Source organism: Galleria mellonella, unplaced genomic scaffold (assembly GCF_026898425.1).
Source record: "Galleria mellonella isolate WM207_F2 unplaced genomic scaffold, CSIRO_AGI_GalMel_v1 utg21, whole genome shotgun sequence".
Classification (NCBI taxonomy): Eukaryota; Metazoa; Arthropoda; class Insecta; order Lepidoptera; family Pyralidae; genus Galleria; species Galleria mellonella.
Window position 1 is genome coordinate 2,105,982 of NW_026442037.1, and position 60,948 is coordinate 2,166,929.

Here is a 60,948-nt window from a genome sequence, read left to right on the forward strand (position 1 = left end):
TACGATGGGCTAATTAACCTACTTCATTCTCACCTACCATCTCTCATTGTTGCCCTGCCAAAGAATACCAAGCACGCACTTTCTTCCACGCACAGCCACTCTTGAATCAACTTTCAGCAGCAGTATTTCCGAACCGATACGACATCATAACCTTCAAGAAAAGAGCATATTCCTTTTTAAAAGTCCGTCAGCACGCCTGCAATACCGTTGGTGTTGTGGGTGATCATGGGCGGCGGTAGTCACATGCCATCCATGCCAACCATCCATGCCAGGTAAGCCACATGCTCGTGTACTCCCAGTGTTGTAAAAAAAGCGTGGTTACCATTCCATTATCATCCATAAAGAACAAAGACAGGGCAGGTATATCGGTATCCTCCAAGAATCCATTATTCTTACAAGAACTCATACAAAAGTGTACATTAATTAAAATTAAGTCCTCATTATTTTAAATATTATACTTTCCTATAGTGTGAATTCAGCTTTAGCATATAAAATTTTTTCTCCATTTTATTCCTTTTTTATCTACACCGCTTACTGTCACGAGTTTCGTTTTTAAATACACACTATTGTTTTAATTTTATTACCGTAAACAATTAAATGTGTATTGTTAAGCAATCTTAAGAAATTATTTAATAGGACTTCGTTTACTTTCTATTTTGTATAAATCTAAACTTAATATTATAAAGAGAAAAGAATTTATTTGTTTTTTGAAGTACCGATATCGATTATTCTTACACCTACCTGTAAGTTCCTTTAAAATCTTATTATTGTATAATAATAAAATTGTAGCTAAATAATGTTTGCACGTCGGAGATATATAATATATATATATATATATATATATATATATATATATATATATATATATATATATTATATATATATATATATATATATATATATATCGCCACAAACTAAAATTTCATCCCAATCATCTGGACGTGTGGCGGTCTTCCACTGCTCTACAATTATTATATTCAATTGTCAGCTTGCAACAGTATTTCCGAACTGATACGACATTATAACCTTCTATTGTCACTTACCATCAGGTGAGCCGCATGCCCGTTTGCCCCTGTGTGTTGTAATATATATATATATATATATATATATATATATATATATATATATATATATATATATATATATATATATATATATATATATATATAATATTTCTACATATATATATATATATATCGTACTACAATTATTATATTCAATTGTCAGCTTGCAACCCTATTGCGGCATATAAAAATCACGATTAAAGAACAGGGGTTAATCGTAAAAGTGTGACAATTTGAATTTCAATGCTAAATCATATTAAAAATAAAAAAAAAAATCAAAAAATTAAAAAAATATATTTAGGGGTGGATCACCCTTATTATTGAGCGGTACTAAAAATAGATGTTGACCTATTCTCAGACCTACCCGATATGCACATAAAATTTTCATAAAAATCGGTAAAGCCGTTTTGAGTTTGGTAACAAACACCGCGACACGAGAATTTTATATATTAATTTTATATATATATATATATATATATATATATATATATATATATATATATATATATATATATATATATATAATATATAATCTAATGTTCATTGGGCGCCAGGCAATCCTACTTTCCTTCAATACTTCACTGCTGATAAATGTTAAAAATTAGTAGGAATGCAGTGAGAGGGCTATAACAATTTACAAAACGCATATCAAATAGATCAAACGATCGGATATTGCGTACAGTACAGCCGTTTAAAAGTGTATTGCATATTATGTCGAAACTTATTAATAAGCAATGTAAATGATCTAATATTTTTATGATATGTTTATATAGTATTTGAGGCTGTAACAATTAATATATTACCTGTATACTTACAACTGTAATCAGCAGGAAAATAAGGGATATTTAGTAATGTGGACTATCAGTCCCATTATTAGAAATCGCTTCTAACTGAACTGCTTTTTCTGGGGGTAATTAGGGCAGGCGGGTTTACCATTCCACTACTATTGAATTTACTGGGTACAGAGGAATAACACCTGAGTCTTCAGGAATGGCAACGCATCGGGGGTGTCATGGGCGAAACAGTATACTCTGTTATGTCCATGTTACTGCTCATGTCTATAGGTGACGGTTACCACTTTCCATCAGGTGGGCCGTCAGCTTGTTTGCCATTCTAAGTTGTATAAAAAAAAAAACATACATGAAAACATTAATATTACTTACATATACAAATATGTACCGTGAAAGCATACATACGTACACTGTAATACATTGAAATTAACTTTAATAATAACTTATATTGAATCTCAATATAGTATAATGCTAATCAGAGTTTTTTTTTTTTTATTGTTATTCCTCTGTACCCTGTAAATTCACGCCATATCCCACCCTTCAAACCGAAACACAGCCATGCAAACACAACTGTTTTACTACTACTTCAACTAATTTGGAAAATCTTTTTTTTTTTTTATCTGAAAGAATATATTTACAGATCGGTCCCGAAGAACTTTTATCGAAATCGGTTCAATAGTTTTATTTTTAATTCAAAATAACTGCTTCTTCGACAATTGTAACCGGTTTTGTTTTCTGTAGCACAATCTAAAATTGTTTGAAAATTGAGTTCACTTTTTTATATATAATATAAACGCATCTACTTTTTAAACAGTACATTATTGCGTAAGTACATTTACACCGGGTCTGCATTTTAAAACGCAATCAACGAAAAGAATGCATGCTACTTTTGTCTATATATTATACCATATTTGTTATAATTTGATTAATGATCCATGATCTTGAATTCCGAGCAACTTGGTAAACCTTGAGCCATCTTACATAACGGTCGTCGAATTTTATGATGTGTGGTTTGTATTACCTAATACGAGCATAGAGCCAACTGAATACTTAGTGTCATTGGACATATGAAATGTTGTTTAACTGACATAGTTGAATATTACATATATAATACATAATATCACGTCATAATTCCGGGAATGAGCAATCAAACGAACATAGCGTCAGGAGAGGGCGAAAGAAACATTTTTTTTTTTTTTGCATAAAACAATGATTTTCTGTATTTAATTCCGACTTTTTGGGTTGGCATTAGAAATAAGCCATACCCGGCTCAAAATAGGCTACCTCTTCCTTTCTCGTGGATATCGTGAGAGGTGGAGGGAACTTAATAGTCGAGGAGAGACAGCAGCGTCCCTCTAAAACAACGTCAAAGTTGGATGGAGTTACTAAATCGCCTCTCAAGCGTGGTAACCACTGGTAAAACCTTTCGTATAGGAGAGACTTTTGTAGACAGTAGACAGTTAATGGTTGATATCATCTACAAAAACATCTTTAAACTTCCTATCACTGAGTGGATGTCCTCCACGAGTGGCGGTCCTCCCCCGTGCGTTTTTCAAGGCACTTTCTGACACGCACAACCACTCTTTGGTATCAACATCCAGCAGCAGTATTTCCGAACCGATACGACATCATAACCTTTAAGAAAAGAGCATATTCCCTTTTAAAAGGCCGGCAGCACACCTGCAATGCCGTTGATGTTGTGGGTAACCATGGGCGGCGGTAGTCACTTACCATCAGGTGAGCCGCATGCTCGTTTGCCCCCTGTATTGTAAAAAAAAAAGGATAAAAAAGGGGCCAGCACAAAAGATAATGAAAAGGTAATGTGACAGGTTTACAGCCTAAAAAAGCATCTCTTTCAATAATAAAATAATAACGATTGATATAATAGTAATAATAATTAGCCATAAACAATTGATTATTATAAAGATTAATAGTGTAATTAATAAGTATGTTATTTATTCTAAAATTTGAAGTCTAGATTGAAATGGATTTAATCTGTTACTATGTAAAAATATTAAATTATTTTTATCTGTTCTTCGCATTTATTTAGGCAAGATTATCTATATTAATAATAATATAATTATATATAATAATAAATACCTCATAACCCCTAAGAATTATTGCATGACTTGTAGAGATAGATATATGTACATGACCTAGTCTGAACTAATTTAAAAAAAAAAACATACCTATACCAAAATGTTCTTTTTGTTTCTTTTTTTTTTATTTTGGTACAGAACAGCCGCGGGGCGGTTGTGCTAAACAATTTAGTACAAGGCGAACAACAGCTAATTTAATTGTTTCTTTCGATTGCATCGTTGTAATACAGAGTAACATACAAAACGATCCAAGCGTGAGTCCGAATGGTGGATCGTGGTTCACAGTCATAAGATTAAATATCTGCAAAGCGCGCGTGACAATCCTGGCGTTACAGGCGTTCATAGGCTACGGTAACTCCGTTTACCATCAGACGGGCCGTATGCTTCTTTGCTACCATAGTAGTATAAAAAAATATCCCGGTCTATTTGCTTGTTTGATTAGGGATAGAACATATCTACGATTTATTCTTACGGTTTTTTTAATGGGTGACAATGGAATGGTAACCCCATCTGCGCTATTGGCATACGCTGGCGGAGCACCAATGATACATGATAGGCGAAGACGAAAACAGGTCAGTTGTCCCATCCTGACGAATTCCACTACAATTAACCACGATGGTTTCCAGAGGGATGGATATGTTGCTAGCAATCAGGCTGTTAGACTCCATTACTAACAATCCCTCTCCCCCTATTTGTAAGGTTGATACAATTCTCATAATATTAAAAAAATGTTTCACAGGGAAGTGAACTGATTACGTGAAATATTTTTTAGACAGTCGGGTAAAAAATACGCACTTATTTTTTAAAACAATTAAAAATGCAATTCTTCCTGATAGACGATTAAAATTTATAGTATGGACTACGACTAACATAACCAATTTCAAATTGATAGCAATATAATGCTTTTTTTATGAAAAAACAGCGGATTATTAAAAACGATTAAAAGAAGTATTGACCGAACATTCTGCGTCTTCAAATTAAAAATCAAATTACGTATCTGTGGCTGAATAGGACGGAGGTCTTTACTCAGCAGTGGGATGTTACCATTATTAAAAAATAATTTACGATTTGCCTCCATAATGCAAGTCATTACAACGTGATCTCAAGTCATCAACGAATTGTAATAATCCTAACTAATATATTATAAACGTGAAAGTTTGTTTGTTTGATACCTTATTGCACCTTAACGGCTGGGCCGATTACTATGAAATTTGGTATAAACATATTTTATGAGATGGAGAAGACTATAAGGTACTTCTAATACTATTAAATAAACGTAAGCATCTCAGTTTCTCGGACGAAGTCACGGGTAAAAGCTAGTTACCTATATCACAGATAATATAATACTATATTAGTCTATATTTAGAAAACAATACAGGTAATACTAAAAGGAAACAACGACTCAAACCATAACTGAGTTTTGTTTAAATCGCACTCGAGGTCATATTATAGTGGAAGTCGTGTTAAGAGGGTTACCTACGTTTTAGTATCGAACCCTAAAAACAATTGCTTTCTTTAAAAAGTCTCAGCGTGTTTGCATTGTTCAGATGATTGCGTTAACGTTGGCGTGTAGCTGAAATGATCTCGTATCTCATATTCTTAGTAATACCATGTGATCCCGGCATAGAACGGGCCACCCCTTACTTTCCCATGGGTATCGTAAGAGACGACTAAGGGAAGTTAATGATCGAACGAAGGGTAGCAAACATTACCAAAACTCAAACTGCAGTTGCCAATCCGGCTTCCAAGTGTAGCAATTACCGGTAAAAAAATAAAGAAAAATATTTTTTTTTTTTATTATATCACCCGGTACCTGTCCACTGCAGAACTACAACGTCCCCATAAAGGCAGTTTTGCTAATAGTTGTAACGCTTGGCAGATGGATTGGCAACTGCAGTTAGCCTTTGGTAATGCCTACCAGAGGGAGACTTTGTACAAAAGTCGTTTGCTTAGGTACCTTTGTCCCATTCATTTTTTTTTATACAACTTAGAATGGCAAACAAGCTGACGGCCCACCTGATGGAAAGCGGTAACCGTCGCTTATAGACATGAGCAGTACCCTGGACATAACAGAGTATACATATTTTTATCATGAAGCAATTGTATTTGCATGGCTGTGTTTCGGTTTAAATGGTGGGATATGGCAGTGAATTTACAAGGTATTTACAGAGGAATAACACTTTAGTCTCTGAAACGGCTACGCATGGGAGGTGTCATAGCGAAACAGTATACTCTGTTACGTCTATTACTACTCATGTCTATAGGCGACGGTTACCACTTTCCATCATGTCAGCCGTCAGCTTGTTTGTCATTCTAAGTTGCATAAAAAATGTTTCAAAGTGGACTTTACCCTAGGGCTTTTTTTTTTAATTATATTATGACAAAATTAATAATACCTACATCATGCCACTGTCCATTTAATTCGTGTAACTTACGGTAGTAAATTCTAATCGGATTGCTTAATTATTAAGCAATGAACGATTATTCCACGTAACATAACGTATAGGCTGTAATTTGCAAGGCGATTAGATAGAGTAACAGCAATAAGTGGCCGCTGTGTTGTGAGCAATCAGCAATTTACTAGTAGATAGTATCTGCATTTATGCACACAAACATATTTACTCGGATTTATTTTACAGAAAATGTGTCGCCTAATACAATTTCAATTCAATTTATTTTTATTCGTTACAATACTGCATTGTGTTGAATATTTTTACAAGTGACAAGAAGATATTATAAAATATAACAAAACAAAAAAAAATATGAAGCAACAAAATAACCAATAATAATTGTCAAAAATTACTAATGTAATTTACAAATCAATTTACAAATGTCATTAGTAAGGCGTTAAATATTAAAAGAGTATTTCAGTCAGTGGTAAGGGGGGGGGGGGGGGGGATTGTTAGTAATAAGAGACTAAGAGTCCTGTTGCTAGCAATATACCTAACCAGGTCGACTTCCTTGTGGTTCCCCCTGGAAACTATAGTGCTGAATTCCAAGTATATTCATCACGTTGGGCTAACTAACCTGTCTTTTCGGGGGGAGGGATTGTTAGTAAAGGGGAAGTTAGTCCCTATTGCTATCACTATACACTATCAGGTCGACCTCCACGCGGTTCCACGTGGAAACCATCGTGACTAATTTATCGTTGAATTCGTCACGATGGGCTAACTGACCTGCCTTTTCATCCTCACCTATTGTCTCTCACTGGTGCCTCAGTATATACCGATAGCGCAGGCGAGGTTACCATTCCATTATCATCCATTAAAAAAAAGATCTGTCTTTGTCATTCTCATCTATCATACTTCACTGGTGCCCCGCCAGTGTATACTGATAGCGCGGGCGGGGCTACCATTTCATTATTATCCTTTAAAAAATATACAGTTAGTAAAAAGAGGGGTGAATGTTAGTACTCATTACTACTACCAGTCTCATTGCTAGTAATATACCCTGTCAAGTCGAGGTCAGGTAGTCATCACGATGGGCTAACTGACCTGCTTTTATACTCAACTATTATCTCCCACTGGTGCCTCGCCAGCGCATACCGATAGCGCAGGCGGGGAATTTTTTTTTAATGGGTGAAAATGGCATTACAACCCCGCCTGCGCTATTATAATGCCTGCGATAATACTGGTGGGGTACCGATAAGAGGTGATAGGTGAGGATGAAAATGAAGGTCAGTTAGCCTATCATGATGGATTCAACGATAAATTAATCACGATAGTTTCCAGGGGGAACCGCGTGGAGGTCGACCCGATAGGGTACATTGATAGCAACGGGGTCTAACCTCTACTATTACTAACAATCCCTTCCCCTTTGCGCAAAGGTGGGGTACCATTACATTTTTTCCTATGAAAAAATGTATAGGTATTTAATTAGTATTAAAATTGTGTATGTATGTATAAGCTGTAGACAACCCTATGTACACGATTAAAATATTTTACCGACTTCATATCTACTGGGATTTCCTCTTATTATCGTTCGGTTATATCAAGATATAATTTGTAGGTATCCGTCCTGTATTTGTAATCTGTATCCGTCAAACATTACTGTCACCAGAAGGATGCTATCACGCAATACTTTATTATTTTCTTGTGCATAATACCATGACTTTATTAAAGTATAAGTAATTAATTATATAAATATACAAGTAATCGTAATCGTAATTAGTAATAGGGTCTAATTGACTCATTGCAAGCAATACCCCCTGTCAGGTTGATCTCCACTAGATTCCTCCTTGATTAATTCTATTTTATATTTATTTATTTATATTAATTCTCTCGTGGTTAATTCTAGTGGAATTTGTCACGATGTGCTAACTGAACTACTTGTAGCGGAAAATATTCTGAAATAATATTGTAATAATATATTATTCCGCTCCGCCTTTGAATATTGCGGCAACACGCTAAATGAAGTTGCGTGAAGATAGCGACCGACTGCGGCCGCAGCGCTTTGGCAGCGCGGCTAACTTCGTGGTGACATCTCACGCGCTTATCACGTACGCACCGTACATACTCATTTTAAAAATCTTATTCATTATATTTTGCTTTATATCATCTCATATTAAATAATATTGTTTGTACCTGTAACATCTTGAATAAATTCATCTTTCATTACGAAACATCATCCATTCCAAGAATATCGCATTTACTAATTTTTCTACCCTCAGAGAATATAAGTTTGTTTCTTGGATAAATACAGTAATTGGTGAGGGTCTAGGAGTCATCTAAGGGCCCTACACCACATACTTTCATCGTCACTTATCATCTCTCACTGGTGCCCCGTCAGCGTATACCAATAGCCTATCATAGTAGTAGCGTACACCATTGCACTATTACACATTGAAAATTAAAATAAAAAAAAAAATGTTACTTTTTTTATTATTAAACCAACAAACGTACGTAAGTAAGGGTCATTCGTCGTTTGACATCGGTGTATTGTATTATCTAAATGCGATTACGAGGAAATGGTAGCGCTGCCTTTTCCAAGTCATGATATAACCAAAATATTATGAAATATATCCGTATTCGAATAAGGTGCATTTTACTTGTTTAGCAAATAAAAAGCAATTATACTATATTCTGTGATCGTACTACGTAAGATCTTTTTTTTTACTATTAGCAACGTATATTTTGAAAATGTATTGAAGAGTTTTATTAATTAATATTTTTGCAATTATGAATCGCATAATGACACTCAATTAATATTGATATAGATTTCTAGTTAAACAGAGTAAAATACGTAGGTACTTAAGCAAATAATTAACGGAAGCTCCAAATTGAAATACACGTTACCTTTTCGAAGTAGCAACACCATGAAAATTATAAAAAACTAGAAAAATAAATGAATATCTATAGTGTTGTACTGCTTTTTTTATAGATGATAATAATAATAGATGATAACAACCCCACCCGCGCTATCGGTATACACCGGCGGGGTATTAGTAAAGGATGATAGATGAGGATGAAACAGCTCAGTTGGCCCATCGTGACGAATTCAACGAAAATTGTTCACGATGGTTTCTAGGGGGAACCATGTGGAGATTGGCCTGATAAGGCATATTGCTAGCAATGGAGCTGTCATACTCCGTTGCTAACAATCCCTTTCCCCCAGTGTTGTACTGCTATCTATATATACCTCCATCCTATCGATATCTCCATCTCTCGATCTTCAACTCGATCGATAGATATCGAGAGTTGATATAAAAAAATAGCTAGTTCATAATATAAAATTTTCAAATTTTACGGAAAACATGATTAATAAAACAAGTACCTATATTTAGTTACTTTATTTTACTATAATAATAATAAAAAAAAATTATACAGAAATAAAGCTTCAAAAAAAAATATTAGATCGTGTATAACGGTCATAACCGTACAGGCAATCATCATTATTGTTTAATAAAAATATTATTATATTCACCAAACGTTAATTAGAAAAAATTATAATCTAAGATTGTATTAAAATTATTCTGTTAATTTTATTACTTTATCAATTTTATAAATGAATTATAATTTCAAACGCAGAAAAATTATTGCGTGTGTAGGAACGTTGTAAAAAAAGGTAACCAACCACAATGCAGAGTTGTGAGCATTTTGTTTTGTAACGTATTGAATTTGAAAACTTCAAACATTTTGGAATTGTTCGTTGAAAATATCCTTTCCATGTCGGTAATAGTTAAAAATAATAACGCTTTTTATTTATAGGTGAAGTGTATAGTTGCTTGTATTTTAATAAGAAGAGAAAGGAGAAAAATGATTGTCATAACAGAAGATGTGAATAGTTTATTGTAAGTTTCATTTTCAATAGTTTGACTAATAACGGCGTAACCGTAATTTATTGTTATAATTTAGTTAATATATAGAAATTCTCAAATTAAATAATTTATAATTAGATGAAGCAAAAGAAGTGCTTTTTGTATGAATAGGTAGATAATTTGTAAAAATAATGGTAATTTCCATTCTGTGATCTGTCCCTATTCTGAATAGGGCGTGATGACAACAATCACGTTACTAAGAAATTTTGCAATACTCGGTCAATTATTAATAATTTAATACATAGTTGTAAGATATATTAGATTTAAGTTGTTTACATTCGAATTTTGTTGGAAGAGTTTAGGTAATGCCCAAACTTTCAAGTTTCAGGAGTGTCCAAAAAACTGACCGCTTAGAATCTAAGTACATCGATATAAGTAGAGTTAAAATAAGATACGTAGGCAGTTGCTTTAATGTTGAATAGTTTGACTATCTTTATTGCAAAATATTCTTAAAAAAAAAATAACAAGTTTGTTTCTTAAATTTAATGGAGAATTATTGAACATATGAGAGAAATCTTTTTGAAGTCCATTTAGGAACTTTCTGTTACAGTATTGCTCACATTAAAACATTGTTTACATTGGTATAACAATGAGTATTTTAAAAATGTTTATTATTTTGTAATCATCTTTCTCATTCATTATTTTTTTATTTTTGTTTTTTATTTAATATCCTCCAATGGCCTTAATTTTTTTTTAAGATATTTTTAAGTGTTCTAAATATGAAAATTAAGAAAATATTTAGTGAAGTTTAAATGTTCGCTTCTGTCTAATATATTAGTATTACTACCTGACCTGGCAAATGTTGTTCCGCTGCATAATTATTTTTTTCTGGATAGTGACATCCTAGTCACTTAGCCATATGAAATATATTTTACAACCTATTTTCGTACGTACCAAATGTATATAAAAATGTTATAAAAGTTGGTTAAGCCATTTCTGAAGAGTGTGCTTACAAACACGTTATGAGATTTTTATATATATAAATTATTATTTCTTTTTTTTTTAACATAAAATGATATGAAATGGGTATCACAGTGTGTTTTGTAATTTCCACATAATTTTATACATTTTATATGTTGTTCATGTCCATCTTGTTAACTAATTGGCAGATAAAAAAAATTTATTTGTTATATTTTAGTTAATATATGTTTACAGCAATGAAGTGTTAAAAGAAATATGCAGCAATGTTCGGTCTATGATGGAGGAGTTATGGCTGAACTGGTCGCACCTCGGTGTGGATGATAGCACCAAAGCCAACAATATTTCAAAACTGGTTCAGATTGAGAAAGAGCTTCACCGAGATGTTATCTCAGAGACTAGGCAGAAGTTGAAGAATATGCAAGCTGAAGTTGATAGTAAGTGTTATAGTTTAATTTTACTGTTCAAAGTTTAGAAACATGATGTTCTATGGAAAATCAATGATAAGCTTATGTTCTTATCTCTATAATGTAATTATTACTCATAGCTTTTGTACTATGTTTTGGGTTTTTTAATAATTTTTATTTGTCAGACTGATATTAAAGAGATATTACATTTTCTGATATTTATTTTATTGAGATAGTCAATATGCTTAAATATAATATGATTGTATTTTTTTATATAATTTTCAAAATGCATATACTCCATTTGATCATGTATTTGTTAGCATCATGGACATCATAATACATTATGACTCCTATTGCACTTATGCAATGTCATTTTGGAACACTGATATGCATTTCCAGTTACTTTATTGCTATATTCAACTCCTAAGACCAAAGTACAGTTACACAGTTAACTTTTGTACAGGTAATATAGCATAAAAAAGATATATGTCTTTAGATCTATTACTAACCTATGATCTCCCACTGTTGCATGTTGGGCATGGGGTTCTCCTATCTTAGGATATATGCACTTTATTGCACTAAAATACAGTAATAATAATAATAAGTAAACAGAGTAATAGCAAATAATTTTTCTTTGCTATTTAGAATTAAAGGAGGAGACAGAAGAGCTTAGCAGATGCCTCTCAGTGGACATCACAATATTGGAGTTCAAGGAGGATCTCATGCTGGTTGATTACAAAAGAGAATTGGAAGAGCAAATTGCAGGGTAAGCTGAGCTTTCAGTTATTACTGTTTATTTAAGATTCATCTTATTACTCCTTATTTCTATCCATCTTTATTTTTTGTTTTATGAGTATTTTACTATACACTAATTCTAATGTTAGTTTACAAAAAGCTAGAATATTATTATTTTAAATAATAATACTCTGTAAATGTGTAATAATTGTTAGTTACTACTACTATTTATTGCTATTTTATTATGACTTTTTTAAGATAAAAATTTAATTTAATATTTAAATTAATTTTAAATAATATAAATAGTTTAGTTAATTGTACATGAGATGGCTATAAAGGCTAAGGAAGGCCTAAAAAGATGTGGATGGACTGTGTGAAAGTTGATATGACCTGAATGGGAATGACCGTGAATAAAGGAGAATAGAACAGGAAAACCTATCATGCTGACACCAAGTAAATAATTGGATAAAGCATAGAAAGATGATGATGTGCTTAGTACAGTCACAGATGTTATAATACTACATTAGGTACAGTCAAAATAACGTAGATCTATTACGAGAAGGCCAGAAGGTGCATTGCATACACTCCATTGACATTCTTAGCTGTATCTATGACTTTTTATTTTAGTTATAGAGAACAAGTGGAACAGCGCCGCATGAAGATGGAGCGGCTCCTCGAGTGGCAGCGCGATCTTGCCGACAAACTTGGCGTCACTATCCAAGAGTTGAAGGAGGTGCCGTTGCCCTCTGAAGAGGAGCTGGACAAACTCGGGGTCCATCTTGAGGTGTTGCAAGCAGAGAGAGACAAGAGAGTCGAGATCTTTTTGAATACGCAAGTGGAGATTAAAGATATTATGGGTAATTCTTTTTTTTTGTCTTATTTTTACTATCTCAGTGGTGTAGCCCTTCAATATATTATCTTACCTTAAGATAGTTTTTTTAATGGGTGATAATGAAATGGTAATCTCGTCTGTGCTATCGGTATACGCTGGTGGGGCACCAGTGAGGGATGATAGCAGGTCAGTTATCCTGAACACAATAGCACAAGCCAACTTTGGCTTAATTTGAGGTACATGGTTAAACATAAGTCAATGTTTTCTATAAATATATTTTGTTTTTCAGATAAACTACAAATCAAACCACAGAACAAGTTCGAGCATGTGGTAGTGAGCTCTCTGTCTGTAGACTTCAAGGTGACAGATCTCAACATGGACCGCCTTGCAAAACTCCATCAGGATCTACAGGAGAAATATGAACAGACCAACAATAGGGTATGCTATTCCGATTTTACTATACTGTTTATCGATCAACTTAAAAAAAAGGGAATGTTACTTGTACAATCAGGTTTTTAGCACATATTAAAAGAAAGAAAAAATTTTTATTGTTATTTCTAGTTTATTAAATTATTTTTAGTTTATTAGTTGTATGAAAAAAAAAAACAAATATATTAAATAGATGATATGGTAATCCTGTCTTCATTATTGTTGGTACTCAGTGAGGGTTGATTGATGAAGATGATATCATATTGGATTACCGATTGTGGCAAATCAACAGGTTTCCAAGGGCATCATGTGGAGGTCAAAATGACAGAAAGATAGATGAGCTGACAGGGTATATTATTAGTCATGGGGGACTCTCGTCACCAATAGTGTCAGTAGATTTTTTTGTATATGTCTATCCACGTCTGTTGTTATTTGTGTGCTGTAAGTAATGCAAATAAATTATATATCTATCTATCTAGTAGAATTAGTTAAACTGTTAAAATTTGCATAATTTTTTTTTATAGATTCTATAGTGAATGTCCTCTAATTTAAGGTATTGGAACTCCGCGAACGTCTTTCCAAGCTTTGGGATTGCCTGGAAGAGGACCAGGTGTACCGAGAGAATTTCTTGCATGCCCATCCTGGCTGCCACCCGCACACGGAGGCCGCTATCAAACAGGAGATCAAGAGGTGTGATCAAATTAAACGACAGAAGATACAGGTAGGATTTGATAGTTTTTTTTTTTTATAATAAATGAATACGAATTGATTTCATTTTCAGATTAAATTATACTTAATTTCGAAAATTTATGAAGTCTAATGATAGAAATAATACTCTTACTAGAAATTATTTATTATTACTATACGATTGCCCTAGAATATTGATGATCAATATCACTGATATTGCTGATTTTTTATGCTGTTTTTTTTATTTTTTTTTATTTTATACACAATTATGAAATTTAATTAATACTAGAACTTTTTAGTTTTTGTAAACTCTTGATAGTTAATGCTCCCTGTCTCCCAGATGACGAAAAAAGGTAACTTGGGATCCGTTGTTTATTTTAAAAATTACATAACAGTGTTGATTTTTATGAGATTCTTTATAGATTATTAAAAAATATATTATTAAAAAGTTGAGAATCAATATAACGTAATCATCTATTTAAATAATAAAGATTACACGAATCATAATATATCTTTTTTTTTATATGCTCATGCAGACCCGCATACCTCCGAGGAGATATGCGGGTACTGCCGGACTCTTACCGGCTAAACCCCCCCCCCCCCCCCCCCCCCCCGGTGCTGGGGGAATCATAATATACCTAACATTTGTGGCGCTTTCTTAGGCTTTTTTAATGGATGAAAATGGAATTGTAACCTCGCCTGTGATATCTATCGGTATAGAGATGATAGGTGAGGATTTTTTTATACAACTTAGAATGGCAAACAAGCTGACAACGGCCCACTTGTTGGAAAGTGGTAACCGTCGCCTATAGACATGAGTAGTACCATGGACTTAACAGCAATAAAGTTAGCCTATCAAAACAAATTCCATAAGAATTAACCACAATAATTTCCCAGGGGAACCGCGTGGTTGTAATGCTAGTAATGGTGCCAGTAAAGGAGTTAGAACCACATTATTAACAATCCCTTTCCCCCCACGCTTCCTTACGTTGGCACTCCAAACAATCTTTGAACTTATCAAATATAATACCTACCATTTTGACTTTATTCTGTTTAGGTATTCGTGGCGAATGTCCGCACCAAGATAAAGTTGATGTGGGACAACGTGATGTATTCGACGCGCGAGCGCGAGGAATTCCTCCACTACTTCCAGGACATATTCACCGAGGACACGCTCACACTGCACGAACTCTATCTTGAGCGGATCACTAAATACTACAATGATAACAAGTGAGTACCTTTATTGATATTTATCATTATCATATTAATCGTTAACTGTCCACTGTTGTATATCTCCCTGTATTGAAAGCCAGTAGTTGCTACGCTTGGCAGTTGAGTTAGCAACCGTTATTAGTCTGTAGTGATGATTCAATAGTTACACTCCTGCCCATCCCTCGACAGTTAACTTCTCTTCGTCTCCTCTTACGACACCCACGGGAAAGGAAGTGGCGACCCATTCTATGCCGGGATTACAAGCCTATATATATATATATATATATACATAACATATATATATATATATATATATGTATGTATATACTAATATTACTTATTTTTTTATCAATTTGAAATGACAAACAAGTTGAGACCATGTTGAAAGTGGCAAATGTCACTTGTAAAAACACAAAAGTACTAGAGATATAATGGAGTGTGTTGTGTTGCCCAACTCCTTGATATTATGAATATAGTAGTGCACTTTATATATGGTACCATGGGTTTGGGGTTGGACATGAACAAAAAACCTTATTTCTTATTGCCATAAGAATTATGCCCAGTAATTTTACTGCCATATCCCACAATGTAATAGTTTTTTTTTTTTTTTTTACCAGAATTTGTGTTTAAAACTAAAATCAATCTAGGATTTTTGCAGTTTTCCATTTAAAATACTTTTATATTGCACTTTGTTATTTGAGTTTTCATTGATTATTAATTATTCTTGTACCATTATCAAACACACTGACATAAAGCTTTGTATATATTTTTTTAATTATTATAATACCCCAAAATGTATTATTCATAGAAACATCTTTGAGTTGGTAATGACCCGTAAGAACCTGTGGCTGAAGATGACAGAGTTAGAAGCTCGGGCATCGGAGCCGGGCCGCTACCACAACCGCGGCGGGCAGCTGCTGAAAGAAGAGAAGGAGAGGAAAGCCATTGCTAACAATGTCAGTAAAGATCTTTAAATTAGTAAAAAAAAAATTTGTAAATTTTGATGCACCCCTGACTCATAAAATTTACCTATTATTTATATGAATTATATATAAAGCAACACAAAATAATAAATTTCCATAAATATTATAATCATTATATCTCAATTTGTGAAAAATTTAAATCAAGTAACTGTCTAGTTGCTTGGATCGTGCCTAGCTAGATCTGGTTATCAATAAACTTAAAAAAAATTAATTTGTCAATTGATTAATTAATTAGGACCTTATCAGAGGGAGACTTTGTACAAAGGTCGTTTGCTTGGCCACCTTTGCCCCATTTGTGTTTCTACCGTGAAGCAGTTAAGTTTGCATGGCTGTGTTTTGGTTTGAAGGGTGGGACATGGCAGTGAATTTACAGGATACAAAGGAATAACACATGAGTCCTCAGGAATGGCATTAGGGGGGTATCATGGGCGAAACAGTATATTCTGTTAGGTGGGCCGTCAACTTGTTTGTCTAAGTTGCATAAAAAAAATTAGGATAGAATGTATGTAACGAAGAAATCCCTGTTTTATGAAAGTTTAATCAATAAGTACAATTATTTATAAATTTTAATTTATTTAGTTTTGTTATTTAATAAAAGTAAACTTTAGAGTCTAATATCATATTTTTTTTTTATATTTTATATAGCTGCCGAAAATAGAAGCACAACTCCGCGAATTGGTGGCTGAGTATGAAACCAAGACAGGCAATGTATTCACAGTCGAAGGAAAACCTTTGATACAGCTCATTGAAGAAGAATGGGAAGCAAGGAAAGCGGTTAGTAAATGATCATATGCTTTGAAATTATTGCTGATTTTATAGTATTCTTATGGATACCAGCTTGGTCCACCTGACTCAGTTCAAAGATAAGTTATGAAAATAGTCAAAAATCCCAAGCCAACAGGCAGTATTGAGCCCTTAAGTCTAAAGGGAGACTTTTTCTTCCTGTTCTTGTTTTCTATCGCTTGTATAGCAGATTTTGATCTGAGGAATTGCTTGAAATCATTCCCACAGCTACCTTTTAATATGTATAAAATTATCCAGGAGCGACATAATAAGCTGTCAGCACGCAAGGCAGTTGCGGCGCTAACCCCAACCACACCGCTGCTGCGTTCGCTCGCCACCTCGCCGCGCGGCAAGCGGGACCGCACTGCTGCTGGCTTCGGCACCGCCGACCGCCACAGGTACCTACTTTACGTATACAACTCACTGTCATGAGGTATTCTACGTGCACTGCTCGCCACTGCCACAGTTGCCTTATATATATACTGACAGTTCCCTAAGGTTGACTGGGAGAGAATGCTTTTAGCATTAATTTCTCTACATATGTAGTATCTACATATATAGTTTTTTTTTTATACCACTGAGATGGTAAACTAGCATACGTCCTACCTGATGTAAGTAGTTACATTGACATACTTAGCCTACCTCCTTCATTTGATGTTAGACACAAATTGCCTAGATTATGCAAGTTCTAATAGCAATAAGAGAAGTTGACAGAGAATTTAGATACAAGTTGTTTGTGTCAATATGGTATACCTTATTGAAACAATTGCAGTTTTAATTTCATTTGATCATTTATATAATGTTAAAATTTCTATTGGGCACACCCATATGTATTTCAAATCCACTCTGTTATATTATATTTATTTTTATTAAGTATTGAATAATTTTCTTTCTTATCTCGTAGTAATAGAGCAGTAAATCGCATTGTAAATAATTAGTATGTCCGAATCGTAGGCTGCCACCAAAGCGCCAGCTGATCACCGGCAGCGCTACCAAGGCGGTCACAACACTCGGCAACAATCTGTCAGCGCTCAAGAGGTCGGCCATATCTACTGTCAAAAGGTAAATTAAATTTAGAACGAATACTATATTTTTTTTGTAATTTGAATTAAGAACACCTGCTGTTAATGTGTTATAAGTCAGAATTTTTATTATTATTAACGCAATAATTTAGTTTGTATTTCTTTTACTTTTTTATGTCAATGATTTGTTATATATGGTAATTCATGTAGGTAAATTATAAGTGACATACACACTCTCATACACAGTATTATATATATATCTGCAAGGGTTTAATCTCGTGTGACATTGCTATATCGTTATAAATATAATATTAAATCTTCTGAACATGAGGACTTTTTTTTAATACAATATATATACAGTAGAAACAGTATTCATTCCTTTAAATGGTTTCAGTGCTCGTTTGTGATATGAAGCGAGAAACATTGCATCAAATATGAGGCAAGTTCGCTTATGTAATAAATCAGTAGCAAATCATTGAGTCTTCTTTGAAAATATTTTCATAATGTTGTGATGAATTTGTGAATTGTGCACTGATAAACTCTAGGACTTGAACCCATATTGTTATGTTGTCTTAGGTGATTTGTAATAAAGTTGCCAAAGGAGATTTTTTTGATAATGGATGATAATGGAATGGTAACTCCACCTTCAGTAACGGTATGCTCTGGCTGGGCACCAGTAAATGATGATAAGTGAGGATGAAAACAAAGGTAAGTTACCTCATCGTGATGAATGCACCTGGAGTTTAGCACTGTGATATTTGGTAGGTAGACCTGACAGGGTATATTGCTAGCAATAGGACTGGACCCCCCTACTAGATAGTTAATTTTAAACTTTCCCGTTGTTTATACATTTTTCATGATCGTGAATTTAAAATAGGATTATTAACTGGCAAAGAAGTTTCGTCTTGTACCCAGTCATTGTATAGTATTATAGAAAATTCATAAAAACGTTTTATAGAAAAATATAAACACAACAAGGAGTGTTTTGGTACTAAAACGTTTTTAATAACTTTAAAAGACTTTTTTAAATTATATTGAATCAAAATTGCCAGGAAAAATACTGTTTCCTTACGACAGTGTAATTATTTGTTAAGGAAATAGGAATGATTTTTTTGTTTACGAATATGGGTTCAAGTTCTGTTGGAGAGTTGTTTTTAAATTTTAATATTTTTTTGTTAGATTAAGGAATGAGTAATGTTTAGTTATGTAGTTATATAGTTTATTATCTGTAGTCATTATATTCATAGATATAGAATTTTGTGACTTTCGAAATTGTCGTTTTTCTTTCTATCATTTTTGAAATATATTTAATGTATTATATATGTACTTATTTATCAATTAATGTATTCATTTACGTAGTGTAGTAGAACGACTCCCCACTAGATGGAGTGACGACATGAAATGCATTGCAGGGAGCCAGTGGACGCAGGTGGTTCAGAACCGTTTTTTATGGTAGTCTATGGGGGAGGCTTATGTCCAGCAGGGGACAAATAATGGCTGAAATGATGATGATGATTTATTTATGTAATGTAATGTGGATACAAAACATATTGTCATTCATTGACGTGTGTTTACAATTGAAATAACTTTTTTACAGAGCCATATGTACTAAGTATGTATGTAAAACATATCGTGCGCAGGAGTCGTTCGTGTCTAAAGCAATTAAATTTTATTATGAACTAGCCTATTGCTCGCTGGTTCGAATGCGTAGTTGCAATACTACGAAAACCAGTGGTGTAGACTTTTTCTAGATGGCGTATTTAGAATGAAATGATTTTATTTGCATTTAAACACCGAGAAGTAGTTAAAACACCAGATAGTTAGATCTTCAGGAACTTAACTGCGAAAACCGCATCCAATTTAATGCAGTATTTTTACTATATACATATACACGGAGCAAGCATTCAGACAAAATTTTTAAAAATTATTATTTTCTATATGTTAGTCTTATTATGATTAAGAAAAATGAATGTGAGGGAACTAATTTTTTTTTCTAAATTTTCCCCATGTATAGACATCGATAAAATTACAATTTTGTTATATTAGCAAGAAATTGAACCGAATTTTTTAGAAGTTACATTCTGTTTTATTAGACGTGTCAGTGGACGGTTGGCAGCTCGCATAGTGACCGAGGGTAAGGTGGACCACTCCAAGAGGAAGCTCGACTTTGGAGATCTAAAGAAAACGCCCAAAGTAAACGGCAGCATACTGAAACACAAGCGCACTGTGAGTTTTTAATGATGATTATAAATTGAGCTTGAACATGTAATAAATAGTTCATTTTTGTCATATGGTTCTGGCATAGAATAGGCCATTTTCTATACTGTGGGTGTTGTAAGAGGCGACTAAGGAAATTTAATGATGGAGGAGCAGTCTCCTAACTGCGGTTGCCAACTCGCCTGCCAAGCATGATAACTATTGACAGTACCACTCTAATGGATTAGCCTATGTCCAGCAGTAAAAAAAAAATTGTTAATTTGCTTTTATCCTGAGCGAAACTGAAATTATTATAATAAGGAATTTTCCAAAATGATTTTACTATAGCAACTTGACAGTTGGACACGTTTAGTAAGAAATATTAGAGTTATATATTTTACTGAATTAAATATGAGAGGTTCAAAATGGTTTGTCTGTTTTCGATTCCTGTTTATTAGGAGACATACATACACACATAGACATCTGTCATGCCGGTCTCCCATTAGGAAAGGCAGTTTTTTTATACAACTTAGAATGGCAAACAAGCTGACGGCCCACCTGATGGAAAGTGGTAACCGTCGCCTATAGACATGAGCAGTACCGTGGACATAATAGAGTATACTGTTTCACCCATGATACCTCCCATGCGTTGCCATTCCTGAGGACTTTGTACCCAGTAAATTCACGCCATATCCCACCCTTGAAACCGAAACACAGCCATGCAAACACAACTACTTTACAGTTGAAACATGAATGGGACAGAGGTACCCAATCAATGGACTTTTGTACAAAGTCTCCCTCTGGAAAACCAAATACTTTGATTCAAACAAGCCGTTTCTTCCACATTCATCATCTCTGAGGAATAACAATGTTCAGATATTTCAAGACGAGGGGGGGGGGGGGAGATATTGGGATTGTTAGTAATGAGATTGGCGTTCTTGTTACTAATATACTTTTTCAGATCTGCCTTAATACAGTCTCTTCTGAAAGCTGTCATTGTTAATTTCTAATGAATTCATTATGATGGCTCAATTGATTTTATCATTATTTTTTAAACGTTCCACTAGCGCGTCGCCATTGCACTAGTCTGTGGTTTGGGACACGTACATACCATATACCATTATTCTATGATATATATTTGTTTGCTATTTAGTCGGGCGGCAAGCGTCGAAGCACTGGACGGCGTTCCATGAACGGTACATCTGCGTCCGGCTCCACCGCAGCCTCGCGAGATGGTCGCGAGGATCCACCGCGGGACCCGCTCATGGAAACCACCATGCTCACCACATACACCGACTTCAAGGTAACGTTTATACTCTAGTGCTACTTGTATGAGTGTGGCGCCCTCTGGCACCAAGGTACAGGTATAGGCTACCTGTGAATATGTCTCACTTGCCTTACTGAATAAATAGCTTTATGCTCCTTTTGGAGAATGAATCAAGTAGTTCTTAAATGGTCCATTTATGAATGTGAAATGGTTTATGGCATTGAAACCTGACATTTCCAAGCTGCAGTCGAGTGTTACCTATGTGCTGTATATGTCACTTATTATCTCATTTTTAGCCAAATTTAAAAAAAAAAAGTTTGTTTGGAAATTCTTATTTATCTAAAAGGATATTCTTACATATTGGTCCCGTAGTAATTTTATCAAAATCGGTTCAGTAGTTTAATTTTTATTTTGTTTTTATTTTAATTTTTTTGATCTAAATCAAAATAGCTGATATTGTCAATATTGAAGAGTGTTTTTTGTGGAACACAATCTTTAATAATTACAAGTCAAATATTGTTGTATATATTTAGCTTATAAGTAAACAGGTAATTAAAATATTGATAGATGTGATTAAAATGCAGTCTAATTGAGATTTAGTTTAGAACTTATTGTATTAGAATTAAAAAGTTAAATTTCCGATAAATCGATCCAAAAGGATTTGAACCCCTACTTTTTTTAGTCGTCCAGTGTAATGTGAGGCTGTGGCCCATCAACGTTTAGAAATCCTCGGAATGGAGCGGTCGCGCCGTGAGGCCTATGAAGAACCCAGGAAGTTTTTGCGCTTCTGGGCGGAGCTAGGTTGGCTGTACTAGCCACGACTCATATGAGGCCCAAATGAGAGGCTAAACGCGGAAAACAGAGTCTTTCTCACATTCACATTAGTCGTCCAATGTACGTGCTTTACCAAAATAAAAATTAAAAAGTCACAAGAATAGTAAATAAAATATATTTTCCCTTTTTTTTTTCTAGGATGGCATAATCGAACGACAAATTAGTCGCAGTTCCATGGCCACAGGCAACGGTCCCAACGTCGCCCCACCGGTCATAGTCTGTACCACAATCGACGAGAATACCACGCCCACCACCCCAAAAAAAACTCCGCGCAAAATGCCTCTCACCCCAAAAGTGGGTAAAGAGAACATACAACACTTAAACCAGCCAATGACACCGAAAAGTAATTTACTATATACGCCAACGAGGCTCACTCGGTCCGCTTTGAAATTGAACAACGATGGATTCGCGACCCCGCGGACACCTCTCAACGCTAACAAAATTAATCTGCAACGCCAGAACACAGTCAGCACTCTAGCACTTAAAACGACACCTAACGGCGTTAGCCGGTCCAAATCCCACACACATTTGATGCGAGCAAAAAATTTACCACCTCTTATTTAGATATATAGGTTAGATTGAACATACACACATTTCAACATTTTGTTTGATTCAAAAATGTTCTATATTTGATTTGAAACATTCTATATTTGTTTTGAATCGTTCTATGTTTGATTTTTAAATATTCTTTGTTTGATTCAATAACAAATTATATATGCAAACTACAAAAAAAAAAAAAAAAAATTCTTGAATTACATACAAAATAATTGAGATGTGTGTACAATGTGATATAATTTAATGATGAATATCAATTGTAAATTATTGCTTGACATTTTATTATTAAATATAATTTTAATTATGATACCGAAATTTTAATAAGTTACTTTATTTTTATGTCTATTATTATAAGAATTGAGCCATAGACTATTCAATGCTTTTAAAAAGTGCATAGACTATATATCCGCGCTGGAGGGGCCACCAGTCTTTGAATTCTTTATGAATGATATAAAATGTTATAAAATCTCATAAGAATTAAATTTTAAAGAAATTTGTTAATTCATGTTGAATTTGTTGGAGTCTTTACCAGTATTTGAAAAGTACCCAATTTGCCCCGAAATGTAATTTGACGTTGTAGTAAAATAACAGTTCCTTCATTAAAAAAAAAAAAAAGTATTCTTATAAAGTATTGTACAGATTTTTATAATTATGATATGACATGTTTTTTTTAATTGTATCTCCCAATTCAATAGTAGTTTCAGTAGAAGACAATGGGCAAGAAATTCGACTTTTGCTCTTTTCGAGTGAACGTTAAATTTACAATTTTACAATTACGTATTTAACAAATATAAATTAATAACATAGAATAATAATAAAAAAAATTGATAACTTGACATACAAGATTCGCTTTTGATCCTTTTGGCGCGGATAGATGCTTACACCTTATGGAACTAGGTACTGTTGATATGTAAATAATTTCCTTTACTTTGCTAGTTTGCTGCATAGTGATCTATATCCGCCTGCCCTCCTAAACAAGTTGTAAAGAAACTGTCGATAGATACGCTTTCCCTGTCGTATTTGTGAGATGAACAGCCATATTCTGCATCTTGTTCTTTGCCGCTTGTTTATTACCATTTTAGAACATACGTATGGGTAGTAATTTATATTAATCTTAACACCAGCTTAATTGCGCAGTAAGCAGATTGATTTATGTTATCATTAAGATGTGTTTTCGTTTTTCATATTCTCTATTTGAAATTAATATTTTCCGTGTTGTTACTGTACATTTTGAATTTCTCTTTGTGGTGTGTGTGTGTGTTTTTTTTTTATGAGATCTGACCTGTTTATAGTTTGTTTTATTGTTTAATAGTATTATGATTCGTGCATAGTGTAAGATCGATTTTTGTTTTGATTTTTAACAATAATTATAACTGACTATTTTATCGTGAAAGGCCAATTTTGGTGGTGTTTGTAAATTATATATATATTTTATAAAAATAATTATAAAATTACATGCCTTTCATGAACACCCATATATTGTCTATATCCCAACCTGATTGCTTAGATGGCATGTCGTGTCTTTTTTTTATGGCATAAATAAATATACTTACTAGTGTGAGAGAAGTACCACAGTTTTACTCTAGATGGCGCTCATTAACGCGATTTGGGACCTTCTATTTTATTTGATATCCGAATCACGAAATGTACATTAAGATGTTTTTTCTGTATAGTGATGGCTTTTGCATTTGGTCAGTTTTAATATTATTTAGATTTTGTAACTGCTAGACATAACAGCTAACACATAAGTTTTGTAATATATTGACAAATTTAATATAGCTAAATTTTTGTATTTTGTTTCTTTAAATATACCAGATTGGGCCCGTTCGCTTAATAAATCGATTATAATTTCGTATCATACCTTCATGGACATGTAGTCAATAAAAAATAAACAAATATATAAAATAGTTTTCAAATTATTCAAGAGATGGCACCAGTAATGTGACAGTTCCATATTTAAAACAAGAACCGCGTTGATCGTGAACGTACAATCGTTTTCATATATAAATGTTATGGAAACCCAATCGACTCGCTTGTATATATGGCAGCTAACTATATGTACGGTTTGCATTAATTTATAAGTACTTAATTATAAACAGTATTTTAATTGGGCGCAAGAATAAGTGATTAGCTTGTGTAACGCCTACTATGGTTTACGTAAGCGCTCGCAATCCATTCTAGCATCATTTCATTTGCTAATATTATAAATTATGGTTGTAATTATATTTGCATAGTTTAAAATTGTTGTTTTATTTTTAACTAGCTTTTATCCGTGGCGTTGCGTGACTGATGTTTACTGTTTGGCATACTAGTCATTCTTTATCTTAAATAAGTATGTATATATATATAAAATTTCATAATGATTGGTCAAGTCGTTAAGGTAACAAACAGACAAACTCATAGTGAGGATTACCTGTAGTTAGGCTCTAACCCGAAGTATTTTAGTTTTAAATTAACTCTTGTTTATGGAAACAGTATAATAGACTGTTTCCATAAATAATATAAGAATATTCTCTATTCTTGAAGATTTCAGTTTTATTTCGTAAATACTGATAGTAGGTTTAGGAGTCTACTTACATAATATAGAAATGAAAAAAAAAATATCTAGTATACTCTGCTTAATAAAATAATATTTCGATATCGCTGGCATGTTCTAAACGCCAAAGTTATCGAAGTTTAAAGTTATGTAACTCACCATCCTAATATACTGAAATGGATTAGGCCATTTCTAATTTTCTCATCAAGAATTGTTATTAGGTAGTTTTTTTTTGCTGGGTGAAAATAGTATGGTAACCCCGCCTGCGCTAACGGGATACGCTGACGGAGCACCAGTGATAAATGAGAATGAAAACAGGCCAGTTAGCCTATCATAATGTATTCATCAGAAATTAACCATGATAGTTTCCAGGGGGACCGCGAGGAGATCGACCTGGTTGGGTATATTACTAGCAATGGGATTCTCAGTCTCCATTACTAACAATCCCTTTCCTCCCTACACAGTGTATTAGAAGCGACATATTTCTTTCCTAACAATTATCAGACAGCAACCAGAGAGCATCACTCTACATACATCAAACATAGACTAATAAAGTTGCCATATTAAGAAATGTGTGGATTGCTTTCTCAACAATGATGATATTCACTAAAAAAAAAATTTTTTTTTTAATATTAAATTAAAGTTTATTCTTATAATCCGCTTACAATAATGGAAATATAGATCGATTCGACACCAATATTATCAATTAAAAACATTATCCGATAACAGACTTCAATTTTGTTGGAGTATTAAGTGTGGTCACTAAAGGTCCAAAAATATTATTAATATTATTCATAGGTGGCAACTCTTGTAGTTGTTTATGACAGTGTGTGCTCTCTTGTCTGTGGTCTTTTTCCTCTTCCTTTTTCCAACTGAAACTTGATGTACACGTGAGTCAAAAAGATAAATTAAATATTATTAAAAATATTGTCCGCTGTTTTTATAAAATACCATCAGGTTATGGGCTCAGTCATTTGTGGTGTTGAAAAAGTTATAAAGTTCTGAAAATAAAAATTATCATCACGGGCATCCACGTGGTGAGTCGACGAAGCGGCAAGTCGAGAATAAAACTTCAAGATGGAAAAGCATTTCGAAAAATTAGCATTCAAGTTAGAAGGAACAAATAATTGGACCACATGGAAGTTCCAACTTCGTGTATTACTTCAAGCATTAGAATTATATGATGTAGTTGAAAAAGACGCTTTGACAAAAATGGCGTCGGAAGATTTCATTAAAAAGGATCGAAAAGCCCAATCATTAATTGTTTTAAACATCCATGAGAAAATAATGGTGCACATCATAAACGCAAAATCGGCATCAGAAATGTGGGCGAAACTATCAACCATATATGAGAAAAAATCGTCTACCAGTCTTCATATAGAACAACAGAAGTTTTTCCATTTACAATGTGAGGATGATGTTATACTTTTTATATCAAAGCTGGAAGAAATAAGAAATAAAATAAACCAACTGGACAGTAATACATCAATTCCGGATAAAATGTTTATTACTAAAATACTCATGGGACTTCCAAGTAAATACAAACATTTCATAGCAGCCTGGGAATCAGTTCCAGAAAGTAATCAAACAATAGATGAATTAACAGCAAGGTTACTCATAGAAGAGGAAAGAATGAAGGAATCAAGTTCATCAGTAGCGTTAACAACTAAAAGTGCTGTACAGTCACAACATAGAAACAAATGTTATTCATGTGGAAAACCAGGTCATATTAAAAAAGAGTGTCGTTATCGAATTGTCTGCCATTATTGTAAAAAATCTGGACACTCCATAGGTGACTGTTGGATAAGGAAAAATAAAGAAAATCAGAGAAGTAAGAAAGTTCAGCACACTAGCAATGATATCAGTAATGCGTTTGTTGCTAATATAAGTGATTCCAGTCAATGGATTGTCGACACTGGAGCTAGTGAGCATATGTCGTTCCAAAGAGAATCATTTTCATATTATCAGAAATTAAACCCTCCAAAAAAAGTAATAATAGGAGATGGAACTCAATTAGATGCGGAAGGACAAGGAACTATAGAGTTGTTGGCATATAATGGAAACAAGTGGATAAAAACAACAATATCGAATGTTTTATATGTCCCTAAACTGACTATAAATCTTTTTTCTGCAAGAAGTGTCATGGACAAGGGCCATGATTTACATATAAATAGCACAGAATGTAAAATTTTAAAAAATGGTATGGTAGTTGCTGTTGGTGTTAGAAAAAATAAACTGTATATGATGAGATTCACACAAGGGGAGCATGCTGCAGTCTGTAAAGAAGTGTGTTTGATAGAATGGCATAAGCGTTTGGGCCATCAAAACTTACAACATGTAAGAAATATATTAAATAAAAATAATATTATGTATGAGGACAGTCAAATTGAAAGCTGCGAAGACTGTATTAAGGGAAAGATGCATAAATTCCCATTTGAAAAGAGTAACTCAAAATCTACCAAAGTATGTGAGTTAGTACATATGGATGTCTGCGGCCCTATGGAGGTATGTTCCTTAGGGCAATCAAGATTTTTTCTTTTAATCAAGGATGATTATTCAGGCTACAGATATGTTTATTTTTTAAAAAATAAATATGAAGTGTATGAAAAAATAAAAAAATTTCTTGATATGGCAGAAAAGGAAACTGGAAATAAAATAAAAATAGTAAGAACAGATAATGGGAAAGAATTCATAAATAATAATGTTAAAAAATTATTTGAAGACAGAGCTATTAGACATCAAACATCAGTAGTTTACACTGCAGAACAAAATGGAAAAATAGAAAGAGATAATAGAACAGTTGTCGAATGTGCAAGAACAATGCTATTATCAGCAAAATTAAATAAGAATCTATGGGCAGAAGCAGTCAATACAGCAGTGTTTAATTTAAATAGAACCGGGAAAACAAATATTCCTGAAAAGTCACCATTTGACATTTGGTTTAACAAAAAATATGACATATCACATCTCAAATTATTTGGGAGTAAAGTTCACATACATGTGCCAGATGTGAGAAGGCAAAAATGGGATTCAAAAAGTTTAGAAGGTGTTTTTGTTGGATATGGAGAGTCTGGAATAACAGAGACCAAAGGTTATAGGATATACATACCTACAAATAATACAATAGAGGTAAAAAGAGATGTAATCTTTATTAAATCAACAGATGAAAAACAAACAGATACTTTATTACCAGAAAGTGAGGTTATATTAGATTTTGAGAGTATAACTGACTCAAAACAGGGGGAAAAGTGTCAAGAAACCACAAGTTCTATCATAGAACAGAGGACACAAGAAATAACTGAAAGTGATGTCCAAGAAACTCCACAGAGATCTCACACAGATGTACAAACTATAGAAAAACAAAAAAGACAAATAAAGAAACCATTGTGGTGGAATGATTATGAAACATCATTTCTATGTGTCATTGAAGAGCCAAAAAGTTATGAAGAGGCTGTCAGCAGTTCATATTCTGAAAAGTGGCAGGATGCTATGAATAAAGAATTACAAGTGCTTAATGAAAATAACACATGGACTGAAGTGCCTGTGCCTATCGGGAAAAATGTGATTGATTGCAAGTGGGTGTATAGAGTGAAGTGTGATATGGATGGGAACCCTACAGACTTTAAAGCTCGGTTAGTAGCCCGTGGCTTCCAACAAAATGACTGTTTTGAGGTTTATGATATATATGCACCAGTAGCTAGATTAAGTACCTTTCGTGTGTTGTTAGCCATAGCAAATAAGTTACATTTACCAGTTCATCATTTGGATGTCCGTAGTGCCTTTCTTTATGGAAATATAGATGAGGAGGTATATATGAAAACCCCTAAGGGTGCAATAAACAAAAATAATATAGTTCTTAAGTTAAATAAGTCGATATATGGTTTAAAAAAATCCCCAAAATATTGGAACTTAAAATTTCATTCTGTAATAACTAAGAAGGGGTTTGTTAGGTCTGAAAATGATTACTGTCTTTATTCAAAATGTGAACAAGGTAATAAAATATATTTATTATTGTTTGTAGATGACATATTATTATGTGCAAGTGACTATACTCAATTGTGTGAACTAAAAACCTATTTATCTGAAAACTTTTGTATGAAAGACTTAGGTCCTGTCAAAAATTATTTAGGTATATCTGTAAATCAAAATATTGGAGAGGGCACCACCGAATTAAGTCAAGAAAATTATTTGAAATTGTTATTATTAAAACTAAACATGTCAGACTGCAAAACACAACAAACACCAATGGAAAATAAATTACAACTTGTTAAATCAAAGGAAAATGATCCTTTTTATGAGAGAAAATGTAGAGCTTTATTGGGAAGTTTAATATATGCAGTACAAGGAACAAGACCTGACTTGTGTTTTGCAGTGTCATATCTTAGTAGATTTCAAAATCATGCTGATGAAAAATTGTATAATTCAATTAAAAGAGTGTTGAGATATGTAAAAAATACAATAAATTTAAAATTGATATATTCTTGTAAAAGTAGTGAAACAAAATTAAGTTGTTATGTGGATTCTGACTGGGGAAGTGATATTAATGATAGAAAATCAACATCAGGTTTTTTGTTTAAATTGTTTGATTGTACTGTTGCTTGGTCATCAAAAAAAACAACAATCTGTGAGCCTTTCATCAACTGAAGCGGAATGTAATGCTCTTAGTTCTGCTATAGTAGAAGCGATTTGGTTAAAAAAATTAATTAATGACTTTAATTTATTTTGTACTGGTCCAATAATAATGCATGTTGATAATCAAGCAACTATAACTATTTGTAATGCCCCAGAAAGCAATAGAAGAGTAAAACACACTGATATAAAATTTAATTTTATTAAACAAAACATAGAAAATAGTATAATTAACATAAAATATGTACAGACTGGAGAGCAACAAGCTGATATATTGACAAAACCTTTATGTAAAGAAAAGTTTATATATTTTAGAGGCAAATTAATGATGATTTAGAATAAATGATTCATCTATGATATTATATATGTGTATATATATATATTTTTAAATTCAGTTCAAAATATTAGAACAGGTTCTTTTTGGTTATTCTTTTTGGACACTTTATTGAGGAGGGGTGTTGGAGTATTAAGTGTGGTCACTAAAGGTCCAAAAATATTATTAATATTATTCATAGGTGGCAACTCTTGTAGTTGTTTATGACAGTGTGTGCTCTCTTGTCTGTGGTCTTTTTCCTCTTCCTTTTTCCAACTGAAACTTGATGTACACGTGAGTCAAAAAGATAAATTAAATATTATTAAAAATATTGTCCGCTGTTTTTATAAAATACCATCAAATTTATTGTATACATTAAACCTGCCCATCTACACCATGGACGTCCATCGCTTTAAGGAGATTGATTACCCTATCAAACAGTAATTCTTTAGCGTCGACACCCCATATGAAGTCCAAGTGGCCGAAACTCTGTAGTGATATACGAAATTTCCCCGCGGGTCTGCCGAGCTCCCTAAATAATCTATCTACATCGTTAACATGTGCCATTGGATCCCTGTCGGCGTAATGGAGGAAAACAGGAGTTGTGATCTTGGACAGGTCGTACTCTGGCGGTCGTCTAGTCCCGTAGGCTCTTCTGTTAGCTTTCATACTTCCTTGGTCGTACCGGCGGAAGCGTTTGCTGGCGATCCCTTGAGCGTAATGGACGAACTGTCTCACGGCCGCCCCGGCCGGTGTGTGGCCCAATTTCACAGGAATCATAGTCTGTAAACAATAGCTGAAATGAATATTATTGTTTTGTCTGCCTTTCTGTTTATTACTTCGTATGCGGGGATTTTAAAAATAGAAAAACAAATTAAATAGATGATGGTATATTAAAATAACACATACACCAGATTTTGATATTTAAGAAGACAAATGTGATATATATATATAATATCTCCTATGTTCAAATACCGTGCAGTTACAATTTTAATATAACCGCGTGGAGGTCGACCTGATAAGGTATATTGATAGCAATGGGGATTAACCTCCCCATTAACTACTAACAATAACTTTCCCCCTTAACCCAGAGGGAACCACGTGGAGCTATGCCTGATAGGATATATCCTATCAGGCCTAGTTCCACGTGGTTTTTAGGATATATCCTATATTAACATGCTTGCATGTTAATATAGGATATATCATTTGCATCCCATGCTTGCAAGCGGTATCGAACCCTTAAGTCTTAGGAGAGATTTTGCCTCACTCTGCGTGTTCTACCGCTTATACAACGGATTGTGCTCAGAGGAATTGTTCAATATGATGCCTATGGCCACTTTCTATAATCGTACGGCTCACCATCGGCAGGGAGTTCACCCTCGCTGCCGTCGGAGATGTGGTGAGTGCGAAAGCGAATCCATGTCTCCGACATATGGCACCTCGAGGGTATATCGTCTGGTTTTTAGTGGGTACACCCCCACCTTACGGGGGGACTCCCACAGTACCCATTCACCTCCCACAAGGTGTATGGGTCTGCATAAAGCATTTTCCAGACGTTAAAAAAAAAAAGGGAGTTCACCCTCATACCTTACAGCCTAAATGGTCGCGTACAATGCGGTTTCAGAGATGCTTTCTCCCACGAACACTCAGGTTATGGAATGAGCTCCCTGCCGAGGTTTTCCCGAGAGACTACAGCATGGGGTTCTTCAAAAGGGGGTAAAGAGGTTTCTTCAGGGTCGGCAACGCGCGCGTAATACCTCTGGTATTGCAGGCGTTCATAGGCTACGGTAACCGCTTACCATCAGGTGGGCCGTATGCTTGTTTGCCACCTCCGTGGGCTAAAAAAAAATATATTAACAATGGGGCAGTTAGACCCTTATACTAACAGTCCTTTTCCCCCATTATAAACTAGACTAGATAAATACTTACAGTGTTCTGTTGCGATACGCTCCAACCACCGATAAGAAATAAAATGTTACTGCACACGGGTTGGAAAAGTGCTTCATCCATACACAACGCTTGGCCGGCCCACGTCATTATTGCAGTGTTGGGCATAAATTCACCGAGACCAAATACAGATCCCACTTTCTGCAACGACAGTTAATATATTAAAATTGGGGGGAAGGGATTGTTAGTAATGGGGATTAGCTACCCCATTGCTAGCAATAAACCTTATCAGGTCGACCTGCTCGCCGTTCCCCCTGGAAACCATCTTGATTGGTTAATTGTTGGATTTGTCACGATGGGCCAACTGACCTGCTTCATCCTCATCTATCATCTCTCACTGGTGGCCCGCCAGTGTATACCAATAGCGCAGGCGGAGCTACCAGTCCATTATCATCCATTAACAAAAAAATGCATTAATATTCGCTATATGATAGTACAATTTTTATTGTATAATTCTAAATTCCTCATCATTATTTCAGCCATTATCCGTCCACTGCTGAACATAAGCCTCCCTCATAGACTGCCAAATAAATATATAATTTATTAAGGAATCACTCATAATTATTTATCATACAAAATTGTATGAAAAAGTTGATCCGCTTTTCTCGAAGCATTTGTATGGAGATACTTTATCTATATAATGTAAGTATACTGTGAATATTGATTTTTGCTTAATGAATACAGTTAGTATTATCATAAATCTAAAATTTCTAGGTCTCTTACACATACCTCAAGACTAGTAGCAAATGGCGATATCATTAACAATAGAGGATTCCTGTTGTTTTCCATATAAGCATTCGGAGCGAACGCGTGCATCGAGATAATTTTCTTATTGTAATCCGGCCGTAGGGCACCCATCACGAAGAACGACGTGGTACCCTGAGAGTGGCCGATATAGTGCAGCCTGTCTCGGCCGGTGTGCGCAAGCGCATAATCGATCATGGCCGGCAAATCTATGTTGCCTATTTCGTCCCATGAGAACTTCCAGTACCTAGTACTTAAAATGGCGTCTGGGTTCAAGCGAACATGTTTACGTGAATAGTAGTTGCCGCGAGCATTGCCCAGCCAAACGTCGTATCCTTCTTCGGCAAGGAGGTAAGCTGCAAAGAGTTGGACTAGCTTTAACCCGTGGAGCGATCGGCTCTAGGCTAGATCGCTACACCCATTGCGTCACCGATTTTTTAAATTACCAAATTTCGATTCACCGATTCGAGACACCCTTCAAACTGAAACACTTCAAGCCTGCAAACACAACTGCTTCACGGTTGAAACATGAATTGGACAGAGGTGCTTAAGCAAACAACTTTTGTACAAAGTCTCCCTCTGGTAAATTATATTATGTCGACTCCAAATAATGGGAATAAGAGCAGTAAAATGATGAAGTGTATGAGTGCATGTATGCCATATAAAAGCAAATTTACCAAATGCGGTTCCAGGTCCCATAAGAATCCAGTCAGCAGACGACGAAAGGAGCCCATGCATTAAAAATACTATTGGCTTATTCGGATCTGTCACATTGTTCTTGTCACGGCCATGTGGAATCCTGTGCACTCCCAAAATGTAACCGTCTTCAGTGGTCACAGTATGAGTTTCGATTGGATAGTTGTATTTTCTTACTAGGCCTTCCTGAAATGGTAAATAAATTAGTTTATAATATGCTTGGTTTTTCCATAGGTGTCATAAGAGTCGACTAAAGGAACTCAACAGTCGAGAGATGGGGGGAAAGGGATTGTTAGCAATGGAGACTGAGAATCCTATTGCTAGCAATATACCCAACCAGGTCGACCATCTCGCGGTTCTGCCTAGAAACTATCATGATTAATTCCTGATTAATTCATCATGATGGGATGTTTTCATTCTCATCTATCACCCTGCACCGGTGCTCCGCCAGCGTATCCCGTTAGCGCAGGCGCCATACCATTTTTACCCATCAAAATAAAAAATACTATACTAGTAGCCATGTGTACCATTTTCACGCATAAAAAAAAAAAACGGTCGAGAGATTGGCAACAACGTCCCTTTTAAAACATCACCAAAACCTAACTGCGGTTGCCAAACCGCCTGTCAAGCGAGGCAACTATTGGCAAAATCCCCCTTATGGGGGAGGCCTATGTTCAGTAGACAGCTAACGGTTGATATGAGGATGATGATGATGATGCTTGGTTTACATTATTCTAATAGTTTTTCGTTGCTGTAATTTGGTAAATGATCTAACCGACAATACAGTAGAATGTAATTTGACAAATTTAAATTTCGTTTAATCGGCCTTGTGTTGGAAATTTTCGCAATATTATATATATATATATATATATATATATATATATATATATATATATATATATATAATATATATATATATATATATATATATATATATATATATATATATATATATATATTTTTTTTATTTTTAAAATCTGATTGTATAAACTTACCACATCTAAATTAGCGTCTTCCAGGATATTGTCCGAAAACCTTCCTCCATTTTGTGTAGTTTTGTATAAATGTTCAATGTATTCTGCATGGGGAGAAGTACCAGCAAGCACTGTTACCCCCAGAAACAAACAGAGAAGCGGCACCTTCCACATTTTACCCTTAACTTAGGAATAACAATTGCGCGAACCTACCAATGACTTTTATAACTTCTGTGTATTGCGATAAAGCGTTAATTCGATAACAAAATCAATGCTAACCCTGAAAGATTTATAGTATTAGGTATAATTTGTAAATAAATATTATATATGTATATATTTTTTAGTTATGTGTTCCCGGCATAGAATGGGTCTTTTTTTTTTGATGGGTGAAAATGGAATGGTAACACCGCCTTCGCTAACGGAATACGCTGGCGGAGCACCAGTGAAGGGTGATAGATGAGAATGAAAACAGGCCATCCTGATGAATTCATCAGGAATTAACCATGATAGTTTCCTAGATAGATAGTGGGAACCGCGAGGAGGTCGACCTGGTCGGATAATTTGCTAGTAATAGGATTCTCAGTCTCTATTACTAACAATCCCTTTCCCCCTGCATAGAACGGGTCACCAACCCCTTCTTTTCCCATGGGTGTCATAAGAGACGGCTAGGGGAACTTAATTGTCGAGGGATGGGCAGAAGCCTTAGCTTAGCTTTTAAAATATCACCAAAGCCTAACTGCGGTTGCCAACTCGCCTGCCAAGCGTGGCAACTACTGGCAATTTTTCTCAATTGGCAATGTATATATTAAATATCATATTATTCAATCATTGTTCAATATATAATATCTAAATCTACCAGAGGGAGACTTTGTATAAAAGTCTATTGCTTGAGTACCTCTGTCCCATTCGTGTTTCTACCGTGAAGCAGTTGTGTTTGCATAGCTGTGGTCGGTTTGAAACGGTCGTCATGGACGAAACAGTATACTCTATTATGTTCATGATACTTCTCATGTCTATAGGCGACGGTTACCACTTTCCATTATGTGGGCCGTCGGCTTGTTTGCCATTCTAAGTAGTATAAAAAAATGCAATAATCCGATCGGAATGAATAGACATTTCCGACCGACATAGATGATATTAAAATAAGTGGTGACTTTTTCCATAAATAATTAAATGAAAAAATGTAAACGAACCAAATTAATTATTCAAATAAACTTATTTACAAGCACTTTATTTCACAATCGATATTTTTTTTAAGAATGCGGGGTTCGGAAAGTTATCTGTTGAGAAGAGCTCGCAAGAAATTCAACAGTTACTGTTTTAAATCTCTGTTAACATTGTGTGTATTTATTTAAATTTACTATGTCTAAAATTATCAAAGCCGTATCTATATTACGCATGACTATTTCCTACTGGTATTAGTGGGAAGTAGGATAGATTAGTAGGTAATAGTAATAAATAATATCGTGAAGGTTAAAAAGATCGTATTCTTGTTACTCATGAATGGATTTTTAAGCAAATAGGTATTATGAGAAAAATTATGTCTGTTTACGACAAGAAAATTCTAAAGAGCCTATCACACGATTACAGTAATTTTGCCCAACATTTAGGGTTACCAATTTTTTTTTTTACAAGAAATAAAGTATATTTTGGTCTGAGAAGAATATTAAACAGTATTTTAGAAGAATTAACAGTATTTTAGAAGAAATAACAGTATTTTATTTATTTAATGTTTTAAATACGTATTTTTTAGAGTTTCTCGTTTACAGTCTTTTTTTTAACTTCCTATGTCTCACGACAAGTACAACTAAAATAAAAATAAATGAGGAGCCAATTTTTATTAAATTAATTTGCACTGAGTACCCTCTGACTGAATACAAAAAAAAGATGTTGTCTGAAGATGTCTCGTTTAGAAGTGAATCACGTGTCTGTTAGTCGAAAGTCGAAATGGATTGATGGCTAATATGGAAGGTTATAGAACTTCTGGTAGTAATTGTAGCGTTCAATCTTCGAGTGTCAGCAGACACGCACATACTAACGGTAGCGGAATTAAACAAAATAATTCTAATCGACTAACCAGTGATATTGATTTCCGTAAGATAACGCGTGGTTTAGTAAAATATTTAAAAATAATTTCTTATCATAGACAAGAGTGTAAGTGGCGCCAAATATCGTACAAATGAAATTCCATGTTTAAATTTTAAGTTTTTTTTTTGTTTAAGAAGACTTTGGCTCAAGCAAGATTAGTTAGAAATGAGTGCATAATTCGGTCGGATGCGCTTTATTTTCATTCTGCAATTGTACATGTTGACTTTTTCGTATATCAATATTTATGGATTTAATTGGTTGTTTTTCCTGATTAATTAATCTTGGTGCATAATAATATTAAAAACAATCTCTATGATTGATTTTGAATTGTTTATTATTTTGTATGTAGTCATAGATAAAATTGTTATCATTGTTTTTGTTGTTTTATATCGATTCATAGTTTAGGAATTATGTCAGTAGTTATATTGGATTATTGATAGTTGGTGCCAAATCGAATGATTGAATTTGTTTGTGCTTTTCAGTTTTTTTTTATCAACATGATTATTGATTGTATGATACTGACCTACAGTTAAGACTGGATATACCTTGTTCTTTTCATGGCCTATTAGATTTATCTACGTTTGGCATTGGAGTTATATATTTGTATGCTTAATTATAATGTCAATATATTTTGATTTCAACGTTGGTCCCACTGGTAGAAGATTTAGAAGGGCGGTGGATAGTGACAAGTACGATGTACAATTATTTTGGAAAAGGGAACACACAGAGCCATTGTTTGGTGTTGTCGATGTAGCTGAATTGATGTAAGTGTGGTGAGATGATACTCACCGATGTTTATTATAAATATCAACTTTTATAATATAATTGAACTTAAAAAAACAAGCAGACAAACAAACATTTTGTTATATATTATTTATGTGACGACGCTTGGTCACGGGACTCACTTGCAAGATGCGCGCGGCGGTCGCGCAAACGCTTTGTGATTGTTGGCTGCGCGCGCAGAGCAAGATACCGCGCACGGGCCAGCGACCCGCAAGAGTGTTTTGTTGACTTGGACGATTCAAAAATGTATATATTTAATTGTAAAATAATTCTTATATTTTAATTGTTAATTAGAGAGAAGTGTGGACTGAAAGACGATGTAGTGACAAAAATCGAAAAAGGAATGTTGCGTTGGTTTGGCCATTTGGAGAGGATGGATGAAAGAAGAATTACGAAAGAGATTTATCGAGCAAGAATGAATGGAGATGTCGGTAGGGGCCGCCCTAGACAGACGTATGTTGACCAAATAGGCGACATGCTGAAGAAGGGCCAAATTAAAAGTGCGCGTAACCGGCGAGCGTGTATGAAAAGATTGACGAATGCGGAAGAAGCGAAAGAGGTTTGTTTGAATAGAAGCATTTAGCGTTCCATTGTTTCAGCCTATCCTAATAGGAGACAGGCGTGACAGATATGTATGTATGTATGTATGTATATATATTTATAAGATGAACCCTACAATCAATCCTACATAAGTATAAGGCTCGTCAAAAAAGGGGTAAAGAGGTTTCTTCAGGATCGGCAACGCACGCGTACCGCCTGCAATACCTCTGGTATTGCAGGCGTTCATAGGCTACGGTAACCGCTTACCATCAGATGTATATATATGTATAGGTAACGCTTGGAGAGTATCATGGATGAAATAGCCATATATTCTGTAATAAATAGCATATATTCTGTAATGTCCATAGTACTGTTCATGTCTATGGGCGACGGTTACCACTTTTCATCAGGTAGGTCTCAAGGCATCACCTTGCTTGTCATTCTAAGTTGCTTAAAAAAATTTGTTTGCCATCTCAGTGGTATAAAAAAAAGGTAAGTATGTATTCCTTATATTATAAATAGAGTGAGAGATGATAGGTGAGGGTGAAGTGGGACCGTTAGCCCATCGTGACGAATTCAACACCATGATAGTTTCCAGGAGGAATCGCGTGGAGGTCGACGCGATAAGGTGTATTATTTACTAGGGGACAGTTAGATCCCATTACTAACAATTCCTTTTCCCCCAGTGATTTTTATTAGACTAATACTTTACAGCGAATTATCAACATTATCGATATGCATGATAAACGAGAACAAAGAAGTGACGGGATTCATGGCGTTGTGCGACCACCCCAACGTGGCGGCCGTCGACCCCGCCGACTGGGAACTTTGGCTCAGGAACATGTTCCAGTCAGTGGTTTGATATTTATATATGATTCTCTCCGGCTTTACTTGAATATCTACATATATACCTATATCTTTCTGTCTATTTAGCCACAAACTAAAATTTCATCCCAATCATCTGGACGTGTGGCGGTCTTCCACTGTGCGTTTTTCAAGGCACTTTCTTCCACGAACAACCATTCTTTGGAATCAACTTCCAGCAGCAGTATTTCCGAACCGATACGACATTATAACCTTCAAGAAAAGAGTATATTCCTTTTTAAAAGGCCGGCAGCACACCTGCAATGCCGCTGGTGTTGTGGGTGATTATGGGCGGCGGTAGTCACTTACCATCAGGTGAGCCGCATGCCCGTTTGCCCCCTGTGTTGTAAAATACATACACATATATATATATATATATATATAATATAGATTCTATAGAATTCTATTTTTTTTTATAATCGGTATTTAAAAATGAATCAGTAAATGAGAATTAACTATATTATTTTCAATGTTTTCAGACGTTATTTCGTATTTATTATATATTACATTAATAATAATTAATAATTCCATCGTGTATCCGGCGAAACACGTTGTTCGTACACTATATTATTTTCAACGTTTTGTTATTACCTGTACAGATGTTGACAGATGTTGCAGACTTCTTCGTAGACGAGGCATTCGTGTCTGTGTTTAACAATGATGATTATTTGAATTACATTGTCATGATCGTACCTACAAATTGTCCGGAAGGTAATTAATAAATTAATATGTACATTTATATTTATATTATTGTATGTATTATGTTTCTATATGTATTTAAAAAAGACGACCAAAGTTTCGTGCTTCTGGTCAAACTATAATAATTCTTCTCTATCCAAAGTTCGCCTGGAAGTGAATGCTGTTAGCGATAAGGTCACCTAATATTTTCCCAGTGTAATCTTTTTATGCAATTGTTTGTATTTATAATAAGTTTACTGATTTTTTTTATTGATTTACCTAATTCTGAAAGACTAGGGTACGAAAGCTAATAACAGAAAATGCTAGTTAAAAATATAATTTGCAGATAAATATTTGAGATATCCAGTTTTCAAGAAACGAAGCATTTTTAAATATAGTGCGAAAGTGGACAGTGACAATGATAATACGCAGTTCCTGTTGACGGCCATGCGACAGGAGTTCTGTCCCAAATTGAGGATAAGACGAGCCGTGTATATAACTTTGTCCTATTTTGTCTTTTAGTTTATCTTCGCTGATAGAATTAATTGTAGGTATTTCTTTGTTACATTTATTATTAATGACGAGTATAATTTTTTTTGGATTTTAATGGATGATAAAAAGGTGATCCCGCTTGAGCTATCGGTATATACTCATAGGGTACCAATGAAGGATGATAGATAAGAATCAAAGCAGGTCAGTTAGTCCATCGTGACGAATTCAACGATAAATTAGTCAAGATGGTTTCCAGGGGGAACCGCGTGGAGGTTGACGTGACAGAGCTTGCTAGCAATGGGACTATTAATCCAACATTACTAATAATCCCTTTCCCCCCTGACGGGTATCATTGGCAACGGCTATTGCCATGTGGTTCTGACATTGGATGGCCACTCTTTCTTTTCCCGTGAGTGTCGTAAGAGGGAATGAAGGGAACTGAATGATACAAGAATAGACAGTAGCTTCCTATTTAAAATATCACTAAGAGTCTAACTGCGGTGTCAATCCGCCTGCTAAGGGTTGCTTGCTATAAGGAAGGGTCCTGAGTCGTTTGCATCCACTGACTCCCTGCTATGCATTTGAAGATGTACGAGATGAATTTATTAAATCATTTATTAGTGAAGAAGACAATGATGATATTGTCGAGATTCTAGACAAGAAATGTCCAAGATTGAAGGAATTGTACGGTGATTACTACATAAGTGAAATTATTGGAAGACACCCAGATATGAACAGGAAGCTGATTGTTGCAGAGGTAAGTATAGATTTATGTTCTTGTTAGCGCGAGAAATGCAACTTGCAATGCAAAAACAAACAGTACAAATAAAAAAGAAAGAAAGAAAAGCTTTATCGACAACTAATTGTATTCACAAATAAAACAATAGAAAGAGATAATAATATTAAAATTAATTTGTAACAATTGGTTGCTAATGTAGCCAGCATTCAGCATTACGCTATGGAAGTTTATTTACTGCTACAGTGTTGATATTCTATGTAATCTCCACAGTAATTTCACGGACGGTATATCTAAATAAATGTAACATATAATAATTTAAAATTCATCATTTAAAATCTAGGCGCAAGATCAAGCTGTCGGCGTAATGTGTCTGAATTCCGTAATAAATTACCAAAAACTTCAAAGTATCTATGAATTAGAGCCTTACCATGGATTGATCAAGGCTACTCCATTCGAGAAAGAACAGAAGAAAAGGGAAAATATATTGCTTAACGTTTTTGGGTTTGTGTTTTGAATCTTATTTTTTAATCATAATAGTATTTTACACTGTAATAACCTATTGTACTTTACCTCTACATTGCTTTGTTTTATTCAAAAATATAATATCTATAGTAATATCTTTTTTTTTATATATATTATTTTAAGGGCTTTTACCTTCTTCAGGTATTATTCTCATCTACCTCATCTAATCTTTTCTAAAATCGGAGTTTTTTCTAAATTTCCAATTTCTTCGAAATGAACTTAAGTTCTAGTAGGAACTAACAAAATAAATAGAACAAATTTCCGAATTTTAACGAAGTAATATTGTTATTTACATAGTAATATAAAAACTTATATTTCCAAAGGAATATTCCATATAATAAATAGGTTTGCTATTGATAGCAAAAGCAATAAAACAATTTTTTTTTCAGAGAACCTATTATGCGTGGTAAATTCGGGCCTTTCGATAGGTTATCAAAGTTGGAAAGAAAATCATTTAACGAGGTAAGTTATATGTATACTCATATATACATCCTATATTCATGATTTCATATATCATTCAATTCATGTTCATGTGGAATTAAAGAGAGGTTAGAACGGAATGAAATTAAATTTTGATTGAACCAAAGGTAAGAGTTTTTATAATGGATAAAGATGGGATGGTGCATCTGTCAATGTTAATAATTGACAATGATGGGGCATTAGCGCAGGATGAAACAATAAGGATAAACAATATTTTACTGAAATAGGTGTTAGGTGTGTTGTCTCGTGGAAGTTCATATCACTGGTCATTCGATTAGAATTATTTAATTCCGCTACTATTAGTATGTGTGTTCCAGTGTTGGTAATTACACTCATACTAATGGTAGCGGATTTTTTTTATGCTACTTAGAATGGCAAACAAGCTGACGGCCCACCTGATGGAAAGTGGTAACCGTATATCGTATACCGTTTCACCCATGATACCCCCCATGCGTTGCCATCCCTGAGGACTCAGGTGTTATTCCTCTGTACCCTATAAATTCACGCCATATTCCATCCTTCAAACCAAAACACAGATATGCAAACACAACTGCTTTACGGTTGAAACACGAATGGAACAGAGGCACCCAAGCAAATGACTTTTGTACAAAGTCTCCCTCTGATAAAATTTGTTCCGATGAACCAACTAACCTGATTTCATCATCATCATCTATCATTTCTCACTACTATCTAGCATGAATTAGTAACGCATAGACATTTCTAACACCATAACCATTTCTTTTTCTTATATTTAGAAATTTTTAGATTTAGTTTATTATTAGATTTATTTTAGTAGATTTAGATTAGTTTTTTAAACATGGATAAAAGTAAAGATACTGTAATTAACTAAAATTTTCGGTTTATACAGGCACCATCAAAAGAGAAAGTTGATCAGACACCGAAGATGTCAAGCAAAGTGAATTTTGGTCACAGCATTGGAGAACGACATAGCATGGAGCAATTAAGAAATAAAACATTTTCTGTTGACCTAAGTGAAAATTATACGACGTCCCCAACACAATCGCAGACTACTAATTACTCTGTCATTGACTTGTTGGAGGGTGATACGTTCGATTATGATATTATTAATATCGACAAGAAGTTACTGACCGTACCAGACGTGAATTCGTTTGAACAATTGTAAGTTTTTTTTTAACTTTTTACATTTTAAAAATTTACGTGTATAACTTTGTTCTTGAAGAGTTTTTTTTTTGATGGGTGAAAATGATATTATAACCCCGCCTGCGCCAACGGGATACGCCGGCGAAGCACCAGTAAAGGATGATAGATGAGAATAAAAACAGGCCAATTAGCCCATCATGATGAATTCATCAGGAATTAACCATGGTAGTTTCTAGGAAGAACCGCGAGGATTTCGACCTGGTTGGATATATTGCTATCTAGCTAGTGGGATTCTCAGTCTCCATTATTAACAATCCTTTTCCCTCCTTGAAGAGTATTTTAAATTATAATTTATAATGTATTCATTATAGAACCAATGATATGACATACTGGAAGAGGACAAGATTGTCTGTGATGAAGACCAGAAGAAAAAGTACGTATTTATGAAAATTTTAATAAATTATATTAATTATTTTTGAATAATAATTGTAATATTCGCTACATATTACGTAATGATTAAGTTAAAAAAATAATTAAAGGAACAAAAGCAAAAACATTAGAGAATTATTTTAGGAAACTGTTTTACTAGTGAAATTAAATATCATTCTTAAATTAGCGGACTAAAAAACATTCCTATGGAATATTTCATTCGATCCATGTTTTTTGGAAAATGTTCAATTGTACCAATAAAATATCTATAGGTGTATCACCTAAAAATAATGCAAATATTTTCTTTTCGATTTCACTTCGTATACATATATTATGATACATTCCGGGCTTCATTCATACTGTGATTGTAGGTAGAAATTCATTGTTCAAACTTAGAGAAATTGAAGATAGTGAAGCAACAACTATTTGTGGAGAACCCAATGCTTTTATGATTGAACTATTTGGTTTGAGAGACGACATTCATGAGAGGTAACGTAGTCATTAGTTTCAATAGGTTTTTGACAAAAAGCGAGATCTCAATTCGTTTGTATTTTATAAATAACAATAATATTTTCAGACATGCTTTTGATTTCTTGGAAGCGGCATTTGAAGTAATGAACATTTATGACTATTGTTTAATTCGCATGCCATGTGCCGACAAGACGCTCTCGTTATTACAGCATTTTAATGTAAGCTAAGAAGCTGATATATATATAAAAAAAAAAAAAACAATTTGCTTTTTTATATATAAAACATTTAATAATGGCTTCTAACGCGATATCGAGATGGTATTCTTAATATTCTGATGTGGTATTCTATGACATTCTCGTATCGTTTTCTCTCTAGATGTCTAATCTATATGCTTTTTATTGTTATTATTATTGTACTTATGCTTAGTATTTAGATAAAATACCATAAAACTTGAGCATAGCAACAATCTTAATTCTAATATGAGAGTTGTAGAACATTAATTTTAGTATGAAATGTCTCTTCAAAATCACTTCACATTTTCTCTATTACAGTATGTGCCTACAAAACCATATATTTGCTGCAAATATGCTTTATTTATTGCTCACAGATCTTCGGTTATGAGGTAGATTTATTTCTTTGTATACTTCTTAAACAAATAAAGTACCTAAGCACGGAATCTTTCTATTATTAAGAGCTTTTTAGACCACCTTTGTTGTACTCTTAACGTAATTTATAGGACGATAGGTTTACGTGTTCTCCGAAGCACGAAGTGAAAGACAATTTTTATGCAATCCAAATTAAATTTACACGACTTTTTTCTGTGATTAATAATAATAATTATTCAATATACTTTGCTTATAGCAAATTACGAGTACGCGAAGTGGAATTAGCAGACATACCGCAAATAGCACAACTTCTGCACAATGTTGATGGAAAAGAAACACTTTGGACCATCGAGAATGATTTGACAAGAGATAAACACAATAAAGCTTATGTACTTTTAAGCGGTTTCACCATAATAGGGGTGGGAATACTAGAGTAAGCACAATAATTTGAATCAGTATCGTAAGTCAATATTCTTGTCAAATTCTTAATTACAGTGGGTATAAAGGAATTATACTGCGAAACACTGTATTTGCATTATGTGCTACACTTTAAGGTTCAATAAAGGATGTTGTGTCTTTTGACGTCTTTGGAATTGAAATAGATGTTAGAGAAGTTTTAAAAACTAGTAGTTTTTTAGAAATTCAATGAAAATTCCTAATATCGAAAACTTTAAAGCTTCATCATTACAGATTCCAAAATGAGGTCATCAGTTAAAGACAAAAAAGACATATATTTCGAAGTACTGGTAATTGATTAGGTAGATTCTCGATTATTAGAAAGTCCTATGAAAATAAGGATCTTCACTAGTGGATAATGAAGGGTTGAAATAATAATTAATGATAAAGATATTACAAATATTGTTAAGATAAAAGCAATAAATTTTAATTTACAGATCACCGGAACAAATAGATTACATTCGTGCAAAATATAACATTGATTCTTTTCATGTCCATAAATATCATGTGAGAGGGCAAGGAGTTAGCAGTGGCTTCACCTCATTGAAGACGGTGTTCGTTTATCCTGTGTTCCGGGCACATTACAGGTTCTTTGCCAGAGACATTATGCGTCTCTCTGGCACTACTGCATTATTATGGCTAACTGCATATAGAAATAAGTGGGTATGTAGAATAATTTAAATTTCTGTATTCTTCTTTTCCTTAGTCTATTGTTATTTTTGTTTATTTTAGTACTTCCTGATGTGACTGTTTTATTAAGAATACTATCTACTGACTTGTAAATATGTTTTTGATTTTTTCAGGCAGCACATAAGGCAAATAATATAGCGTCTGCCATGATTCCACTTATACCAAGAAAATCTGAAATAGATTGTACCTCTTTACCGGAATTTAAGGAAATTATTAATTTATCCAAAAATATGTACGTACAGTTATAGATAACCAGTAAAAGACGATTAAAACGAAGGTAGGTAGGTAGTTTTTATGCGGAAAGAAATGTAGATTCTGTTCGTATAATACATTTTCCATTAATTTCAAAAAGGAAGATTTAATTCCATTAATTTTTATGATTCAGATACTAATGTAGGTGTCATTCTAAATTTACTGACTTTTTTATAAAAAAATGTTTCATCAGTAGAAAATAAAGTTTTTCCTTGCAAACGGAGGATTATTACAATAATTAGGTATTCTTTTCATAAAAGCATATCACGAATCAATCAGAACGATGAATTCGTACACCATGTTGTATGTATGGTCACTCAGAACGGTATGGTCACTGGCCATATATTAATCAAGCTTATATTAAGTCAATTATAGTTATTATGTTCTAGAATGACGTTTAGTACGTGGTTCATTGGGAAAAAGTTGACAAGTGTCCCTTCAGCTTACGTGAATACGAGGATTGTTGTAGTAGGCGCTTCTAGTACCGCGATGGCTTTCCTCAACACCTTACTCTTCAGGTACTAACTCTAACACTCGCTGCAAACTTTTGTTAACTGATTCATTTAAAAAAGAAATCTATGTACATTCAAGATACTTATCAATTATTTTCCGCTAAAAGTCTTTAAAGAAGTTTAAGAAAAATTGACGTTCATAAGCAACCGAATATATCCTATATGTCTAGCAAGTAATATGTGCTCGTAAAGTCTATGCTATAAAAGGTGTACTATCTCATTAGCTACACAATTGCCTAAAAAGAAGGGAAATATTTTATGGGTTACAATATGTTAAGAACTTTGATGAAGTGTTGCACTCTGCAAGGAAATTTATATCTCAATGAAACAGAATTTTTCATAGATAAAAACTGAAATAGGGTAAGGTTGCCCAAGTCGTGCCTTAAGGGAATAATACTGTTATATTCAGTGTAATTGAAATATTAATATGCAACGCATGGGGGGTATCATGGGCGAAACAGTATACTCTGTTATATGCACGGCACTGCTCATGTTTATAGGCGACGATTATCATTTTCCATCAGGTGGATTGTCATTTTAAGTTCTTGTTTGCCATTTTAAGCTGTATGAAAAAAAACCTTACCATATTCACTTAGCTTGAGTTATTAGTTCGCTCCAGGGGTACTAATAAGAGATGTTATGTGAGCACGAAGTCAGGTAAGTTAGCTGATTTTATTACATTTATTTATTCTTTATTGTACAATAAAATTTGTACAAATGGCGAGCATAATGCCGTATGGTATTCCCTACCAGTTAACCATATATCTACGATAGTTTTCACCATGGGTAGCATGTGGACCTCGGAAATTCTATATTTCTTGTAATGGTCTCGTCTGACTCCATTACAAACCTCTCTCCTCCCCTATTCTTGCCTTTTGGTATCTCGAAGGTTCATTTGACTGACAATAGTTCATATAATTATTAACATAATTTTTTTTGTTTTAGCGATTCAATATCATATTTGGTATTTACAAATGTAACACTCATATCACCACAAGGCTTGCCTTACGTTAAACATTCGAAGTATCCTACCGAGTCGATGTTCTCGAAGTTTCGTTACAACTCGGACAAATTTCTGAAAAGTGTACCATACACTTACTATTTGAATATTGTGTATGGAACAGTTGTTGAAATAGATAGGTAAGCTTTTTATTACTACTTATTGATTTAAAACTCGATATATGTGCTACAGGGAAAATTAAAATTATTAACATTCTTAAAAGGAAGTACTATGCTTACCAGTAAAACTGATAATTATTCCCAAAAAAAAAAAAAAACAGATTGGAAAACGATAAATACATTTAAATCTCTTATACTAACTAACACGGCACATATAGCTGTCAAGTGCGAGGAACTGTTCTCAAAACTATTTGTCATTTTTCGTTCTATGTTTGTTTAAAACTAATAGTTAATTATTTTTTTACGTTTTAAAGACAGTTTATAGAAAAAAAAAACAATCGGTCTCTTGCTATTGGAAAAGGATTCGCTTTTTTTTATACAACTTAAAATTTGATTCATCTGTACTGTCATTAACAAGTTGACGGCAATTCTTTCACACATGAAAGTTAGAAATTTGTTATGAAAGTTGGAATTGTTTTACATGCAACTAAAGGTTTAATATTATATTTAATTAATATGATGTTATTTAATTTTTTACCGACTTCAAAAAGAAGATTCTAAATTCGGTTATATTTTTTTAGACTATCGTTCTGAAAGGATTTTTTTATACCATGGACATAACATGGAAAGTATACTGTCGTTTCGCCCATGATACTGTTTCGCCCATGATACCCCCCATGCGTTGCCATTCCTGAAGACTCAGGTGTTATTCCTCTGTACCCTGTAAATTCACGCCATATCCCATCTTTCAAACCGAAACACAACCATGCAAACACAACTGCTTCACGGTTGAAACACGAATGGAACAGAGGTACCTAAGCAAACGACTTTTGTACAAACTCTCCCTCTGGTAATATGCTGGTCTGATATACTCACAGATTGGTCCTATAAAATGTTTATCGAAATCGATTGATTAGTTTAGGTTTAAAATCAAAATAACTAGTTTTATCACAATTGAAGTTAGTTTTTTGTTGAATGCTATCTTTAATCATTAGTGATTATTATATCCCAGGCATGCAAAACGTGTAACGCTAGCCAATGGATCAAAATACTATTACGATATGCTATTTCTTACATTCGGGAAGCAATATCAACATCCGAATTATTTACACGAACTATTGGAATGGGATGAACAATTCAAGTAACTGCTATTTATTCTCTATTATTATTTGACTAACAAATTTTTGTAATTTTCTTTATTTAGGTCTGTTTGAGACCATATTATTGACTTTTATGACATAATACTAAGTTTTTCATTTATTTTACCTATTCATTGAACTTCTATCAACTATATTTTCTTCCAGAGTATTTTTTAAGATGTTGCCAGCGAATAAAGAGGCTCAACTATGCATTGTACTGTTTATTATTTTACTGAACTAGATGTTATTTTATGGAAATCATTGGTTATTTGATCAGAATTATTTTGTTTAATTCCACTAACATTAGTATGTTCGTGACTACCAATACTCGAAGATTGACCACCACTATTAATACCAGAAGTTTTACAACCTTTATATTAGCTATATGGCTAATGATAGCGGAATTAAACAAAATAATTCTAATCAAATAACCATATTATTATTTTTGATATATTTGGTAGGATTATCTGCCAATTGGATTTATTCTTTTTATTTCTTTTTAAATTTAACTGCGCATGACTAAAAATCATCCTCTACATGCAAATTGATTCTAGATGCTTCTATAACTAAACATTCTTTTTTGCACAGTATTCAGTCTAATAATTGTACATTTGTTACAATATTTAGACTTAAATGTCTAATCTAAGTTTTATATTAATCACTTTATACGTCGTATGTTATTTTAAATATAAGACTTAATAGCTTAAATTGTAAATTTTATATGATTTACATTAAAACTGACTAGTGCGAACTATTACAATAGTCAAACTTTATAATAATTATAATTAAAAGAAATCCTTTATTTATAGGGCTGGAAAAGTATTATATACCCGTCTTGATGTGCCAAAATTGAGAGAAGAAATTAAATTCGTAACAAACGATGTTCCAGACAATGTGTTTATCGTTAATAGTATTATGGACGCAAATAAAGCACTTGGTTATGTTAAAGATTTTTTTTGGCAGAATTATGATTGTAAGTAAAAATATTTACATTGTTTGCATCGATATATTATAGTATACAGTGGTTTACTATAACATATTGACTAACAATGAAAGTAATCTTATATTAAGGATTTTTTTTTGACAGAATTATGATTGTGTGTAAAATTATTATATTTATATTTATATTTATATTTATATTTATATTTATATTTATATTTATATTTATATTTATATTTATATTTATATTTATATTTATATTTATATTTATATTTATATTTATATTTATATTTATATTTATATTTATATTTATATTTATATTTATATTTATATTTATATTTATATTTATATTTATATTTATATTTATATTTATATTTATATTTATAATAATTGTAATATTGTAATCTTTTGGAGGAAACAATAAAGAGTATCTATCTTTCTATTTACTATTATTCGCTTAGTTTGAATTGACATGTTATAGTATAGAGAGTTATAATATAATAATTATAAATGTAAATGCCAACACACAGTAAAAGTATTACGAACGACTGTGGATCTTATATTAAGTTGAACAAAATACAAATTTTTTTATCGTTCTTTTGGACTTTTATGGTGGGATTTATGATAAACAAAATGTTAAGAATTATTCAGTTCATTTCATGGTAGACCCAGAACAGACAGACGCAAGTCAATTTAAGTGTGTTTTTAAGGTCTCTAAGTGTGTTTTAAGGTCTCTATTTATTCACCCACAAGAAAGGAATGCCTTCCATTTCTTGTGGGTGATTAAAGGTACTTAATGGTAGAGGGATCGGCAGCAACGCCTCACTTACAACATCTCTAAAAACCTAACTGTGGTTGTCAACTTGCTTGCCAAGCGTGGCAACTACTGGCAATATGGGAAGGCTTATGTTCAGCAGTGGTCAGTTATCGGCTGAAATGGTGATGATGATGATCTCCCGTGTACACACATTTTTAAAATTACAATTTTATTATATAAGTAAGATGAATTACAATTTAATAAAATTGTAAAATGTAATTTCATCACTCATCATTATTTCAGCCATTATCCGTCCACTGCTGGACATAAACCTCCCCCACAGATCGCCATAAAGAAAGGTCCTGAGCCACCTGCATCCACTGACTACCTACAATGCACTTCAGGTCGTCACTCCATCTAATGGGGGGTCGTCCTACACTGAGTTTACCCGTACTCGGTTGCCACTCAAGAACTTTTTTTCCCATCGCTTGTTAGCTCTTCGAGTTTTGTGACCAGCCAATTACCAATTCAGTTTGTTTAATCTTTGGACCATGTCGATTATTTTAATGTCTATGTCGATTAAGATGTAATTTATGATAGATATAAAATATGATATAACAGATAATATAATGTATAATAGATAAAATAATTGTCTATGGAGCGTCTATCCATGCTTACTGCTGTCTAGCAACGTTACTGGAAATGAATGTGCCTCCTGAGAACATAGTTTTCGTGGAACCGTTCCCGCCAGAAGACAGCAAGAAATCCAGGGTGCCTGTGTTTTATAATGTTTATGTATGTATCTATCTACATATACTACATAGTTTTTTTTTTAATTGGTGAAGATGGAATGGTAACCCCGCCTGTGCTATCGGTATACACTGGCGGGGCACCAGTGAAGGATGATAGGTGAGGATGAAGGCAGGTCAGTTGGCCCACAGTAACCAATTGAACAACAATTAACCACTATGGTTTCCAGGGGAAACCGCGTGAATGTCGACCTGATGGGGTGTATTGCTAGCAATGGGGCTATTAAATCTCATCACTAACAATCCCTTTCCCCTCATATATTACATAGTTGAAATTTCATTACATTAATGTAATATTTATATTAAGGGTATTTCTATTTACTTCTAGATTGATCAAACTATAAGGGAAGTGTTAAGTGACTTAAACGTGACAGTTTACCGTTCATACTATTTCAAGTCTTGGACAGTTGACCAGAGTAATGTAACACATGTAGAATTTTTGTCACATTTCAAACAAATACGATTGGAATGCTCTGCCTTCTTTTATTATGGGAAACGTGGTATCAATACACAGGCGTTCATTGGTAAGATATAAAACTGATTTTATTATTGTTAAGTGATTATGAATTATAAAATATGTATAAAATAAACATAAAATTTATACATATAAGTTCTCTTAGTAAACGTTAAATTTATCATCATCATCATCACATCAGCTTTTAACTGTGTTGAACATAAGTCTCCCACTAGGGGGTTTTTCCAGTAGATGCCATGCTTGGCAGGTGGATTCGTAACCGCAGTTGGGCTTTGGAGATGTTTTAAGAGGAACACTGCTGCCCATCCCTCGCCCTCTCTTAGACGCTTCTTACGACCCTTAGGGGAAAGGAAGAGGTGGCCTATTCTATGCCGGGACCATACAGGTATTATGGGCATAAATACAAAATATTAATTACAAACAATATTACATTTCTGTATAAAGTATTGTGAATTTTTTGTATGTATTATTATATGTATTCAGTAGTGGACAGTTAAAGGCTGATATGATGATGATGATGATTATTATTATAAATTTAACGTTTATTAAAGGAACTTATATGTATAAATTATTATGAAACTTTTCCAGTAGGTCTTAAGACTTATACAATATGAAATTTTAGCAATAAATAAAAGCGGCATAGGTTACGACGGTGGTATTCTCATTAACCACAAGTTCAAGACCAAGGATCCCTCTGTGTATGCAGCAGGCCCCGCCACCAGATACTACAGGAAATACTACGCTGACACGCGGAGGCAGAAATATTATGACTCGTACGAAGTGGGACAAAAGGTGATATAAGACATATAGTAGTTAATGTAGGAACACAAGAAGAAGTGTGGGGGAAAGGGATTGTTAGTACTGGAGACTGAGAATCCCATTGCTAGCAATATATCCAACCAGGCCGACCTTGTAGTTCCCTCTGGAAACTATCATGGTTAATTCTTGATAAATTTATCATAATGGGCTAACTGGCCTGTTTTCATTCTTATCGATCGCCCTTCACTGGTGCTCCTCCAGCGTATCCCGTTAGCGCAGGCGCGGTTACCCTACCATTTTCACCCATCAAAGAAAAAAATACAAGAAGAAGTAGGCAAGTGTAGTGTTTTATACAATATTATGTGTGAAAACTAACATATGTAAATGTGTGTTTGGTGCTACAGTGAAACTATTCGCTTTGTATAGTTATTATAATATATAATATAGTATAATGTATTCCTATAAAATTGTATTAATTCTTGTAACTGTATACATATAATGTAATAACCATAAACCATACATACATAGCTATATGGTTTATGTCCTTGAATATTCTATAGTTTTCTTTTAGCTTCTCAAAAGTTGACTGTAAGAGATGCCTCTATGGGATAAATTCGCCGTTGTATATTAAATCTTTTAAAGTGTCCAGTGTAAATTATGTAAAATAAAGATTTTACAATACAATACATACTGAGTGCTGTGATTCATAGTTGTATAGTCAGCTATACAAGTACGAGGTTTGTCCGGAAAGTACGTATAAAAGTTTTTTAAAAATTTTATTTTACAATTATTCAGGTAAATCAATTTTATCCCCTTCAAAGTACTCCCCCTGTGACATAATGCACTTGTGCCAACGCCGTTTCCACTGTGAGAAGGCTCCTTGAAAGTCCTCTGGTTGTAGGTTTCTCAGCTGCCCCGTCGTAGCTTTTTTTATCTCATTTATGTCCCCCAAATGCCGCCCCCGAAGTACCAATTTGGTTTTTGGGAACAAGAAGAAGTCACACGGGGCCAAATCCGGCGAATAGGGGGGTGTTCGGTCACCGTAATGGAATTTTTACTCAAAAACTCACGGACAACAAGAGAGGTGTGGGCAGGGGCATTGTCGTGGTGAAGAATCCAACGCCCCTCTCGCGCCAATTCTGGACGAACTCGTGCCACACGAGCTTTGAGGCGTCTGAGCACATCGACGTAGAATTTTCCATCAACTGTCTGGAACTGGTGAAGTGGAAGGACGTCCTGAACGTGGGTCATCTTGAACGCTTTCTCGGCCCTCTCTGAATCTTTTTAGCCACTTGTGGACGGTTGGTTCCTTCACAGCATCATCCCCATAAACTGTTCTGAGATCGGCAAAAATTTCACGGCCATTCTTGCCGAGTTTCGAGAGAAACTTGATTACGACGCGCTGCTCTTCAACGGAAGCGGGCTCCATGCCGACGGGGTTTCGTTAAGAGGTAACTTCACAGATGGCGTGACAAGCCAGTTCGCACCGCACGGCGGTCAGACCAGAACTGAAGCATTGTTAGGGACATAAGGAAGGGGTCCTGCGCTTACCTGGCCTCCCCACTCCTCTTTCTCGCATTCCAGAACACTTTTATACGAACTTTCCGGACAGACCTCGTACAGTACACTGCTAGTGCTGTAGGTAACCATAACCTCTGATGACTGCTCATCATGGTATACTTATTTGCAAGCTTTATGGTCTTTGCAAGCTCTTTGGAATCAACATCCAGCAGCAGTATTTCCGAACCGATACGACAACATAACCTTCAAGAAAAGAACATATTCCTTTTTAAAAGGCCGGCAGCACACCTGCAATGCCGTAGGTGTTGTGGGTGACCATGGGCGGCAGTAGTCACTTACCATCAGGTGAGCCGCATGCTCGGTTACCCCTGTGTTGTAAAAAAAAACAAACGTGCAGGTTCTATCATAGAATAGGTCACCCCTTCTTTTCCCGTGGACGTTGTAAGAGGCGACTAAGAGAGCTTATAGTGGAAGGATGGGCTCTTAAAACATCGCCAAAAAACAAACTGCGGTTACCAATCTGCCTGCCAAGTATGGCAACTACTTGCAAATTCCGCTTATGGGAGAGGCTATGTTCAGCAGCGGACAGTTAACGGTTGATAAAACATAACAGTATATTATAAAAAAAAATACCACAATAGTCATGTAACGTTAAACCTTATAGACAATAAATGGTTCAAGTACTACACATTTTTGCAGCTCGGTGAACTTATTAGAAATCAACTAGATCCACTTTTCTCCGCAAAGAAGTATAACTCCAAAGGTTCATCTGAAAGTGTATTAGCTAGTAAAAGCGTAAGCTTTGACACGTCTTCCATTGAAACGAATGGTTCGAGCAAAACATCAAGTGGATCTCACAATAGCAAGACATCGTTAGTTCTCTGCCACTAATCTAAATAACTACAAAAAAAAAAATATTCACTGATTGTAAAATTTTGTCTAAATTAATATTAGCTTAAATTCTCGTTGCCGTGTGGTCCTGGCATAGAATGGACCACCCCTTTCTAAGTCATGGGTATCGTAAGAGGTAACTAAGGGAACTTAATAGTCGAGGGATGAGTAGCAGTTTCCTCTAAAAATGTTGCCAAAGGCTGTTGTCAAGCCGTCTGCCAAGCGTGCCAACTAATGGGGAAAACCCCCCTTTTATATGGAAGGCCTATGTTCAGGAGTGGACAGCTAATGATTGATAATGATAACTGTTTGTACGATGAAGGTAGAACAACGTTTTAGTCTGATATGTATTACTATACATTGTAAATTGTACTTACATAAAGTGCCTCTTATATTAAACATTATACTTCCAATTCTGATGATGAAGCTGATGACGACTATTTGTGCGATGAAGGTAAAACAACGTTTTAGTCTGATATGTATTACTATACATTGTAAATTGTACTTACATAAAGTGCCTCTTATATTAAACATTGTACTTCCAATTCTGATGATGAAGCTGATGACGACTATTTGTGCGATGAAGGTAGAACAACGTTTTAGTCTGATATGTATTACTATACATTGTAAATTGTACTTACATAAAGTGCCTCTTATATTAAACATTGTACTTCCAATTCTGATGATGAAGCTGATGACGACTATTTGTGCGATGAAGGTAAAACAACGTTTTAGTCTGATATGTATTACTATACATTGTAAATTGTACTTACATAAAGTGCCTCTTATATTAAACATTGTACTTCCAATTCTGATGATGAAGCTGATGACGACTATTTGTGCGATGAAGGTAAAACAACGTTTTAGTCTGATATGTATTACTATACATTGTAAATTGTACTTACATAAAGTGCCTCTTATATTAAACATTGTACTTCCAATTCATGTGAGAACTCTTACCGAATAATGTGTTGTATGATATGATCTCTGATGTTGACAAAAAAAGACTGAACAGGGTTTACTAATTTCAACAGGTGGACCTTCATCATGTTTTCCTTTTCATCATTAGCAATAACATAAAAAGCTTGACTCTTCAAAAGTTCCTTGTTAATAATTGTATAATGCATATAGGTCCCAAATATTCTTTGATTTTATATTGCTATTAACATTAAGGTTGTCTGTAAGAGATTGCTTTTAGCGATAAGGCCGCCTTTTGTATATGCGCATTTTGTATAAATACTCCTTGTATACATACTTCTGTGCACTCTACTGTGCACAATAAAGAGTTTATTGTTATTAATTTTAAAACAGTAAATTAACGGACGCCAAACATCTTTAGTATTCTCTCAATATTCAGCAAAGAATATAATGATAACGAAGAAGAGAAGTTGCCGTTGTTGACGAAGCCTATTGTTGTCCATTGCCAGCTACCCGGAAAGTTGCAATATCTTGATGTACGCTCACCAGGAGTGAAGAATCCACATTATTATGTTCAGTCACTGCAGTATAACGTTCGTAATTAATATATTTATTGCAAATATTTTATATATAAATAGTAATTTTTGAAGTAAAATAAAAGAATGTAAACTTATCAAAATATTCCCCCATACGACCATTTCTAATTACAACATCAATTATATAATAACCATTAGTATTTACCAGAGGGAGACTTTGTACAAAAGTCGATTGCTTGAGTACCTCTGTCCAATTCGTGTTTCTACCGTCAAGTAGTTGTGTTCGCATGGCTGTGTTTCGGTTTGAAGGGTGGAATATGGCGTGAATTTACAGGGTACAGAGGAATAACATCTGAGTCCTCTGGAATGGTAACGCATGGGGGGTGTCATGGGCGAAACAATATACTCTGTTATGTCCATGGTACTGCTCATGTCTATAGGCTACGGTTACCACTTTCCATGAGGTGGGCCGTTAGCTTGTTTGGCATTCTAAGTAGTTAAAAAAGTCTCTCTCTTAAAAGTCTGTCTTAAATACTGTCTGTCAATCGTGGCAACAACTAACAAAACCCCCTAAGGGGAAGGCCTTTGCCAATGGACGGTTAATGGTTGATATGATGCTTATGATAACCGCTAATTATCATCTCAATGTTTGGTACAGCTCTTTCCTAACGAGAGGAAAAGTCTATAATTACCACATTAAAAAGTGGTACTTTTCCTCTGTCCAGTACATTGTGCTTTCTTCAAGTTTATTTACGATATCCTGGAAATAAAAAGCATTGTACATTCATTCTCCCTTTGCCACCATACGGAAAAGGAGAACACTTAAAAATGCTAATACAAAATAAATTTTCAGGGATACGTAATGGAAACGTTTAAAGATGGTTACTTCAAGTTGCACCTCACCAACGATCATATCGTGGACGGAATTACTTGTCTTAGTGCTGATAAGTTTTCGCTGGAAAACTTTAAAAACCTTTACGGGCTGTCGGCTGCTGCTTTGAATAACGTTCACTTGAGATATACTGTAATTAATGATAACTATTGTTTTTCAAATCAAGTTTATAACAAGACAACACTGCATTTCATACAACATGAAGATACTTTATCTCTCGTTGTTATTTTAAGATTTTTTTTCACTATTAACCCTAGCAATAATATTATAGTAAGCTATCTACTGTCTGAACTACTAATTTGAAGGAAATTTGATATAGAGATTGCTTGAAGTTAAACAATGAAGTAAACGATATAAAAATAACCTGCTTATTATAATACCTTCATAAACAGAGAGAGAACTTTTACCAAAAGGAGATTTTGTACAAAAGTCGTTTGTTTGGGCAGCTCTGTCCTATTCGTGTTTCTACCGTGAAGCAGTTGTGTTTGCGTGGCTGTGTTTCGGTTTGAAGGGTGGGATATGGCAGTGAATTTACAGGCTACAGAGGAATAACACCTGAGTCCTCAGGAATGGCAATGCATGGAGGTATCATGGGCGAAACAGTATACTATGTTATGCGACGGTTCTCACTTTCCATTAGGTGAGCCGTCAGCTTGTTTGCCATTCTAAGTTGCATAAAAAACACGCAAACATACTCATGTCATGCAGTGAGTCAACATCAAATAAATATAGTAAAAAATAAAGGAAGAAAAGAGTTAAATTAATTAATATAAAATGTATATAATATATAATTTCAAAAGTTACTAAAAATCATCTTTCGTTGTTTCCAGGCAAAGAAATTGGATAATTTTTATGAATTTTTCCGATCACCTTGGGCTTTCTTTTTGTATTTAGACCAAACTGATGAACTACTCGCTATGGTTAAAGAACTTTATCCAAAGGTACCCAATAGTTATATTTACCTAAAAAAAAATAGTTCCTCATGTTACGAATATGATTATTAACAGATTTGCTATTAAAAGAAAAAAAAACGACCAATTAATTGTGGTGTTTTACAAAACATGATAGAAGTGTATAACTTCTGAAGTAAAAAAGTCCTTGGGACATTTGCTTTTAAGGTAGAGTCTTTTTTTACTATAAAAAGGACACAGTAGTTGTTCTTACTATTGCGTCCTCAAGTCTGAGTTTCTACGTTACAATTTTGAAGTACGTTTTTACGCACTATTGCACATACTTATCTAATATGACATAAGAGGGGGAAAGGGATTGTTAGTAATGGAGACTGGGAGTCCCATTGCTGGCAATGTTCCCAGCCAGGTCGACCTCCTCGCGGTTCCCCCTGGAAACTATCATGGTTAATTCCTGATGAATTCATCATGATGGGCTAACTGGCCTGTTTTCATTCTCATCTGTCACCCTTCACTGGTGCTCCGCCAGCGTATCCCGTTAGCCCAGGCGGGGTTACCATACCATTTTCACCCGTCAAAAAAAAAATGATATAAGAAATAATCAGCATAGAGAAAATATTAAAAAAATCTAGTTTTATTAGACAAAAAATGTATTCCCAGGACTTTTTCTTTTCAATGAGTAACAATTGTAAAGTTTATTAAACTGTAGCACCAACATTGCCAACCATTTTAAATTGGAATTGGTTATGTATTAGGTGCAATAAAGAGTTAAATAAATAAATACTGATCCTAAGTTGTTAAAGTCATGTGAAAAATCAAATTATTAATATACAACGAAATCACCAGTTCAACTCTTTGGAATGCCTTCAAAATGCCTATCAGGGGGAAAGGGATTGTTAGTAATGGAGACTGAGAATCCCATTGCTAGCAATATACCCATACCCAACCAGGTCGACCTCCTCGCGGTTCTCCCTGGAAACTATCATGGTTAATTCCTGTTTTCATTCTCATCTATCACCCTTCACTGGTGCTCCGCAAGCGTATACCATTAGCGCAGGCGGGGTTACCATACCATTTTCACCCATAAAAAAAATGCCTATCAATATACTTACAGACAAGTTATTTTGTAATACTCTTTGTTATTTTTTTTTTTTATATTCCAGGGACAAAGCAAGGGAATGACATTGCAAGAAGGTTTGCATTGTGTCGAGGAACATAGTAATCCTGTAAGTTTGAAGAAATTACGCTAATAAAATCATGTTATGATTTAAAAACTTAATTGTCAAGCGATAGTCAGCAGAGTTCCTTTAAAAAAAATCACCAGAAGCCAATCGTTCTTAAATTAGGCCGACGTCGGCTAAACGACAATAGAAAATTGCTATCTGAAGAAACGTTAATGTCAAATCAGCAATTAATATTAAATAATCTTGTAATTATAATATGATCTTAAAACATAAAAATATATATTTTTATATTAAAAAATTTCTTTGAAGTCCCTACCGATTATTAAATTTACATTCATTTAACAGTCGTTCAGAAACAACAACAAAATGATCATTCGCTCGACCTTCAAGAAATCTCCTCATATAGAAGCTATTACGGATTACGTGATGGAGTGGGTGGCCGACAATGATGTTCTACTCCCCATGTACTTGCAACCATCTCTGAAAGCCACGTATACCCACGATCTCAGTAGACATCCAGCCTTTAAAAAGAAGAAGACGAATATTGCTAAATTGTTTTCTAAGATGTTGTAATTATGGATAATTGTAAATAAAGATTTTTATAAATAATATATTTTTTTCTCAAACATGCATGTGAGTATTATTTTGACAATCTTCTTAAAAAAATGAAAATTGCCGTACTGGCCAGATACATGCGGGTAGCGGCCGGCAAAAGTTGTATGAAAATCCATATCTGTCGTGTTTTGCGTCCAGATAAATTACTATGTAAACTCATCTGTCCTGTAATTTAAAAATGGAATGACCTTTCATTTCGAAACATGGCTACCAAGGAGGTAACTAATAAAAGGTTTTATTTAAATTTCAAGGTTGTTGTGGCTCACTCGACATAGATAGGTATAGTGTGTCGCGGACTTTTTTGTAGATATTTATAAGATCTACAATTAATTAGAACATTTTATGGTTCTATCTTTTATAGTTTAGGCAGCGTACGCAAAATAAGTAACTTTTCTGGTTGATTTTTTTACACCTTGTGTCCGATAAACCCAAATATTTTACGGAACCCTATTTTTTTCCAAAATTAAATTTAGCCTATGTTACTCGTGGATAATGTAGCTTTCGAATGGCGAAAGAATTTTGAAAACGATCCAGTAGTTTTTGAGCCTATTCATTACAACCAAACAAACAAAGTTTTCCTCTTTATAATATTAGTATAGATAGTGTATATTAATACCACTTTTCGTTGTAATTTTATAACTCAAGAACGTGCTCACCTATCCAAACCAAATGTTTAGGCTTTGTTCGGACTATTTAGTAGATGGTTTATGTGTTACAAAATCGGTCGAGCGGTTCTTCATTTGTCACATTTTTTGTAACAAATGAATTCAATAAATGGCGGATCATTTTGTTAA

At 34.1% G+C, this 60,948-nt stretch overlaps 3 protein-coding genes across 3 annotated transcripts; 2 read left to right on the top strand and 1 right to left on the bottom strand.

Moving 5' to 3' along the window:
• The first annotated feature begins 10,054 nt into the window (after window positions 1–10,054).
• On the top strand, window positions 10,055–25,371 carry LOC113513419 (protein regulator of cytokinesis 1-like). The gene is made up of 14 exons (XM_052894400.1): window positions 10,055–10,243; window positions 11,426–11,625; window positions 12,241–12,361; window positions 12,958–13,187; window positions 13,452–13,600; window positions 14,145–14,312; window positions 15,336–15,508; window positions 16,299–16,446; window positions 17,119–17,247; window positions 17,515–17,654; window positions 18,211–18,318; window positions 20,372–20,504; window positions 21,628–21,777; window positions 22,714–25,371. The coding sequence occupies exons 1-14, from the start codon at window positions 10,209–10,211 to the stop codon at window positions 23,137–23,139; spliced, it is 2,310 nt and encodes a 769-aa protein (XP_052750360.1). The 5' UTR covers window positions 10,055–10,208; the 3' UTR covers window positions 23,140–25,371.
• A 5,110-nt stretch (window positions 25,372–30,481) lies between these two features.
• On the bottom strand, window positions 30,482–35,158 carry LOC113513457 (lipase 3-like). Its single transcript, XM_031910998.2, has 5 exons — window positions 34,991–35,158; window positions 33,977–34,181; window positions 33,285–33,655; window positions 32,538–32,696; window positions 30,482–31,391 (listed from the first exon to the last, which is right to left on the bottom strand). Exons 1-5 carry the CDS (start codon window positions 35,141–35,143, stop codon window positions 30,984–30,986), a joined length of 1,296 nt encoding a protein of 431 aa, XP_031766858.2. The 5' UTR covers window positions 35,144–35,158; the 3' UTR covers window positions 30,482–30,983.
• Window positions 35,159–37,530: 2,372 nt separating this feature from the next.
• Window positions 37,531–60,169, top strand: LOC113519499 (cilia- and flagella-associated protein 61). The gene is made up of 28 exons (XM_052894304.1): window positions 37,531–37,821; window positions 39,095–39,236; window positions 39,844–39,955; window positions 40,269–40,413; window positions 41,036–41,171; window positions 41,494–41,654; window positions 42,065–42,137; window positions 43,024–43,295; window positions 43,649–43,710; window positions 44,078–44,195; window positions 44,284–44,395; window positions 44,729–44,799; window positions 45,039–45,215; window positions 45,676–45,905; window positions 46,046–46,160; window positions 46,570–46,698; window positions 47,638–47,832; window positions 48,824–48,952; window positions 49,760–49,923; window positions 51,287–51,441; window positions 51,784–51,979; window positions 52,553–52,722; window positions 54,910–55,082; window positions 56,459–56,612; window positions 57,409–57,579; window positions 58,278–58,388; window positions 59,519–59,581; window positions 59,885–60,169. Exons 1-28 carry the CDS (start codon window positions 37,676–37,678, stop codon window positions 60,110–60,112), a joined length of 4,110 nt encoding a protein of 1,369 aa, XP_052750264.1. The 5' UTR covers window positions 37,531–37,675; the 3' UTR covers window positions 60,113–60,169.
• The last annotated feature ends 779 nt before the right edge of the window (window positions 60,170–60,948 follow it).

Coding starts and splice junctions, on each gene's coding strand:
- LOC113513419 (XM_052894400.1), top strand. CDS start 10,209: ATGATTGTCATAACAGAAGATGTGAATAGTTTATT. Junction 15,509..16,298: donor AAATACTACAATGATAACAA/GTGAGTACCTTT, acceptor TATTATTCATAG/AAACATCTTTGAGTTGGTAA. Junction 17,655..18,210: donor GGCACCGCCGACCGCCACAG/GTACCTACTTTA, acceptor TCCGAATCGTAG/GCTGCCACCAAAGCGCCAGC.
- LOC113513457 (XM_031910998.2), bottom strand. CDS start 35,143: ATGTGGAAGGTGCCGCTTCTCTGTTTGTTTCTGGGGGTAACAGTGCTT. Junction 34,182..34,990: donor AAGACGCTAATTTAGATGTG/GTAAGTTTATAC, acceptor TTACCATTTCAG/GAAGGCCTAGTAAGAAAATA. Junction 33,656..33,976: donor GGGACCTGGAACCGCATTTG/GTAAATTTGCTT, acceptor AACTCTTTGCAG/CTTACCTCCTTGCCGAAGAA.
- LOC113519499 (XM_052894304.1), top strand. CDS start 37,676: ATGTCAATATATTTTGATTTCAACGTTGGTCCCACTGGTAGAAGATTT. Junction 49,924..51,286: donor TTTTTGGCAGAATTATGATT/GTAAGTAAAAAT, acceptor AATGTATAATAG/ATAAAATAATTGTCTATGGA. Junction 51,980..52,552: donor CAATACACAGGCGTTCATTG/GTAAGATATAAA, acceptor ATGAAATTTTAG/CAATAAATAAAAGCGGCATA.